Source organism: Schistocerca cancellata, chromosome 2 (genome assembly GCF_023864275.1).
Source record: "Schistocerca cancellata isolate TAMUIC-IGC-003103 chromosome 2, iqSchCanc2.1, whole genome shotgun sequence".
Lineage (NCBI taxonomy): Eukaryota > Metazoa > Arthropoda > Insecta > Orthoptera > Acrididae > Schistocerca > Schistocerca cancellata.
Genome location: NC_064627.1, coordinates 133,228,165 through 133,300,253, shown reverse-complemented (window position 1 = coordinate 133,300,253; position 72,089 = coordinate 133,228,165). Strand labels below are relative to the sequence as shown.

Below are 72,089 nucleotides of genomic sequence, written 5' to 3'. Positions count from 1 at the left end.
TGTCGAGGCTGTATTCCATAACAGAAGAGTTTTTTGGTTTTTACCACACTGTGTGAGGGCTATGGTTATACGACAGTTTTCATCGGGTCTGATGGTTTGACGTATATATGGCAAATGATAACTGCAGGGGTCGGATGAAACCTATATTGTGCAGAACTAAATCATCTGTCACGGAGGAGAAGCCGGTTGAGTTGTATTACGTGCCTAGAGGATGATAGGCAGGTCATTCATCGAACTAAAGGCTGCTTCACCCTGTTCTATCCAGCACCAATCCTTAGAACTATCCGAGTATTGTACCTGCTTAGAAAAACTTAAAAGCCCTTGTCCCTTAAAATAGCATAGCTATGGGACCTTGAATAGGTGAGAAAGGATTTTCAGAAGTGGTATTTGCAAGTTCATCTCATTTGTTCAGGCACAGGCATGATAGGAATCTAAGCGTGTCAACAACAGCCTGATGACACCAATTGCATGGAAATAGTTGATGAAAGTACTACGTGACGTAGAGGTCTCACATTTAACTACCGCGAAAGCAAGGCTTGAGACTGTGTATTCTGTGAATCAGTTCCAAAGAATAAATGCTGGATAAGAAAAGCTTACCTCGACCACCAACTTATGGCTTTCTTGTCTAACATCAATAACAATTACAGGCTGCTGAGCACATTCTAAACTCAAACATTATGACGTTCTTGCTGGGAAAGAAATTTCTCTCGATTCACCACTCGTTCCTTTCCTGTGACAACCTTTTCATCTCACAGTAGCTCATATTTGCGTGACATAGACTGCTGACAAATCTGATGATTTTTAAACGCTCTGTATACATTTAGTATGGTAGCAAATAGACGTCCTTTTCAGTAATAACCTAAGGAGCTATAAGTAAGTACTGTGTTAAAAAGACAAGGTACAGATGTAACGATGATAAGCACTAATAATATAATTATTACATTGTGTTTCATATGTGGATCTGTAACCATATAGGAAACAAAATAAAATAAAATAAAATTAGATCTTAGTTGACATTACAATGCAAACTTCCTACTTCCTTTTGTAATCAGGACTTAAATAACAACGGCAAGGTAATATTAATCAGAACACAGGAATGAGTTGCGATCTAAATAAAAATAGATTTATTCGTTCTTAACATCACAACATTAGAAAAACGGCTAAAGAAACTTCACACAAACATTTTTATATGACAAACGCTTTCAGTAACATGGGGTTTATTGTGGACAAAGTGATCAGCTGGGGATCGACAGACGACACTAACCAGTACACTAATCGCTCTATCTGACTTGAGACACATGAATCCGTGATTTGGCACAAACTATGCCACAATCAAGCATCTATACTTTACCATTCCAAAAAGAAAAATTGGGTTCGAAAGAACAGGATGCTGAGAAACATATACTGGAGCCAGAATGAGATTTTCACTCTGCAGCGGAGTGTGCGCTGATATGAAACTTCCTGGCAGATTAAAACTGTGTGCCCGAACGAGACTCGATCTCGGGACCTTTGCCTTTCGCGGGCAAGCGCTCTACCATCTGAGCTACCGAAGCACGACTCACGCCCGGTACTCACAGCCTTACTTCTGCCAGTATCTCGTCTCCTACCTACCAGAGTGAAAATCTCATTCTGGAAACATCCCCCAGGCTGTGGCTAAGCCATGTCTCCGCTATATCCTTTCTTTCAGGAGTGCTAGTTCTGCAAGGTTCGCAGGAGAGCTTCTGTAAAGTTTGGAAGGTAAGAGACGAGATACTGGCAGAAGTAAGGCTGTGAGTACCGGGCGTGAGTCGTGCTTCGGTAGCTCAGATGGTGGACCTCTGCCCACGCCACTCTGACGGGCACCCTGATAGCGGAAGTGGCACCACACTCTCTGCATCCCCCGGTTTCTGTAGGACACATTTCACCGGCACTCACCCACATCAGAGAGTTCTTGATTGACTTCAGCTACTTACGGTCAGAACTTCCGACGACACGGAAGCCCAGCACAAAAGACTATTATCGCATCTATCAACAGCAGCAACCTGTAAATACGGTCACCCAGAGACATCCTGAAGTTGCCTGGAACACGGTGTGGCGAGCGGTACACACGCCTTTTCTACCTACGACGGTGCGTTCATTGTGGTACGTAGTTGTGAATGGGAAGTTCGCTACTCGTCAGAGGCTACATTCCATACATCTGACGGACGACCCCTTGTGTCCGACATGCTCAGTCGCTGACTCGGACGCACACCGTCTGACGTGTGCCGCGACCAGCGAGTGCTGGCTACTGACGCAGCGCATGCTGGCGTTACTCTTGCGGCGATTGCCGGAGTCTATCTCCCCTGATGAAGTATTGCGCCCCGACGGCGTATACTTTCTATCAACCAGAACGAACGCCGTTAACTGGCTAAAAGGCATGGCCGTTTACTACATATTTTGCGATGCTCCCAAAGGCCCACTCGACTTTTGGTCCCTATTGATGACGACACATGCAGCTTTCAGCCGCCACCCGAAGTACAGAACCCGTTTCGCAAATTATTTAGGTTCATTATTTGCGGATCCTCCTGCTCACTGGGGCGTTCCGGGTATGAGACGCTGAAAATGAAGAAGAATCCTGGAGCATATTGATCCTCTACGGACGGAATAGGGGGGAACCCCTCCCAACAGACGAGAAGACGACTCGGACGCACGGCTACGGCAGTTGTAGGATCTTTCTTTGTAATGAAACAAAAATAAATCTATAAAAAAATAATGTTATAAAAATTAAAAAAAAGAGTAAATAAATAAATAAATAAAACAACATCCATAAACCCACTACATCCTCTTCCTGATCCTTCGATCCTCGAACTCGAACACGTTGCTTGGGCGTGGCGGCGGGATGGCCAGGCTTCGGGTGTCGACCCCTGCCCTACCCGTCGTCCTGCTCCTGCAGCGGTTCATTAGATAAAAAAAAAAAAAAAAAAAAAAAAAAAAAAAAAAAAAAAAAAAAAAGATGGTAGAGCGCTTGCCCGCGAAAGGCAAAGGTCCCGAGTTCGAGTCTCGTTCGGGCACACAGTTTTAATCTGCCAGGAAGTTTCATATACTGGAGCCCTCCGCCGTGCCAAAGAATACTTTGCCCTTCTGCTGGTCAATGGCAGCACAAGACGATGCGTTCGGCGATTGAAGTCATGGACGGCATCAATCTACTACTAATGGTGCGCGCCCGAAAAATCCAAGTACGCGGTCTCGCGTTCAGCTAATTCGGAAGGCAGGTACTTCCCCATGAGCCTCTGAAACCCCAGTGGATTCCATTTTGCAGGTGCACCCGTTTGTTTGCTGATCTGCCAAACCGATTTGACTTCGTGCCACGACTATGCGTGACGGAATACGTCAAATATTTAGACGGCCTACTCAAGACAAATAAGTACACCCATGCACCACTCGTTGTGTGCGTGATGCTAGAAGCAGTACCTCTGACGGTTCAAGAGACAATTACTTACTTTCAATCGTCTGATGTTTTAAGGTGTACTAATTATTTAGTTACTTAAAAAAATGGCTCTGAGCACTATGGGACTTAACATCTGAGGTCATAAGTCCCCTAGAACTTAGAACTACTTAAACCTAACCTAAGGACATCACACACATCCACGCCCGAGGCAGGATTCGAACCTGCGACTGTAGCGGTCGCGCGGTTCCAGTCTGAAGCGCCTAGAACCGCTCGGCCACACCGGCCGGCTTAGTTATTTTAGATTGACACTTTAATGTTACATATATTTTAACTAACTCCTTTGGCACAGGCTCTAAGTGGCACACCAGCAAAGGACACAAGTCTCACCGTTTAGGTAAAGACCTGCAGTTCTTTATTAGTGAAGCGCCAGTGCAAGAGTGTTCTCCTCTCTTTCTCTCTGCTTTTCTCGCTAGCTCGGTAGCAAAGCACATTTACATCTTAGACTCGTCTTACTTTAGCACAAGCCAATCGAGCTGGAGCACCCCGTTCGAAGATGGAAGACTGCCCTTTGCTCTGCATACACAGATTTGACCAATCAGAGGCTTTAAAGTTAATTAGGAGAAAAGAAAAAAAAAGATTCAGCTTTGCGACCTCTTTCCCACGCATTTACACTGTGTCTTTTGCTAAAAACATGACCTAGATGGAACTACAGCCCTGCATAAAACGATCGTTATCTCCCCTGTTGCATCCATTCCAGAATTTCCAAAGAACAGCAATAAACTCTCTAAAAGCCTCGTGCCTTCACTAATATGTTTTGAAACAGAGTCTGGACATCTGGGCGCCAGTGACCTGTCCCACGGAAATTCACAGAAAGCTCAAAGTTGTCTCATCGGCTTCCTGCCTAACAAGGGCCCATCCTCTGCTTTATTACCGGTTTTCAATGCTCTGCCCATTGGAACGGCGACTTCTCGGCGCTAGTCAGCCTACCTGGATGAGGCCGCCGTCCAACTGCCACCGTCCGACGTTTCTGCACAATGAGACCGCCGAACTCGACGGTCCGCAAATGTTTTCACACAGATTCTGCAGAAAAAAACGCTCCCCTCAGCACTCAGCCGCCGTACACTTTTACTGCTGTCGTTTAAATCGGCACCCTACTCCTTTGAACACAGGTAAAGCATACAGCAATTCCTTCACTAGAGCACACAAGCAAGAGTGTTAACTACTGCCAACCATTTCATCATGATGTATGAAGTCAGATCGTATCCAGTTATAGCAACCAAGTAATAAAAGTCATCTTACCTAAGAACATTAAGTGGCATGACACCGCCGGCCAGTGTGGCCGAGCGGTTCTAGGCGCCTCAGTCTGGAACCGCGCGACCGCTACGGTCGCAGGTTCGAATCCTGCCTAGGGCATGGATGTGTGTGATGTCCTTAGGTTAGTTAGGTTTAAGTAGTTCTAAGTTCTAGGGGACTGATGACCTCAGATGTTAAGTCCCATAGTGGTCAGAGCCATTTGAACCATTTGGCATGACACCGAATCTGAAGTGGAAGTGCCCTGCTATCTCTCAGCATATTATGACAATGTTATCCGTATGACTACTACCTATATCACTTTCAGAGCTGGTAGTGACTGAAGTGTGTCTGTGCTTCTAGTAATGTCATATAGTAACCATAAAATGCAAATGGTTTCTAACTGAATTATTAACGTAAAATAATAGGTGTATTTGGAATTTGTCATTATGTGTTTGTTAACTTCTGTGTGGTGCTGACAATCGATCTAATCAGTATGTGGTATATCTTTCAGTGCCTTAAAAGCTTCGTTGAATGATCTTTGACCTACTCTGTTCAGTGGATGAGAATGACACACGCAAATGCCTTTTAGGTTAATTAAATATATATGTAACGTATATACAGCTATTATTAGTGATGGGATAATTTACATCTGATAATTCTTATTCCAATTAAGTAAACGCCTAGCTGAGAGGATTTTGTAATTACTTGGTTACAGTTACGTGATGCATTTAATGATGTATCACAAAACTGCTGCATACTTTAATGTTACACACTTTTTTGGGTGTTTTTGTTCTCGTTCGGTACAGTGACTCAATAGTGGTCTGATCCTAGACCTAAATTGATCACTTCTACAGCTGTGTGTTGCATAACTTCTTAAAATTCTCTTGGAACTGTTTCTTGAACAATCATTGTACAGTGTTAGGTACAAACTCTTGCCCACCCCACCCACAGTGTCTTGCTAAAAGCAGTGGAACCACTCTGTTTACGTACACAGACTCCTCGAGACCAACCTCTTTCACTGTTACACGACTCGTTTCTCACGCTCTGGCGCACCACTGACGCTGCTACTCCTCACACGAGCTACAAATAACCGACAGTGCTGACTGCCACATATCGCACCCTACAGAAATTCTCTCTGTAAATCATTTTCTAATTGGAATTGATCGTCTGATGATTTTACCAGACGGTAAATTACAGCGTCATCGGCAAACGATCTAAGGGGGCGGCTCAGATTATTACCCACATCATTTATACAAATCAGGAACAGCAAAGGGCCTATGACAGTACCTTGACGAACGCCAGCTATGGCTTCTGTTCTACTCGATGATTTACCGTCTCTCGCTACGAACTGTGACCTCACGAATCCAGTCACACAACTCAGACGATACTCCATATGCACGCAATTTGATAAATAGTCGCTTGTGAGGAACGGTATGAAAAGCCTTCTGGAAATCTAGGAATATGGAATCGTTCTGAGATCCCTTGCCGATAGCACTCATTACTTCATGCGAATAATGGTGGTGCTACAGAAAAACATTAAAAAGTAGGTGAACAGGTAAGGTAAGGAATGAGTAGGTTCTGCGTAGAATCTGAGAGGAAAGGAATATATAGAAAATACTGACAAGAAGAAGGGACAGGATGATAGGATATCTGTTTAAGACATCAGGGAATGATATCCGTGGTACTACAGTGAGCTATAGAGGGCAAAAACTGTAGCAGAAGACAGAGATTGGAGCACATACAGCAAAAAATTGCGGACGTAGGTTGCAAGTGCTATTCTGAGATGAAGAGATTGGCGCAAGAGAGGAATTTGAGGCGGGTCGCATCAAACCAGTCAGAAGACTGATAACTCAAAAGAAGAGGAGGCCCTGTTTACTAACTCTTCTCTCTCAACCACACAGCAGCTTCAGTTGACACAGTCTTATACGGTTTATGTACAAGACCTGATCCCAGCCAAGTCTGAGAACAGTGGCTCCGTGGTCGCTTCCTACTCGTCGACCCGTTCTCTCTTACTGATGCGTGCAGCAGTGTAAGGCTAGTCGTGACCTGTTCCTAGTACGCAAGATGAGTATAGGATCTTGCTGCTGTAAAATAGCACTGACAAGACGCAATGATCGATTGTCGACATCAGACCGAAGCAGCGTCTTGTGAAACTGTGGAGGCTGAAGACGAAAGTTAATTGCTGCAAAGGATACAAGAGAAAATGTGTCCAATATAGGAGAAGTGATATCAGAACAAGTTTCACTCTATAGCCCTCGCTGTTACGGCGTAAAGTCAAGCGGCGGCACAAAGCAGCCGGAAACGATAGAGAAGAGATCGCTGTGAGAAGACGTCAGCCACTCGCCCTCTGACAGTCCCCTCTTTAGGATGACAACGTGACAGCAGCGGTCCTTAGGTGAAGAGGGCATAAGCGCCGCGACCGACTAGCGACGGCCAGCTCAATAGCAGCTTCAAAACTAGCGACTTGGGTAGAAGTGTCGATGGTGGTTACTTCTCTTGTATTCTTTATGCAGCACACACTTAGAATTGTTTAATACAGAAGGAGATTGATTATTTTGTATGTCGCCCTTTGCTTGCGGCACATCTGTGCAAATGCAAATGATGTCTCTTTTCTTTTTGTAACAAAACTCATTAATACGACTTGTCTGATTTGATTGTCTAGGGAACCGAGTACGAAGGATTCCTAGACATCCCATATTTGGCGACAAGGCTGGACGTAATACGTGCTTCAGACGAGAAACTTACAAATTTTCTCCAGTGCAAACAAAGTGGTTCTATTTTCGTTTATTCAACCTCCAAAATGAGAGAGCATAGGTGCTGCGTCAAACGAAAACTGGGCACAGACGAACATCACTGTTGTATCCGTGGGACGAACAAACGCTCTACTGTGTAATTCTCTATTCATTTGGACATGGCAACTTGTGTTAATGGGCTAACAACGAACTGTGTGGCTTTTTATTCATTTCTGTAACTTATTTTAATAATTAATTACCATTTACAGATTGCACTTCATTCTCATCTCTCGTTTTCTAGTGCTGTCGTTACAGAATTGATAATGTCTCGAAAGTACAGGGTGTGGTAGATAAGTAATGAGACTGGCCGCCGCGCGGCGCCCCAGTCGCTCGCAGGGCGGTCTCCACCTGTACGTCACGTGGTAGGGGATGTGAGCTAACAATAGAACCGGTTCGCAGTCGCGTCGGAGCTCTGGTGCAGTGAGGGTCGAGCTTCGCGTATTACGTTATTTGTGTGCCCGTGACACTTGTGAAAACGCTGAAAATGGATCGCTCGATAGAACAGCGGTATGTAATCAAATTTTGCTTTCGCTTGGGCAAAACTGCTTCGGAAACTTTTTCTATGATTACGGAGGCCTACAAAGAAGACTCCCTATCAAGAGCTCAAGTGTTCCGGTGGTTTAATGAATTTAAAAACGGGAGGGAATCCGTTGAAGACATGGAACGATCTGGACGCCCTTCAACGAGTCGTGTGGATGAAACGGTGGCAAAGTGAAAGAACTCCTGGACTCCGACCGTCGTTTAAATCTCAAAATGATCGCCGATGAGGTCTCCGTGAATAAATTTACGGTTCACCAAATTGTTACGCAAGATTTGATGATGAGGAAAGTTTGCACAAAATTGGTTCCCCGAGTGCTCAACGCCGAACAAAAGCAACAACGAGTGAACGTTTGCTGTGAGATGTTGAATGATTTGGAAAATAATCCACACTTTTTAGACAACGTAGTAACAGGCGACGAATCGTGGACATTCCAGTACGACCCAGAGACGAAAGCCCAGAGCTCGGAGTGCCACACACCGGCATCCCCGCGGCCGAAGAAAGCCAGAATGTCAAAGTCCCGCATCAAGACAATGCTGATTGTGTTTTTCGACAAGCGGGGGTTAATTCACAAAGAGTTTGTCCCTCAGGGGAAGACTGTCAATGCCGAATTCTACAAAGAAGTCCTTCAGCGATTGCACAGAGCCGTCAAACGGAAGCGATAGGACCTTGCTCAACGCTGGCGTCTCCACCACGACAACGCTCCGGCGCACACAGCGTTCCTCGTGACCTCCTACTTGACCCGAATTGGAGTTGAAGTTTTGCCACAGCCACCATACAGCCCTGACTTGAGTCCTCCTGATTTCTTCCTATTTCCGAAGGTCAAAAGATGCCTGAAGGGTCATCGTTTCGACGATATTCCGAACATCCAACGTGCTGTCACGAAGGCACTAACTGGGATAACTCAAACGGACTACAGTGGGGCCTATGAAGCTTGGAAAACGCGCTGGCAACGTTGTGTCGACGCCCAAGGCGAGTACTTTGAAGAATATTAACGTTTTGTACAAATTGGATCAATAAATTTGTTTTTTTAGACTGAGTCTCATTACTTATCTACCACACCCTGTATGTATACAGGGTGAGTCACCAACTATTGCCACCAAGAAAAACTCCAATAGTATGATAGGAGCTGAAACGTTTGTGGGACAAAAGTTGCATCGGACAAAGACGGCCATAATATGACGTTGGTTTTTTGTTGCTAGGTGGGGTCGAGTCAGAGACATGAAGGTCAACTTTGTTTTTTTAAATGGGATGCTATAGTTTTGTACTTATTTTCTGATAGCGGCTATCGAGACGAATCCAACGATGTATAACAGTAAGGTCTTTGAAGGCCAACGTAGGTCACAAAGGTGGCTTGAACGTCCTTTTACAGAAGGTGCTCGAAGTGGTGACTATTGGTATCAATGCAGTGCTCCAATCTTCTTATCACGGATTGAGAGGTATTCCTTATCACATCGGCACTTATCGATGCATGTGCTCTGACAATGCTCTCTCGCATATCTTCAGGTGTAGTTCGAAGGTCTTTGTAAACAATGTCTTTTACGAATCCCCACAAGGAAAAATCCAGAGGCATCAAGTCTGGCGAACGAGCCGGCCACGGCATATCTCCTCCGCATCCAATCCAATGAATTGGGAGTTGTCTCTGCAACTCATTTCTAGTCATCAGAGAAAAATTGTGCCGGACATCCATCGTTTTGATACCACATTCTGTTCCATGTTCCTAAAGGTATTTCTTCCAATAACAGACCTAATGTTTATGACAGGAATGTGGTATGCTTCCTACCATTAAGATTTCCTTCGATTAAATAAGAGCCTATAATTCTGTCCTCCAGAATCCCACATCATACATTCACCGACCATGGTTTTTGGTGTGCAACTTGCCGCAGCCAACATGGATTTTCAGTTGCCCAATAATGCATGTTATGCATATTAACATTTCCATAGTTCGTGAATGTAGCCTCGTCAGTAAATAAAATAAGATTAATAAATGTGTCATCCCTCTGAATCTGACGTTGAGCCCATTGGCAGATTTCAATGCGATCCATGCAATCCGTTAATTCTGGGTGGAGACTGATATGGTAAGGGTGATATTTATGGCGATGCAGAACGTGAACCACACTACTCTGGCTAATGCCAGATACCCTTGCCATTTGACGCGAACTAACACAAGGATCTCGAACCAAAGTGGCAAGAATACCACTGTCCGTTTCCTTGTTAGTAACTTTCCTTTGCCGGATATGTTTCCAATGCGTTAAAGATCCAGTTGTTCTCAATTTATTATACACATCTTTAAATATACGACGTGTATGGTGAGTACGTTCAGGATATCTTTCAGTGTATGTCTCTAGTTCTTACTGAATTTCGTTGGCATTCTCCGTAAATGAGATGCATATCGACTTCTTATTTGAAGGAATATCTCAGTCACATTCGCTTGATTCGACGATACTAGTCTTACCGTCCATATTAGTGTTGTATTGCGAAAACGTCGAATGGTGTTTACATGTCAATGGCACGTTAGATGGATACGCCATATTCTGCGAATATTTACTATTTGCACGATATACGAGAGAGAATTGTCAGGGCATGTGCATCGATAAGCGCCGATGTAATAAGGAACACCACTCAATCCATGATAAGAAGATTGTAGCACTGCAGTGATACCAATGGGCATCACTTCGGACACCTTCTGTAAATGGAATTCATGCCACCTTTTTGACATTCGTTGTCCTTAAAAGACCTTACTGTTACACATCATTGGATTCGTCTCGATAGCCGCTATCAGAAAATAAGTACCAAACTATAGCATGCCACTTAAATAAAAAAGTTGACCTTCATATCTCTGAAGCGACCGCACCTAGCAACATAAAACCAACGTCGTATTATGGTACCCGCTGCCCCGTGCAATATTTGTCCCACAAACGTTTCTGCTACTATCATACTTTCGGAGTTGTTCTAGGTGGCAATAGTTACTGAATCACCCTGGATATCATTGTAATTGTTAGTTTTGGAAATTTGTGGTAAGTTCCTTTGGGACCAACAGCTGAGTTCATCGGTCCATAGGCTTACACACTACTTAATCTAACTTAAAGTAACTTACGCTAAGGACAAGACACACACACTCATGTCCGAGGGAGGACTCGAGCCACCGACTGGGGAAGCCGCGCGAATCGTGGCAAGCGCCTGAAACCGCGCGGTTAACCCACGCTGCAGTAATTGTTGTACATTGTCTGAATAGATATTAAATATTAAAATAAATTTCCAGAAGTCTTCGAAAAGTTTTATCTGTATAAATGAATGTATAAACAGATATCCGATCGACGGTTAAATTGGCAGATAATTTGCCTCTCTCATTTGGAGGTTGGACGATTTGTGACATTTCATACTGGTCCTGAGATTGGTTATAACGTTGACCTCACTATTGTGTAAAATAAATGAATAGTAACTTTCAGTTTAATGGCGGTTTTACTTGCGGCTTCGTGTACTTGCTCTGCTTCCTGAGCAAGTACGACTCCACTTGCACCCCGAAACAGACTCAGGTGACGGCTGGACTGTGGCGGGGGCTCACGAGGTGAGTCTGTGGTCACACGGAGACGGCGAGTTCGGAAATGACGTCACAGAACTCGCTGGTGGGTTTAAAGTGAGTATAATTTCCGACCTATAATTGGAATGCCTCACTGCGACAAGTGACTATTTGTGTTTCTCATATTAGTAACGCCCCATTACCGACTGCCTTCAGTGAATTTCAGACTCTTAGTTTTGAAATCACTTGAGGCAGTTCCAGTTAGTGGAATCTGGAGGACTCCTTTTTTTCATAGGAGCGTAAATTGTGACAGGGAGAGAAATCTGATTTTGTTAACAGAAATCAATTGCCGTAAAACGTCGGGCTTAAAGAGCGAAGGCGTTTTGATAGTGTTCCATTTGTATGGAAATGAAGTACCTAAAGCTACAATAATTTAAAAGTGGTAATTGAAAGGATGCCGTAAGGACAAGGACAAAAAAGAAGCCAACACTTGCGGTTCGGAATGAAGATATTTCAGAATAAATAAAAGTAGAGAACTCTATTGAAAGTCTCTACTCACAGGAAACAAAATTTTCCAGGAAGTGCAGTAAGCTACATAGTGAAATAAACAGAATAATGGAGAACTGAGTTACAAATATGCATGAAATAAGTGGCAGATAAGAACTAAAAGACATCAGACACAACGACCGTTAGTCGTAATATCAATGTGAGACTAAAGTAGTACATTATTGTTGTACAGATACGAAAGAGCCACATAAGGGCTAAGAAACTCAGTGCAAAGACTAAGAATTTTTTTATAAAACTAGTTCAGAAATAGAAATAAAGGAGTGACAAAGACTACAGAAAGGTCAGTGATCATTTTCGTCATCGTAATCAGAAAAAGTAGATAAACGAACAACCAGTGACGTACACCAAGGTTAAAAGACTGTCTCAGTGAGAACTGCCAAATGTAGATTACCCAACAGAAGGCATGTGTGATATTGCCAAATCCGTTTCCATTGCGTAACGGTGACCCACAAATCTTGTGACTAATGGCAGTAGCATTAGCATCAAAATCATTTAAAAGTAACGTTCCGAACTAAGGTGCGAATATTCCACTAAGTTCGTTAACATATCCCATTCCATATGCAACATACAAAGCCGGCCGGTGTGGCCGAGCGGTTCTAGGCGCTACATTCTGGAACCGCGCGACGCTCTACGGTCGCAGGTTCGAATCCTGCCTCGGGCATGGATGTGTGTGTTGTCCTTAGGTTAGTTAGGTTTAAGTAGTTCTAAGTTCTAGGGGACTTATGACCTCAGATGTTGAGTCCCATAGTGCTCAGAGCCATTTGAACCAACATACAAAGAGCGGTTCACGACAATAAATGGATAATTACATCAGGACTCTGGTATCCAATAATTCACACTGGTTGACGTACTTTGAAGTGATACATCTACATCTACAGTTGCACCATACGCCTCAAAACACCTAACGGTGTGTGGTGGAGGTTACTTCTGATATCACTATCTGATACCCCCATCCCTCTTAGCACTAATGTCTCGAATTTTCTTGTTGTGGTCATTTTGAGGTATATATGAGGGAGTAAATAGTATGTTGCCCAAATCTAGGAAGTACTCTCTCGAATCTCTCAGTGATACACAACCCCTCTCTTGTAGCGTATGGCACTTGAGTTTGTTGGCCCTCTCTGTTTCGCCCTCCTGCCGACTACACAGAGACGTGACGAAAAGCGCCGCTATTCGTTGTATCTTCTCTATCAGTCGTGCCTGATATAGTTCCCAGATTCATGAACAGTGCTCAAGAGGCTTTCGATAAGTGCCTTGTAAGCCACTTCCTTCAGGGATGAGATACATTTTGCTAACGTTCTTCCTACATCTTAATCTATAATTAGCTTTTTCTACCATTTGGTCCACCTAAGGTCGCGCTTTTTCAGTAAATCCTGTTCTTGGCAATTTGTCTTCAATAGTGTAGTTGCACAGAAGTGGATTTCTATTCCTATGTATGAGCATTGCGTTACCTTTATTAACGATCTAAGTCGACCACCAGGACCCACATCATTTATAAAACCTCTACAGGTCATTCAGTAAATTTATACTGTCTTTTGGCATTGCTACTTTCTTATAGACAACCACATCATCTGCGAACGATCTTAAAGGGATTCCGACGCTTCCTTCTAGAGCATTTATATACATTTTAAACATTAACGTCCCCATCACACTTCCTCGTGGTAATCCGGAAATTACCTTTACATCTGTCGATTTTATTCCGTTACGAGCGACGTGTTGAGGCGTGTCTGCAAGGAAGTGTTGAATCCGGTCACCAACGTCGTCCGATACACTGTTAGCTCGTGTTTATTTCACAAAACGTCAGTGCGGGACGGTGTCAAATGTCTTCCTGAAGTTTAGGAAAGTGCCATCAACCTGAGCGCCATTATACACTGATTTATGGATCTCGTGGAGGAACCGAGCGTGCTGATTTTCGCAAGATCTCTGTACGGGGAACCCATATTGGTTTTTATAGAGGAAATTTTCATTCTGCAAAAGCGTCCAAATTCTTGAGCATAAAACATGTTTCATAAATCTATAATAGACCGGCGTCAACGGTACAGGCCTATAATTGTGTGCATCTGTCCTACGGCGCTTCTTCAAAACGAGAATGACCTTTTTCTGCTGCTCTTTTCCAGTTGGCAGTATCCTTTCTTTGTTCCAGCGATCTCCGATAAACTGCGACAAGAAATGGAGCAAGAACAAGTTCTTTCTCATAATCATTGTAGAATCTTATAATTATCTCATCTGGTCGTGGTTCCTTTATACTACTAAGCGAATGTAGCACCTTTACCATTCCGTGATCGGTTATTTCAATACCTGCAATTCCGACATTCATACGACGATCGAAAGGAGGGACCGTGTTACGATGTTCAGTGGTGAAACAGTTACGGAAGATCGCAATCAGTAATTTGCCCTTCTCTCTGTTATCTTCCGTTTCGGTACTTGTATGATCACTGAGTGAACAAATAACGGATTTAGATCCCCTTAACGATTTTACTTAGGACCAAAACCTCTTAGGGTTTTTAATCAGTTGGCCTGACGATAACCGCGTGGGGTAGCCGTACGGTCTGCGACGTCTTGTTACGGTTCGTGTCGTCGTCGTGCCCCCCCCCCCCCCCCAGGGGTTCGAGTCCTCCTTCGGGCATGGGTGTGTGTATTGTCCTCAACGTAAGTTAGTTTAATTGGTGTGTAAGTCTAGGGATCGATGACCTCAACAGTTTGATCCCATAAAACCTTACGAAAAATTTACAAAATCACTATCGTAGATGAATGTCTCCCATAGCATAATTCCGTCAAACTCATTATACGCTTTTCTCATTACTCTCCCCTCATTTTCGCTTCGTTCAGCATTTGTTCGTCACCTGGGCTTTGACTTCTCTCGAATCTGCGACGAAGGTCTCTTTGTTGTGGGCCTTTCCGATCCCTTCAGACTCGAAACATATTTGTCTAACACATATTGAACGATGCTTTTTTTTAATTTTTACCTTTTTGCCCCTAATATTTGTCCTCAGCAATGAAAATTTGATGCTGACAACTGAGACACTCTGCACATTGTATGCTACTCTTCCTAAACAAAAATATTTTCCTATCTTCGTGAGCATTCCCTGTAAAACCCATCGTCGCAGTCATAGTCTGATGGTCACTGATGCCTTACGCTTAATTACTTCGATAGATTCACGTCTGTTCGTTTCTGGAAGGTCTAAGACAATACCTTTATAAGCTGCTTCGCCAGTTATCTACTCGAAGTAATTTTCGGACAAGATACTCCGAATAATGACGCACTATATTGATTGCTTTACTCTCCGAATCTACATCTGGTAAGTTGACGTCATCCCCTATTGCAATGGCAAGATTAGGAAAATTATTTGGGATATTCTGCCTCACTGAAGCACTGTATCAATACAGTTCCTGACCGAGGAGGTCTATAAAACCATCCGATCACCATTTTACCGCTTAACTTCACTCAAATTAATTCGCATTTGGAATCGGTGATAACCTCGCAAAATACTGTGTTTCCTTGTAGACACTGCGGCGACAAAAGCCATGGGATACATCCAAATATCGGGTCGGACCTCAATTCGCATGGACTCAACAAGTCATTCGAAAGCCCTCTGCATAAATATTGAGTCACGCTGCCAATTTCGTGCGTGAACTGACCTCTCCAATGTGTCCCATAAATGTTCCACGGGATTCATTTCCAGAGTGTTCTTCAAAGCAGTCTCGAACAATTGTGGCCAATTGAAATGGTGCATTGTAATCCATAAAAAGCCCATAATTGATTGGGAACATGAAGCCCGTGAATGGCTGCAGATGGTCTCCCAGTAGACGAACATAAACAGTTCCAGTCAGTGATCCGTGTAAACACAGTCCACGCCATTGTGGAGCCACCACCAGCTTGCACAGTGCCTTGCTGACGACTTGAGCCCATAGCTTCGTGGGGTCTGCGCCACACTTGAACCCTCCATCAACCTTTACCAACAGAAATCGGGACTCAGCTGACCACGCCACAGTTTTCAAGTGGTCCAGGGTCCAACCGATGTGGTCATCAGCACAGGAGAGGCGCTGCAGGCGATGCCGTGTTGTTAAGAAAGGCACTCACTTCGGTCGTCTGCTGCCATAGCACTCTAACGCCAAATTTCGTCGCACTGTCGTAACGGATAACTTTATCTTACCCCCCACACTGATTTCTGCGGTTACTTCATGCAGTCTGTTAGTACTGATAACTATACGCAGACGTCTCTGCTCCTGGTCTTTAAGTGAAGGCCGTGGCGAGAGGTAATGCGTGGAATTTCGCATTCTCGACACACTCTTGGCGTTATGGATCTCGGAATATGGAGTTCCCTAACGATTTCTGAAATGCAGTGTACCATGCGTCTATCTCAAACTACCATTCCACGTTCGAGATCTGTTAATTCCGGTCGTGCGGCGGTAATCACACCAGAAACCCTTTCACATAAATCGCCGAAGTACAAATGTCAGCTCCAGCAATGCGCTGCCATTTTATATCTTGTGCACGCTATACTACCTCTGTCTTTATATGTGCATATCGTTGTCCCTTGGCGTTTGTCTCCTCAGTGCGATCAGTTCGTAATGTTAAAAATAATAATATAAATCCAATATTATCAGACTCTCAGATACACACCACTGCTTTGAGCAAGTTCAGGATATCCGACAAGGGTAATGATTTGCGGCACAATAATACTCCATTTATTATACAGAATGGGAGTACATATTTTCGTATATGTCCGAGAGAAGATACGTAAATTATCTCCCCGTATAGGGAGCTTATTTATGACTAACATTACAAATCGCTCGATAATCTGAGACTTAAATTTCTAATTTTTCACGAAATAACGATACAGTGTTGTCGAAAGTATTTGTTACGTTCGTTTCGGTTTTACTACTTGTAATGCGTTTGTGCAACTTCCCTTTCGACGATAGTTTGGATGTATTCTTACTGAAATTGCTAGAAAGCAAACAGTTAGTAACACCGCAGTTTACATATTTATCGGACATTTGTTTGCTTCTTGTGGTCATTACACAAATCCATATACACTCTAACAGAAAAAAGAGACACCAAGAAGTAATTATGGCCGGCCGCTTTGACCGAGCGGTTGTAGGCGCTTCAGTCATGAACCGCGCTGTTACTACGGTCGCAGGTTCGAATCCTGCCTCGGGCATGGATGTGTGTGATGTCCTTAGGTTAGTTTGGTTTAAGTAGTTCTAAGTTCTAGGGGACTGATGACCTCCGATGTTGAGCCCCATAGCGCTTAGAGCCATTTGAACCATTTTTTGAAGTAATTATGCGAATGGTACGGAAATCAGTAGATTTAATGTACATGAACAGATGAATAATTCCGATTTCAGAAAAAAATGGGTGATTTATTCAAAAGAAAGAGTTTCACAAATTATGCTAGTCACTAACGCGATGGTTCATCTCTGGCCCTTATGCATCTTGTTATTCGTCTTGACGTTAATTTATGGAATAGTTCGATGTCCTCCTGTGGGATAGCGTGCCAAATTCTATCCTACTGGCGCGTTAGATCGTCAGAATCCCTTGCTGGTTCATGCCCGTAATGCTCCAAACGGTTTAAGTTGGAGAAAGACCCGGCTACCTTGCCGACCAAGGTAGGGTTTGGTAAGCACGATAAGAAGCAGTAGAAACCCTCACCGTGTGAGAGCGGGCACTATCTTGCTGAAACGTAAGCCCACGATGGCTTGCCATGAAGGAGATGGCTTGCCATGAATGACGACAAAACGGGGCGTAGAATATCGTCGGCGTACCGCTTAGCTCTAAGGATGCCACTGATGACAACCAAAGGGGTCCTCATATGAAATGAAATGGCACCCCAGACCACCACTCCTGGTTGTCGGGCTGTATGACGAACGACAGCCAGGTTGGTATCCCACCACTCTGTGCAGCGGCTCCCAACACGTCTTCCTTGGTCATCTGCGCTCAGTTCTAAGAGGGACTCATCACTGAAGAAAAGTCTACTATAGGCAGTGAGATTCCAGGCCGAAGGTGCGTCTGTCGCTTGTAACTTACGACTCGGTTTTTCCGGGACCAGGGTCTCTTACCTCGAAATGTACATTTACCTCTCTTCATCTCCCTGTAATTTTGTAACATCATTACGCAATCCCGCTAGGAAGTGCACAGTTAAGTTAGTATAATATTTTTTGAAACAGAACGATAGTTGCGTTTATGAAAGAGACCCAACTCTTCAGTTACCACTGTGGATGAAATACATCGCAGAATTACAGACAATGAAAGAACTGAGCACTTAGGGAAAAAGAAGAGCCGCAAGAAAGTTCATTTGCCTCTAACTGTATCTGCCTCGACTGACTTTAAAAGTAAGGCTCTAAAATTCGCCGAAAGCAAACGAATCTCGTGACGTCACTAATGTGAGAAAACAGACAGTTACACGTCACAGCGAGACAACCATACGTATCCTTGAGGACAGAGAATGTTTAACTTGTCCATAAGCTGTGTGAGACTGTATAACGCAACATACAAAAGCGTACAAAGCGTACAAAATTTTAACTATGAAGAGGACCAAAGCGTTGACCTAAACATTAGAGTTCTGTCAAACACAATGCTTATTGAAACAGAATACAGGCTAAATCCAATACTGATTTCAGTTCTCTTCTTGCAAGTAATATTTGTTGTATCATTTTGGCTTACATTAAAATAATATAAGTTCTAAATGCTTTTCAAAAATGGATGAACAAATACAAAATCATCCATTTACATTGGTGAATTAAGATTAGTTAAGGTAACAGTCTGGCAATGTGTTCTATCTGTGCATAATATTTTATTATTTGGTGATACTAAATCTTACACGAAAAGTAACTAAATAAACTCTGCTTCACAGCACAATATGAAATATTTACATATATTCTTCAGCATTACTTCGACACACATGTACTTTCGTATAAGAATTATCAAATGGAGCTGGTGTAGCCAAAGTGAACTGCTTATACCAATAAGAATATGAAGAGTTGGTCGATCTGCTCATCGGGGGTCGGTTAAGTGAATGCAGTGTAAGAGCAACACAATGATGCTATGCTGATCTATTGTCGAAACACAGCAACCTCGGTAGCTTTTCATCTACGTCTTTTACAACTATTCGTGCGTAAACCTATCCATGCAGCTGTATGTCACTTTTAAAGTACAACTAACATAATTGGATCTGTAGGGAAAAAAGTCGTATCAGAACTGTGCAGTACTGGGTCCATGCTTGAGATCTAAGAGTAAAGCGGCCGTTACTGTTATCCATAGCAACTACAATGATGCGAATAAAATAACTTTGTTATCAAGCATGACACACAGTACATACTGTCGACGTTTTCACTGTTTTGTACATGTTATAAGTGTAATGCATAGATAAATGAGGCTCGGAGATCCAACTAAATGTAATTATTCCACTGGAGAGCATGGACCCATTATACTATTATACTCACCAAGTATCCCCGAACTACCTCTACAGTTTTGCCGACGAAGTCGTGTTCACGCTGTGTAGTGCCCGTGACTGTGCCTTTTTGGTTATACGTAATACTAGCTTAGTGGACGTCGTAGCATATAGTTATCTAAATTTTAAAAAAAGTTAATGAACGAAATTCGATCACATATCTGTAACAAAGTCAAATGGCGCTATCTGACACGCAGGTATACAATGAATAATGAATTACATTCTCGGTAAGAAAATGGTGATACCCGTTAACCCGTTGCCGTACTTTGAGGAGTTCGACTCGTGGAAACAAATGCGGACCAAACGTAAGCAACCCACACTCGTGAGAGAAAATGTTGCGCTAAACTTTCCTTTTGTGTGTCGGATATGGCCCTGTTCAATACGTAAATTACTCGGAAGTCTGTACACGCTCAGAAAAAGGAAAGATATTGCGGTTACGGAATAAATATAGCAGAATAAACGTTAAAAATATATCCAATTGCCGGAAAACGGAGAGCATGGAAACCATCATTAGGTGAAACACCTCTTCAACTTCAGCCGCAATATTACATCTATTTCCCAAAATATATCGATCCAGCGCCTAAAAAGACCACCAAATAAATCTAAAGTTTGCCTGAAACACAAAGAACGAAGCGAAACGACCTGGAAATGCACGGAGTGTAAAGTTACGTTAAATCTATCACTATCAACGTATGCAAGATTACAAATTTTTAGAGTTGTAGGTATTTTCCTATTAGAAATTCGTCCAACTGTTGCGTCTCCTCTTGTTCTTACATTTTCTGTTGACTATATCTACGTTTAGGCGTCGTTATATATATATATATATATATATATATATATATATATATATATATATATATATATATATAAAACTTCGTGGGCGATAGTTAGTGTTAACATCTACAGTAGCAGGATGTTCGGAAGTCACCGTTACACTCTTTTAGGAAGTGTAGAGGGAAGTGAATATAAAATGCTCTAAATCGTAACCCAGATCCGGAAACGCACCATTTCCGTTCTATGACGGTTTCAGTTCAGACCTGTAACGTATCATTGTCTGCTGAGGGAAAGAGAAAACTCTTAGAGTTGCCTGTCCTGGTATGCAACAGAGTAGTGAGATGGTTACGTGATGTCATTTAACGTATGCAAAGTTTAATTTACGGGACTCCTGTGGAGACATAGGAACGTCCGCTAGACGAGGTCTACCCACAGCACATGGAGAAGAAGAGTCATCAGGTGTGATGGAAAGTTTTGCCATAAGATGCTTCGTCGGTACAATGCGTCGGTCGTCGCCACGAAGAGCCGCTGTTGTAATGCATCAGTACCGTTCTGTACGTACAGTACGTTGAGTTCTTTTTTGTTTTGGAATAATGCAAACTCATAATGCTTAAGTGTTAATACTAACAAACGTGCATAACTGATAAATGGATGTTTCGTTATGTTTCCTTTCGACTTGTTACCTAATAACAGAACTGCGTCACGCCTCATACAGTACCTCGAGCAGAAGTGAAGAGCATAAGTGGATGAGTTAAACATCTGAACTGAAACCGTCATAGAACAAAAACGGAACGTTTCCGGACATAGGCTTCTGTCAAAATTATTATGTGCTCGCTCCCCTCTACAAGTTCTAGGCATTTCTAACACGAATTTACGAGCACCCTGTATAATAAGCATCCACATGTCTGCAGGTACCGCGACTACCTCGCGCGTCACGTTGGCCAGCTTCGAACACGTCATCTCCAACAATTAGGGAACAGTTTCGTCGAACAAAATGACGCGGCAAGTGATTAATAGACATCTCACCCAGATATTTTAGGATTCGCAAGAGAACGAGTCCGAGCGTCTTCCAGTAATATATTGCCGTTGCACATATCGATGTGAAATGACGACCTACTTCATAGGCTGAAAACCACTATGAAGCGAATGGCAGAGTGTATTTGCCATTGCACCAGTTATTACGGCTTTTTCCTGTACCGTCCACGTACGCAGCAAGAGAAGAATGTTTCCGTAAAAGCCTCCGTGCGCACTGTAATTTCTCTAATCTTGTACTCGCGATCCCTACTAGATTGATACGTTTGGGTTTGTAATACGCATGTAGATTCAACACTTAAAGCTGGTTACTGAAACTTTGTAAGTTTCCTTCACTGTACTGTTCGCGTCTGACAGTGCAATTTCCGGCCTGTTCATACAATGTCCTTTCTGTCAAACAAACCTGCGTCCAATCCTGACGGGCCCCTTTGTATATGTTCAGTATTTCCTATACGTTGTGTTTGGTGTTTGTCCCGAACACTTGAGCAACATACTAGGTTGGGTCACACAATTTTTTTAAGGATCTTTGTGGGCTGATTGCATTTCCCTGGCATTATTCGAGTGAACCCATGTCTACCACTTGATTTACGTATGGCTGAGCCTACGATATCCCTCCATTTCAGATTCCTTCAGATTGCTACACATACATGGGGACAGCACGAAATTTCCCTCACCGATTATTGGTACTGGCAGGGTGTGTAGAACACAACTATGACTATAACATATGTAAGGAGGAAGACACAACTCTCAATCGATTTCGAGAAATACGAGTTAGAAAATCTTAGGCGTCTGAATATACTTTGTATTGCTACATGTATTCGAGGCGTACGCAGCCGAGCGAGTAAGCGCATAGGTACATAAGCGCGACGTCTCTAGATCGAATCTCTTTGCCGGCCAATGTTATAACATATGAATTCTTACTGCAAATTTTCAATACTTAATGATTCATTTATTATTTTCATAACCTTTATCCTGAAAAAGGAGAAAAAAATTCATAAGTAGATTGTAAGTGGAGGATAAACGATAACTACCACTCAAATCGGTGTAGTCATTTTATTTATGTTATTGTATCTACATTTGTGACAAGTATAATGTGTAATCTATGTTTCAATGCATGAATCCAGGTGATACTGATCTTAGAAACGTGAAAACAATAATTTTTGAGACATTTAGCACTTGTAATGAACGCTGAGTTACTGCATGTGAAAAAAACTTGGCTTGCATTTGTAAATGATTCTCGGTCATCACACAATTTCGGGGCAATACCACGCATATTGAAACGTATCATCGAATATTGCAGCAGTCAGCTGATGATGTACGGGAGCACCGGAATTACCGACCAACTTTATCCTGAAAAAGTTTCATCGTTCAGATCCGCAATCGTTTGCCTTCCCAAAGAATGAAGGAGCAAAAGAAATAGCTATTCCCTCGCCTATGGCTTTGAGAAGCCAGTTAGAAGGTTCCTGTATAATGCTATTGTGAGTTCGCAGGACGCTGAAGATGTTATCCTACAGTTTTTGTATTTGGGTAAGTACTTTTTATATGATGTTTTTACGTTTGTTTTAAATGAGCCAGTAGCCTCTTGCAAGCCTATTTTTCAGGATTGATAGTATAAAACAATACATGAATCATTAAATACTCATACTCGACACACTCGTAATAAAGCTGTTGTTGGAGTCAATGGGAATGAAAAGAAGCGAAATTTGATTCATTGTCTTCGCGCTTATGAAACTAATGCTTAATCACTACTTATTTCTCACGCTCGTCTGCAGACTCCTCGAATACTTACGACCATACCGAGCGAAGCACGACTAAAATTTTCAAACTGAATTTTCTCGAAAACAGTTGAGAGTTTCGTCTTCCTATTTACATATGGTGAAGTTATAGTCGTGCCCTGCACACTCTGTCAGTACGAATGAAATCGATGAGGGGAAGTTGGTATGGTCTACTCGTTTGGTATATGCATTGGCTGACAGATTGCAGTTGTAATTCAGCGATATTGTAAACAACGCATAGTACAAATGTACAGGAAATGGGTAAAATAAATTTTAATAATGGTAGTAATGCGAAAGTTCTGTTTGACGGTCAAGAACAGATGGAGCATCAGTAACCAAGACAGCCAACTTATTGAATGTTTCAAGAGCAGCTGTTTCAACTGTCATGACAGTCTACACAAAACATGAAAAGGTATCTATAGACACCGTCCGCCCAGAACTCCATAAAGCGAATACTCACTGACGAGATGCTATACCGAAACAATTAGTGACCACAATCAACTCAAAGAAGCATAGAACATGATGTCAGGAACATAAATCATGGACGGCTGATCAGTGGAAACACGTCATATGGCTCGACGAGTCAACGTTTTCGTTATTTCCAACATCAGGCCGGGTTTACGTCTGGAGAACGCCAAAGGAAGCCACAAATCCTGATTGCTTGATTCCAACGGTTAAGCATGGAGGTGGAAGTCTGATGGTGTGGGCAGCCATATCATGGTATTCTGCTGGCCCCACCATTACTCTTCCCCCGAAGGCCGTATTACAGCCAACGATTATGTGAACATTTTAGGTGATCAGGTGCACCTTATGATTCGAATGTTGCTCCCCAACAAAAATGCCACATTTCAAAGACGACTATGCACCCATTCACACAACCAGGACAGTACAATTTTGGTATGAGGAGCATGCAACTGAACTGAAGCGTCTTCCCTGGCCAGCACAGTCTCCGCACCTGAACGTTATGGAACCCTTGTGGGCGGTATTGGAGCGCAGTCTCCGGAGCAGATTGACGCCTCCCTCGTGACTAGAGGAGTTATAAGAAATTCTGATCAAAGAGTGATGTAACATTCCAATTTTCCAAGAAGAATCGCAGCTGCTTTACGGGCAAATGTGCGTCCAACCCATTATTAATAAACCATTCCCAAGTAAGTACAGCTGTTTTATTATTTTGCCTATCCCCTGAACATATTGAAGGCGCTTGCTTGTCTGGCACTGTGCTTGGAATTCCGCAACGACACAGCAGCTACCCGCGATTGTGACCTATTGCCGTTGGCTTCAAATCCCGTGTTGAAGAAAGAAAAAAGAGGACCCGGCTTGCCCAGGCCTTGACGAGTTATCTCGGAATTCGAAGCTGGCACGTGTAGTGTGGGGCGAGCCAAGGGGCTGTTACGGCGGCGGCGGCAGGCTTGCGTCGTAGGGTATAAAAGCGCGGCGGCCGCCTGGACAGCCGGAACTCACGACATGGCCGCCAGGGGAACCGCCACCATCCTGATCGCAGCGTGCGCCCTGGTCGGCCTCGCCCGGGCCACCATCAACCCAGAGCCGCACGTCGTTGGTGAGTAACAGCAATCCGTTATCTCGCGCTGAATGCCTTCCATATTCTCTGACGGGCTACCCGAACGCGCCTTGTGGACAAGTTACACAGTATTCTCCAGCGCCTTACGTGTTCGATTTACAGGGTGTTTCAAAAATGACCGGTATATTTGAAACGGCAATACAAACTAAACGAGCAGCGATAGAAATACACCGTTTGTTGCAATATGCTTGGGACAACAGTACATTTTCAGGCAGACAAACTTTCGAAATTACAGTAGTTACAATTGTCAACAACAGATGGCGCTGCGGTCTGGGAAACTCTATAGTACGATATTTTCCACATATCCACCATGCGTAGCAATAATATGGCGTAGTCTCTGAATGAAATTACCCGAAACCTTTGACAACGTGTCTGGCGGAATGGCTTCACATGCAGATGAGATGTACTGCTTCAGCTGTTCAATTGTTTCTGGATTCTGGCGGTACACCTGGTCTTTCACGTGTCCCCACAGAAAGAAGTCACAGGGGTTCATGTCTGGCGAATAGGGAGGCCAATCCACGCCGCCTCCTGTATGTTTCGGATAGCCCAAAGCAATCACACGATCATCGAAATATTCATTCAGGAAATTAAAGACGTCGGCCGTGCGATGTGGCCGGGCACCATCTTGCATAAACCACGAGGTGTTCGCAGTGTTGTCTAAGGCAGTTTGTACCGCCACAAATTCACGAAGAATGTCCAGATAGCGAGATGCAGTAATCGTTTCGGATCTGAAAAATGGGCCAGTGATTCCTTTGGAAGAAATGGCGGCCCACACCAGTACGTTTTGAGGATGCAGGGACGATGGGACTGCAACATGGGGTTTTCGGTTCCCCATATGCGCCAGTTCTGTTTATTGACGAAGCCGTCCAGGTAAAAATAAGCTTCGTCAGTAAACCAAATGCTGCCCACATGCATATCGCCGTCATCAATCCTGTGCACTATATCGTTAGCGAATGTCTCTCGTGCAGCAATGCTAGCGGCGCTGAGGGGTTGCCGCGTTTGAATTTTGTATGGATAGAGGTGTAAACTCTGGCGCATGAGACGATACGTGGACGTTGGCGTCATTTGGACCGCAGCTGCAACACGGCGAACGGAAACCCGAGGCCGCTGTTGGATCACCTGCTGCACTAGCTGCGCGCTGCCCTCTGTGGTTGCCGTACGCGGTCGCCCTACCTTTCCAGCACGTTCATTCGTCACGTTCCCAGTCCCTTGAAATTTTTCAAACAGATCCTTTATTGTCTCGCTTTTCGATCCTTTGGTTACATTAAACCTCCGTTGAAAACTTCGTCTTGTTGCAACAACACTGTGTTCTAGGCGGTGGAATTCCAACACAAGAAAATCCTCTGTTCTAAAGAATAAACCATGTTGTCCACAGCACACTTGCACGTTGTGAACAGCACACGCTTACAGCAGAAAGACGACGTACAGAATGGCGCACCCACAGACTGCGTTGTCTTCTATATCTTTCACATCACTTGCAGCGCCATCTGTTGTTGAAAATTGTAACTACTGTAATTTCGATAGTTTGTCCGCCTGAAAATGTACTGTTGTCCCAAGCATATTGCAACAAACGGTGTATTTCTATCGCTGCTCGTTTAGTTTTTATTGCCGTTTCAAATATACCGGTCATTTCTGAAACACCCTGTACATGGACACCTTTCAATCTACGCTGTACTCTGTAAATCACTATGTAGTGGTGTAAAAGGGTGGTTTTTTCCATCCTTCTTAACGGAACGAATTGGAGTACCTGCCGGAAAGGTCACAGTACGTAGTTCGGTTGGTGTTGGGTTGTCTGGGGGAGGAGACCAAACAGCGAGGTCATCGGTCTCATCGGATTAGGGAAGGATTGGGAAAGAAGTCGGCCGTGCCCTTTCAAAGGAAACATCCCGGCATTTGCCCGGGGCAATCTAGGGACATCACGGAAAATCTAAACCAGGATGGCCTCACGTGGGATTCAACCGTCGTCCTCCCGAATGTGAGTCCGGTGTGCTAACCACTGCGCAACCTCGATCGGTCACAGTACGTAGTAAATACCGCAATTCACCCAGTGAAATCGATGTTACGTCTAGAGGAGGAGCAGTTTAGTGTTTAACGTCCCGTCGACAACGAGGTCACTAGAGATGGAGCACAAGCTCGGATTAGGGAAGGACGAGGAAGGAAATCGCCCATGCCCTTTCAAAGGAATGAACCCATCATATGCCTGAAGCGATTTAGGGATGTCACAAAAACCCGAATTATAAGGGACGGACGCGGGTTTGAACCGTCGTCCTCCCGAACGCGAGTTCAGTATGCTAACCACTGACCCAACCTCGTTTGTTTATGTGTCCCGTCGCGCAATCATTACCTGCCCTCTGGTTCTTAATTTATTTAAACGATTTAGAACGCAATCTTAGTATCCCTTTTACATAGGCTTATAATATTGTTTTAGAATCCATCCATCTACATCTACAATTGAATGACTACTCTGCAATTCACTCCTGAGTGCCTGGAAGAGGGTTCATCGAAGCACCCTCAGACAGTTTCCCTACGGTTCCATTCTCGAACAGCGAGTGGGGAAAATTAACCTCTGTACGAACTCTCATTTCTCTCATTCCTCCCTATGTAGGGTGGCGCCAAATTCAGAGGTCAAAGCAGTTGACTGAAATTTTGTAAAAAGATTTCGCCGCAACTAAAAACGACTTTGTTTTGTTGATTACCATCGAAACTCGCTTATCATACCCCTGGCACTCTCTCCCTTCTTTTGCGATGGTAAAACACGGGTTGCAGTTCTTTGAACTTTTTCGGTGTCTCCGTCTCGAAAGGATCGCATACAGCACAGCCATACTATAGCAGAGGACAAAAAAGCGTAGTGTAGGCAGTCTCTTTAGTATATCCGATGATTCTCCTAAGTGTTCTGCCAGTACAAAGTAGTCTTTAGTTTGCCTTCCCCACAATATGATCTACGTCATCGTTGTGACCTAAGATGTTCGCAGTAGTAATTCCTGTTGTGGCGTAGCAAGACAGCCACACCACTCGGAGGTAGCCGAAAGGCACGCTAGCTAATGCAGACGGGCGTGAAGTCTGAAACAGGATAACTATTGAATGGTAGCAAGAAAAGTACGTAGTTGCTTTATACTTAACTTTTATTCTCTGATGAATACAGCGTTCTTCTTGAGACATTTATACTATAACTCTCAAAGTAGGTAAGGCTAATGGCGCCTTGCTAGGTCGTAGTCATGTGCTTAGCTGAAGGCTATTCTAACTGTCTCTCGGCAAATGAGAGGAAGGCCTCGTACGTCTAGTCGCTAGCAATGTCGTCCGTACAACTGGGGCGAGTGCTAGTCCGTCTTTCTAGACCTGCCATGTGGTGGCGCTAGGTCTGCAAGTACTGATGGCGGCGACACGCGGGTCCGACATGTACTAATGGACCGCGGCCGATTTAAGCTACCACCTAGCAAGTGTGGTGTCTGGCGGTGACACCACAATTCCGAGGTTTTAACTCGAATTGAACGACTTTAAATTTGTGTGATTTATCGTGTAATCCAAATTTAACAGACTTATATTTTACTCATGTGGATGTCTTAAGATTTCCGTACTGAGAGACAATTACCGCTTTTCGCACCATTCCAATATCACGTCTAAGTCATTCTCCAATTGGTCTCGATCTTCTGATGGCTTTAATAAACGCTAAATGAGAGTACATCTCCACACAATCTAAGACGGCTGCTCAGATTATCTCCTAAATCGTTTTTGTAGTTCGGGAACGGACGAAAACACTTCCATGGTGAACGCCGGGGAATTCAGGGCATATTAGTATACTTTCCTTGTCCAACCTAGGACATATTTTTGAAACTACTCAAAACTTTTGAAAGATTTCTGCAATATTAATTATCCAGATGTAGTTATCATTGGACAAGGCTTTTTTGAAAATGAAATTCGCAACAAGAAAGTCTGAATTATTTGTAACATCAAGAATATGTTCAGTAGAGGGTGTTGGAAGTCTAGTGTGGAGTCCAAATGTTCCACACAGTTGTTATTCATAATGTAACAAACTTCAAGCTTTTTTATTCAAAGACTGCAAAAGGTACTGAGTCAAAATTTAAGCACTTTTACAGCACAGTTCATCGAAATTTAAAGCTTCTCTTGAAATCGCTCCTTCAGTCTGAAGTACCTTACAATAACCAGAGCAAGTAGTACTTCACTTTTATTTGACGTATCCATTGTTACTGCTACACACTTAATGTCGTACAATGAACGCAACACATTATCAAATATAAATGGCGAAATAAAGTTAACTATAATGGTCTCGCTTGTGCTTATAGCACATGAAAATTTTGGGTGGTATAAATTTTTAGCCAGTCTAGATGCGCAGTCTGAAATTTTGAAGCTGAGTTCGTGTCGGGTAGTGTGGCATGAAGACATTGCCTTTTTAACAGCACACTCCAGATCACTGTTATTCCCATCTTTTTCTTTTAAACAGCCTCTTATATTTGATGAAGCAGTCGCATTAATAGCACTAATAGGTTAAGCTGTTTTCACCTGGTCTTTAATATCAGCCTTTTCTTTACGTACAACAGAACATTCTCCATCAAATAGTGTGTGATAAAAAAGTTCCTTGTTACTGCCATTACATACGTTCATTATTTTCTTTCCTGTTGCAGCTTAACGTTAAACACGCACTTTATTTTGCCCATTGCCAAATGATGAGACAAGAAACGAATATAGATAAAATGATAAAAAACGTCTAGAGGAGTTGCTTCACACACGAAAACAACAAAAGCACACTGCCCATGTTGTGCTGCCAAACGACCGATTGTGGGGGAAACAATAGCCTTGCCACCCAATCAACGTCAGCGGCTACTGTAAGGTCGGCTGAGAGACGTGCAGACATAAGAGAATGTTTGGAAACATGATGTCGATCATGTCACTCGAATGTTAAGAAATGCTCTCGCCAGTCATAAAATTCTCAAGACCCAAACGTTCTTGCAACTTCGGGTATTATCTCGGTCAGCACTAGAAAACAAAGACTGTTCTAATAATCTCGGACGTATGATAACTCTAGCTCTTACATTATTTGCAGATTACATTGTCGTTTACATAATCTGAAAAGTAATGGAACTTAAATAACAAAAGATTTGATCTCGTCCACATGAATGCTAAAAAATTCCTTTAAACTTCAATTACACACCAGTAGCACAAATTTAAGTGTGGATGACTAAGATAAACACGTAGGAATTGCAATTATGGGAAATCATCGCAATGAAAAGTTTTTGGAGAAGGCGAATCAAACACTTTGCTTTATTGGTAGAGCAGATAGAAAGTGCAACAAATCTCCTACAGACTGCCTACACTACGCTTCTCCGTCCCTTTTCTGGAGTATTGCTCCTCTGTGTGTGATCCTTGCCACATAGGTTCAACGGAGGACATAACAAAGGTCAAAAAAGCACTTGATTTTGTATCATCGCGCAATAGGAGAGAGAGTCTTAAGAACATGGTATGCAACCTGGGATGGCAATCAGCAAAGCAATGTCGTTTTCCGTTGCTGCGAGGTCTTTCAAGAAATTCGTCTTAATGCGAAAATATTCTGTTGATTGACACCCACATAGAGAGGAACGAACGTCGTGAAAAAAGAAGAGAAATCAGAGCTCGCACAGAAAGACTTGTGTTCATTCTTGCTACATGCTACTTGAGAGTGGAACCATGGGCAAATAGTCTTCAAGTTGGTCCATCAACCTTCCGCCGTACACTTGATCGCGAATAATCATATATAGAGAAGGAAAGTTAATTTCAGGAGTAGCCCAATAGAGTGTGAAAGGGTCTTCACAATACATAATATTATCTACTCTGTAATGTTGGAAGGTGCGTGTCATTGTTCCCAGATTGTGTACGGACTGGCGTCTGATCCTGAGCATAAATAAATATAACGTACTAGAAGACCAGTATCAGTTGCAAAGCGATTTAGAAAAGATTGCTGTATGGTGTGGCAGGTGGCAGTTGACGCTAAATAACGAAAAGTGTGAGGTGATCCACATGAGTTCCAAAAGAAATCCGTTGGAATTCGATTACTCGAGAAATAGTACAATTCTCAAGGCTGTCAATTCAAATAAGTACCTGGGTGTTAAAATTACGAACAACTTCAGTTGGAAAGACCACATAGATAATATTGTCGAGAAGGCGAGCCAAAGGCTGCATTTCATTGGCAGGACACTTAGAAGATGCAACAAGTCCACTAGAGAGACAGCTTACACTACACTCGTTCGTCCTCTGTTAGAATATTGCTGCACGGTGTGGGATTCTTACCAGGTGGGATTGACGGAGGACATCGAAAGGGTGCAACAAAGGGCAGCTCGTTTTGTATTATCACGTAATAGGGGAGAGAGTGTGGCAGATGTGATACGCGAGTTGGGATGGAAGTCATTAAAGCAAAGACGTTTTTCGTCGCGGCGAGATCTATTGACGAAATTTCAGTCACCAACTTTCTCTTCTGAATGCGAAAATATTTTGTTGAGCCCAACATAGGTAGGAATGATCATGAAAATAAAATAAGAGAAATCAGAGCTCGAACAGATAGATGTAGGTGTTCGTTTTTCCCGCGCGCCGTTCGGGAGTGGAATGGTAGAGAGATAGAATGATTGTGGTTCGATGAACCCTCTGCCAAGCACTTAAATGTGAATTGCAGAGTAATCATGTAGATGTAGATGTAGATGTGGATTCCCCTGGTAACTGGACGCGGCGAACCATCTAGAACCTGAGTGAGCATACATAAAGGGCCGTCTAAGCTATGGAATATTTTTGTTCTACATAGTTATGCTCCTGCCCTTTACAGAATAATAAACAATATTTGTAGCAAAATAGAAATGGTCAATGATTAATTCAAGTTTTATCTGAAACTTGGTGATGTATGACGTGAAAGAGATGAATTTCGAAGTAAAAATAAAACACACCTCATATTTATCAAATAATACTAGAAAAGGCAATTTCCTCAAAAAATTTAAAGTTACATATACGCAAAACAAAAATTTATCGAAAATTGCTTCAAAATTTAGTCGACTTTATACAAAACATGTTTCTGTTATTTATAAACAACTTTCACCCTTGTCACTAACTAGCTTAGCGCCCGCTGATTCGCTTCTTTAATCGAATTTTTATGTTGTTTAGATGTTGCAAAACTTTTTAAAGTTTTCACGCTCAGTATGGTCATAGAAGTATGATCTTTGCTGAATGTACTTCTGACCAAAAGACAATTTCGGCAACTGAAATCCAAAGTTTTGTGCAATTAAGAACGTGGCTTGTGTTAAACGGCAGTAATATTGCATCAGCCCAGTAGAGTACAGAACAGTACGCTCCGTGCGAACGCACACAGAAATCTATCATTTTTGGCTGGTAAGAAGATAGCACTACAATAGGTTGAGTATTCACACTAATTTGGCATGAATAGTAGGCAAATGCATCCCTTCGTGCGATTCTCCTACAACACTGCCCAACAAATTTTTGATTTTTGTCTGCCTTCTCGATAAAATTATGGATTTTTCACTTGTAATGGTTGTGGTGAATCAGTATTTGAAAATAATAAATTAGTACCGCATGTACTTTCCAGAAGTAGATATTTTATTATTTATGAAAAATCCATAATCTTGAAACACTGGAAAGACTAATATTTCATTCCAGGATAAGTTTAGTAGGACATTTTTGGTCGTTATCTTTTGCATTCGTGTTCTGCAGTGTCTCTCACTAAAGACGAACAATATTCTGCCAGCACGCTGCAGTTCCTCCGCCACACAAACCGCTTTTCCGTTACTACTTCATTTCCCGGTGAAAACGTTCCCCGTGCTCATCACTGGTATCCGCCACGTTCTGAAGGAAAACTCAAGTTGGCAATCAAAGAAAAGTAAGTTTGGTGATATATGACACTTAATACGTTGGAAACGTAGCGTTATTTAGGATCTCTTTATAGTCATCAGATTTGCAATTTCCAAGAAAGTGGGTACACACTGACTTGAAGACACTCCATGCATCTTTTACATTGTCACTTAACGAGTTGGTGAAATCTGTATCTCGAATAAGGTGTCGTATTTGGGTGCCTGTATCTAGCATAAGGTGCCGTATTTGGGGACCAATAAATACTCTCGCTTTAATCTTTGCACCGCTGATATTGTGATCAGCTGTGCAAAACCTTCCCCTTTTCTGTCCAGCGCTTTTACAGACATCTTCATTAACCACATTTTAATATGCATGTGTGGGAGATACACATCTTCAGGGTTTAATAACGCCTCCTCATTTTTCCTGGAGGGAAGCCGTTTCGCTTATGTCAGTATTTACGTACATAATGTTATTGCTTGGTGTGAACGTCACACTCGCACAGAAAGCAGTAGTTATCGTGTATCCTGGTTGCGTACCAGTTAGTAGTCCAATTACTTTCAGATCTGCACAGAATTTCCAGTTATGCGTATGATAGTGTGAGTGAGCAAATTGCCCATAGCTTCATACGACTCTTCCTTAATAACCAAGTACCTGACTGGAACTGACCGACATTAGTTACCATTCTGAAGGAGGACTGCCTATAAACCTAATTCCGAGGAATCAGTAACGAGTTTTCATTCCACAGTGTTGTGAACACGAAGCAGTAATCCAAACAAACCACTGATGTCACTACAGCATATAGACTAGGAAGACAGAAAGCTTCCTGTCTCACTGTGGCGCTCCTACATAAAGTAGCTTCATCATCCTGCACGGGCCAGCTCCACCTTTGCAGTCGCGTAGCCAAAAACTTAGATTGTGCCTGTGACAAATTCAAGTCCTTATGACAGAGGTCTTAGAATTCGCCCCGCATAATGCGATGAGGTGATGCAGATTGTGGTGGCAAATACTCCGGATTCGGACTAACGTGCTGTACTGGTTGTTATTGCTGTTTCGTTCCCACTGCTATTGTATAGCACCTCTATACGTTGTACATCAATGGGCCAATCACATGGTCGTTTAGGAAGTGGAGATGCATCATCGGGAAGTGGCCGTATGGCTGAGGGCAGATGTGAATATTGAGTAGCACGTTTTAATTTTGCAGAATACCCTTTCAGTTTGGTCAGGAAAATATTTTTCTTACCGATGTGCTAATAAGAAACATTACGGTAAATCAAGAATACAAACTTAATACTACTGCAATTGGTTGGATGTATTTTAAACTGTGCTGACAATAGAAAGATCGTTATGTGATTTAACTATTTCGATCTATGCCAAGTAGAATTGGATTTCAGTAATAAATGTGCTTGGAACGTCTTTCTCTTGCAGCGGACAAGGATTTCCTTCTGAGGCAGAAGAAACTGCTGGAAGTTTTTTGGCATGTCGGACAACCCACTGTAGATCCCGAGCAGAAGGTTATTTCGGAAACGTTTAATCTTGAGGAGAATGTCAACAACTTCAAGGTAAATCACACTTTAATCAAAGGCTTGTGGCTGTGGGTTTAGAACTCTCTGTTGGAATTGTTTTAATCGTCATTAAGACAAATTACCAGCCATTGTTTCTCCCTCGTTTGCAGGATCCAGAGCTCGTCAAGAAGTTCGTGAATTACTACACTCATGGCTACTTCAAGCAGCGTGGAGAACAGTTTTCCATCTACAACAAGCTGGACCAGATCCAGGCCAAGGCTCTTGTCGACCTTTTGTACCAGGCGAATGACTTCGAGACCTTCTACAAGGTGAGTAAGCTACAGTGTCATCACATAATGGTGTTAAAAGGAAGACATCCAAAACCAGTTACGACAATTTAAGTTCACTGGACCAGTAAAAAGGCTGATTAGTGTAACAGAAACACTTCCGCTGAAAAATAGGTAAAGGACAGGTAGAAAAATACGTAAAGGACTGGTAAGACAGCAGCTTCAGAATCTTTTTTGTATCTAATCAACTGCTTACTAAAAGTGGAACCGAAAAAATGAAATTCATGGTATTATACACCATAGATTCGTGGTAACGATTATAATATTATTATACGAGAATTATGCATTATGTTAGACTTTAAGATGCATTTCCCATCATCATGATTTGGTAAAAAGAGCTGTTAAACATTAGAAATGCTCTCCATCTGAACTTATATAAACAAATTCTGACATGTGTGAATCAGACACTAGTTCAGTGAAATGAATGAATCAGTGAGTCTTGATACACGCAAATATAAGAACCATAAATACCAGGAAATAACTCAGTAGTTTCGTAATAGAAAGCGAGTGAGAGACTTTCACAGTGTAAGTATTTCATGATTCTAATGAATCGAGAGACAACACTAAATGGACACGTAGACAATCTATACAAATCGCAAACGTCACAACCCTGTGCATCATCGTACATTACTGTTTTTATAACGTACGGGTTCTGTCGTTTGCGATTTTTACTATACAAGTCGACAAAGCATCTGGCAGCACGTTGCAATATCTTACAGTGCATTGGTTCATTTTATGTTCTTTCGGGGTATTTAAAAGAATGCACAAAGGGGAACATGATAAGTAGATTTAGGGATTGAAATTCGAAAAACACTGAGACTCGTATACTTTATTTTTAATGAGGAAGCCAAATTCTAATTTTCTTGGGTTTCATTTTACAAATGCTTTCATAATGAAATTTTCTCATAATAAAATTCATCCCCTTTTCTATACTTGGTGGTTGAATGTCCAGAAACATTGGAACATGTACTTCTTTATTACGAACTGAGAAATCAAATAAAAGTTTAATACGTGTAGTTTCAAAATACCGTTAGTAATACTTTAATAATGATTTATTTTCGAAATAAACCGTCATCCACCATTTTACGCCCCTAGTGAGGGAATTTTCAAAAATACTGAAGTATGGATTTTTACATTTCTGACCGAGGAGCTAAAGAATATTTTGGACATTGCCTTAACAGCGAGATATTTTGAAAAACCTTTCATCCATTATTTTATCCGTTTATCGTTGGAATTTCGAAGAATCTTCACTTTCTTCTGTTATTATTACTTTATCATCATACTGACATCCAACTTCCACAAACTACCGGAGGATAGACGTCGCTATTGGTAAAGCAATATCGCTACGAAACATTCTGCACAATTTATGGAGCAGTGTTTTGACGGCTTCTGAATACAGATGTACGTACGTACGTCATTCAAGTCTAGGATAACGGCTTGTCGGTTCCAGACGTCCGTGTGGGCCAGGGACCACCTGAACGAGGGCCTGTTCGTGTACGCTCTGAACGTGGCCAAGCTGCACCGCGAGGACCTGTTCGACGTGGTGCTGCCCCCCTTCTACGAGCTGTACCCGCACCTGTACGTCAGCCCTGACGTCATCAAAGAGGCGTGGGAAGCCGCCCTGCAAGGTACCATCAACAACTTGGAGCCGTTAATTACTTTGTATGCCAACACCTCGTACGGTAAGAGCGTTTCTGGTCATATTAGTCACGTTTCTATTCAGAGATATGCCGCTTACAAATTCCGGCATTCCCATCATCATTAGCATTTATTATTTTTAATACCCAATGTCGTAATTGTGAGTAAAGAAAAATAATTATTAATTCTACGACATAGCCACTCTCCCAGACAGTTTATATTTCATGGTTCTAGCTGATACAAATACACGAAAAGTTAACCACGTGCTGCTGTGACGAAACAGTCTGCTATTTCCTCTTCGTTGTAATTATATTTGATGTAAATACCCTTTGTTGTCAGTAGGAAGCCTTCTAAGAGGTCCACAACTATTTTCCTCTTCATTGTTGTGTCTGTAAGGAACTTAACACGTAGGCAACTGCCCTGAAGCTACACTAATCGCAGACGGTACACACAATGAGCAACTATGCACTGAATGCACCCACTTGCAGTAATTGCAGATGTACTTCCCCCCTGTTTAGCAACACTGTCTAGAACTCCAGGCTCATACTACACAATAATAATCTCCATTACCTGTACAACAAACACTGTGCATAGGTTAATAGGCTGTTTACTGATAAATATATGTACAAGGCACCAGTTAGTTGCTGTACAATTACTTAAGGTATTTCAAATACTTCTATGCAGGTGCATAATTGCAGCCATATTTGAAAGACCTGACGTAACAAGGCAGTATTTACTACTATAGGTTTCCAGCAGTTGAGTATATAGTAGCGGAACCTGCACCAGTCTCTTTTAATCTAAGATTTACTTCTGTTAGTTTGTCGAACGACAAATATGAAGAAAATAATTTAACTGCAACAAAAGCGTATTATCAGTTAAGTTCCGTATTAATCTACTGACACAAATAGTTATAGACCGATTTGTTCACCAAATGGATTACCACGAATTGCTTTTTAGCTCTATCGTTATTTTACTATTATATTTAACATTTCATACCAACGTGGACAAGGAGGACTGTTTCAGAAATCTTATCAACATTATTGTTACCAAAGATTATGGCCCCTCTTGTTTGTTCTACCCAGAAACAGTTTAATTCTTGATGTGTAGCATACTGAAAGTCCTACAGCTCTGACATACATCTCAGCTCTCTTACTATATGCGGACACGATTACCTTCTTCAGTATTGTGTAGTTGTCAGTGAAGTGACTGTGGGCTCTGTAAGAGATATTTGTAAGTCAGTTTTATGATTCAGACTATTTGAACACTACCCATGGTACAGGTCCCTCTTTTGTAACTACCGTCAAGGTCTGTTTTGGCATTTATGGTCAACCGCCGGAAAACGCGACTCGACAAGATATGTTGAGTAATACCTGTTTCTACCTTTCAAAGCTGACCGTATCTTCATCTCACTGCAGTCGAAGTTTCACCATACTGGCACCATTAGACAATTCTGGGTCGAAGTGGGTTTTGTGTTGCGCTGTGAATTTATTAAGCAGGCAACAGCCACAAGTATCACATTATTTACACTGATGCTTTGGCTCGGTTGTGCATCAGCCAACGTCTTAATAAACATTCTTGCAATTAATACTCAAATTTACTAAAAATAAATAAAAAAGCACTAATCGCATATTATACAATGACGTTGACGTCACTATTGTCCGAAGATTCTTCCATTTATAATCAAGGCAGCACTAGCTACCGTTTCTTGTTTCTTTGACATTCAACTTCGACATGAAAAATCTTTAGGCAAGTCTTTCTGCAAACGTTTTTTTAGGGTATCGCAAATTTTTTTTCAATGAAATGAACGTTTACGTTGTATTACACGTCAAAGAGACCATTGGAGATGGAACACAAGATGATATTTGAAAAAGGCGGTAGTAAGTATTCCACTTCAACTAAAATTTGTTAACTAGTGCGCCACCTTATTCTGTGCTTGTTACTAGTAACTAGCTCACTATTGCACGTGCGTAAATGCAACATTTCACAGATTTTATATAAGTCCTTACGCTGCAGCACAAATGTTCTAAGTTGAAGTCTGTTCCACACTCAGACAGTGGTGTTTGTGAGCAATGCCTCCATCCCGAAGTTTGTGATGGCCGTTAGCAACTTCGGTTAAGAATGTAGCTTCTGGCCATACGTGGAAATAGATAGAAGATTTCTTCGAATGCAGTAGGTACGTGTATATTAGTTCGGTTCGGTACTTGCACAAGATTCGCGTTCGGGAACTCGGAGCAGAATGGGATAGAGAAGTATAATAAGTTTACGCTGTTTTCTAGAAGTGAGGAAGCTGCCATCAACCATAGACATATGTAGCTAAGTCTCTAAATCGAAGGGAAGGCGCAACAGCTATTTTGACTTGGTTTAAAGAGCGACTTGGTAAGTAAATGGTTGTACTTCACGTTTCCAGTTGTGTTTTTATAACTTTTTCTAAATTTCGACACAAGATAAGCCGTTCATTCTTAGTCGTACGGCCTTAACTGATATGTAGTGTTAAAGTGCACGTCATTTGTTGCACGTTAGTTACACAATACGTTTAAATCTGTCTGATCTGATAATCCTTAAAAGTTGTTAACCTGAAACTTGCCCCTGGGGGTGAACGGGAAATGGCCGAATGGGATAGTGTCTTGTTCTGTCCCTCTTGTTTTTCAACATGTTACTACTAGACATCCTAATGGCATTAAATCGAGGGAAATGGCAGTTTCAGCCGTCGTTTTGTCTTCTGAAATAAAGGTTTCAAAAGCATCAAAGAAGTTTAACACACCCAAATCATTCTTCGAAAGGTACATTCGTAAAGCTAAGAATAATCCCAGCTATCGAGTTGGCAAATCAGATGGTAAATTCAAAAATGTGTTCAATACAGAACAAAAAGGTGAAATGGTAGCATATCTGTAATCAATTGAGATGAGAGCTTTTAGTCCAATGATGATACATCTCATTGTCAGATCATCATCCTATGAGCTAGCGCAAGAAATGGCTTAACACACGGATTTGACAAAGGAACTTGTGTCGCTGGACAGGACTGGGTTATAGGTTTTACTACTAGACATCCTATGTTGCCTATTCGAAAGCCAAGAATTGGTGCACAAGCCATAGGATTTAGTAAAGTAACATAAACGGTAACTTGGTAATAAATATTAAAAATAACTGTACATCTTTCAAAATGACATTTACATATAATCATATTGTTAACGATTACGTTAAAGTTCATTAAATCCCTTTGTGTCTGACTTCTCAAACGACTTCACAAAGAATTTCAACTTTTATGCAATTTCAAAAAAAGTGCCTTATCTCGTTCTGCTCCATAGGTGGGGCAGAACGGGAAAAATGCAAACGTTTCTTTGAAAAAAATATAAAAAATACGTAACATACAATTTTAACTGATTGTCGAGTAACCTTAAGAAATATTTTCTTGTGCTTCTTTATTTTACAAACATGGTTAAACGTTAGGTAACGCGTTCCGCCTCGAATTCCGTTACATAAATAGTAACGAAACATTTTTGGCTTTGGTATCGATTGTACAAAAGTTTTTGCTCACTGCCTTATTTCTGTTAATAGGAAAGAAGATTCGTCATTGTATGCCTATTAATACCTCAGAGATTTTCTGTTAAAAGAGTTAGAAAAACAAGTTAAGGCTACTGAAACCGTCACATTTCACAGTGAAATATATGTTGCCTCAAGTGTGAGATTATTGTTTTTGCAAAGACACGAAATCCAAAAAGTAGGTGGTAAGATTACTGATACACCATGCGCTTATTTACAGAGAGAAAGCTTCTATAACTGTCGAGACATAACTTCGAAATGTTTTCTTTCTCTTTGTTCGTTACTTGAGTCGAACAAAGCCAATACCATGAAGCATCCACATGGCAATAAGCGATTTCCTGCATATGACAGTCATATTCATGTATTTATTCGTTCCATACCCGGACAACTGCATTAATTTGTATGACAACAGCAGCTGTGAAGTCCAGAACTGCCAGAAACACGAAGGCACAGTAACTGTAGAACTACCTCTCAGTTACAGTCTCGTATATACGTAAATTATTGGTATTTCCTAAGCTAGGTCTGCTACCAAAATCCCGCTCCGTGGCTCTCTAGAGAGTAATATTCAGGATGATAATGCATTTGCTCCTGCACAGATGTACTAATTATCCATTTATCACTATTCGTAATGAATTATTTATTTTCATCATCTAAACTAAACAATTGCCTATTAGACGCCAGATATCTAGTCAAGAGTTTCTTACCGCAGTACAACGGGCAACATTTCCTTACCATTTGGATAGCCGAAAGAGTACAACACAGATATGATAAATCAGTCAATCATCTAAAAAGGACAGTTTGATCGCGTCTCATAAATATTTCGGTATTTAATCTAACATTCTACCTGAAAAACTTCAACATTTTGTTTTCGGTTCTTCTTAATATCGCACTGGTCATTAATTCGGAAGACATTGGCTTGAAATATGACAACATCTTCCTGTATCTGAATCATGTCCTTCCAGTACTCAGTGTATTCAACAATCTCTAGTAAAGAGACTGCCTACACTAAGCTTGTCCGTCCTTTTTTATAAATGCTGCACGGTCTGTGATCTTTACCAGGTAGGATTAATGGAGTACATCGAGGTAGTTCAAAGAAGAACAGCTCGTTTTGTATTATAGCGAAATAGGGGAGAGAGTTTCGCGGACATGATACAGAATTTGGAATAGAGAACATTAAAACAAAGGTGTTTTTTGTTGCAGGGAACCTTCTCACCAAATTTCAGTCACCAACTATCTCCTCCGAATGCGAAAATGTTTTGTTGAGACCGACCTACATAGGGAGAAACGTTTATCATAATAAAATAAGGGAAATCAGAGCTCACACGGAAAGATAGAGGTGTTCGATTTTTCCGCGCGCTGTTCGAGAGTTGAATAACAGAGAATTACTGTGAATGTAGTTCGATGAACCCTCTGCAAGGTACTTCAGTGTGATTTGTAGAGTATCCATGTAGAAGTACATGTGTCCCTATTCCACAAACATAGCAGCTACAGACGCCAGCAAAACGTCAACCACTCTTCTCAATCAATAACGGACGAGTACTGTTCTACGAAAATACACCAGAAATTCTTCCCACTTTTGGTTGTGACATTCATATTTATATATATTTTTTGTACCTACCTTCAGCAATATTGTCTGATGTAAGGCAAGGGACGCTCTCAGCCATGTAGCAATAAAAAAGGAAAACAACAGATTTTACTGTAAAGCATCCGAATGTCTGATACAGAACGACCACAATGTAATTTATGTACGTTGGGCGTCTTCGTGACAAATAAACATTCATCACGGAAACGAAATGTGCTACTTCAACCTGAGAAGGTAATGATGATGTACGCTGGGTTCTATAGCAAAGTAGATGTTTAATTCATCACAAATGTGTTCCGTTGGATTCAGGTTGGGAATCTGGACACAACAGTCCGTTCCAGCAATGTTATTGTCCACAAATCATTGCCTCACAGATACTGTTTTATGACAGGATGTATCGTCATTGATAGATTCAACGTCTCCCAGCGGTAACTCCACGCAGTATTTGACCCTATAACACGTGATGTCCTTCCGCATTTAGCGTTTTCTCAGGCGCGATAAGGGGACCAGAACCTGGACATGAAAAACAGCCCCGTAACGTAACACCACCTTCTACGCACTTCACTGTTAACTGCACAGATGATGGCAGGTAACGTTCCACAGTCATTCGCCAAACCCAGACACTTCCATTGCATTGCTACAAGGAGTATCGTGATTCATCGCTAGAAATCACTTTTTTTCCAGTCATCCACTGCTCTTTATACCACCTCCAGAGTCACCTTGCGTTTACTACAGGAATGGTTGGCTATAAGGAACTGCTTGACCGTTCTGCACGATCCTTCTTAGCTTCCTACGCACAGTCATTGTGCTACCTTCTCCTGGTTGCACTTTGGAACTCACGAGTTATTTTTTTCCCTGTTTTCATGCGGATTTTTACAGCTAACCTCCAAAATACTCGACGGTACCTGTTCCCAAGTACATCACGTTTAGTTCGTCTTGGTTTAGCTCTGGTCGTTGATACGCGTTTCAACTAAGCAGCCAGATCACCAATAGGCGTCTTGGGTAGCATTAGAAGAGTTGAAATGTCCCTTATGCAGACTGGTGATTACAAAGTAGATGAGGATAAGAAAGTCTGCTACCTAGACAGCAAAACAACATGACGGAGAACTATTCTGTAAATAAAAAGCACACTAACACTGGCAAAAAGGGAATTTCTGAACTATTCTATAAATAAAAAGCAGACTGGCATTGGCAAAACAGGAATTCCTGGCCAAGAGAAGTGTACTAGAATCAAACTAGGGTCATCAATTGCGGAAGAAATTTCTGAGGACATACGTTTGGAGCACAGCTTTCTATGACAGTGAGACAGGGATTGTGGGAAACTGGAACAGAAGAGAATAGAAAAAACTGAGATGTGTTGCTGCAGAAGAATTTTGAAAATTAGGCGAACTGATAAGGTAAGGATTGAGGAGGTTCTCCGCAGAATCGGCGATGAAAGGAATACTGGTAAAAACTGACAAGACGAAGGAACAGGGTGATAGGAGATCTGTTAAGACATGAGGGAATATCTTCCGTGGTACAAAAGGGGGCTGTAGAGGTTAAGGCTTCAGAGGAAGACGGAGACTGGGATACATCAGCGAATCATTAAGGAAGTAGATTGCAAGTGCTACTCTGAGATGAAATGTTTGGCGCAATAGAGGAACTCTTGACGGGCCGCATCAAACCAGTCAGAAGACTGACGACAGTAAGAAAGAATGAAAAAAATAAAAGCGCACTCCTGATAGATCCATTACCACGTTCCTTCTCAGTAAACAATATTCCCGGCCGCCTTTTATACTAGCGAGATCACCTCTGGTGACATCTAGTGGTCAATTCCACATTATAGAGGGGTGTCTGCTTACGTCTTTTCAGATAGTCTCGATAGGACGGTATCTTTCCTTTTAGCCGATAATCTCTCGAGACCCTGTTATTGCCGGGTCGCGGAAACACAATCTCCAGAATGCGATGTTCACTCTGCAACCAAGTGCGCTCTGACATGTAACTTCCTGGCAGTTAAAACTGTGCGGCTGACCGAGACTCGAACTAGGGATCTTTGCCTTTGCTCTACCAATTGAACTACACAAGCACGACTTATGATCCGTCCTCACAGCTTCAGTTCCAAGGGTACCTCGTCTTCTACCTTCCAAACTTCACAGAAGCTCTTCTGCGAACCTTGCAGAACTAGCACTCCTGGAAGAAAGGACACTGCGGAGCCTGGGGTAGTTTCCAGAATGAGATTTTCACTCAGCAGCGGAGTGTGCGCTGATATGAAACTTCCTGGCAGATTTAAAACTGTGTGCCGGATCGAGACTCGAACTCTGGACCTTTTTCTTTCGCGGGCAAGTGCTCCACCAAAGTTTGAAGGCAAGAGACGAGGAACTGGTGGAATTGAAGCTGTGAGGACGGATCATGAGTCGAGCTTGGGTAGCTCAGTTGTAGAGCAGTTGCCTGCGAAAGGCAAAGGTCCCGAATTCGAGTCTCGGTCTGGTACACAGTTTTAATCTGCCAGGAAGTTTCAAATACAATCTGGTTCTCGAGAGCGAAGAGAGTGTTCGCATTGGAGGAGAGGAGACAGTGAATTGATTCTGTACAGTACAGTCATAAAAACGAGAATGGTGGTATGAAGCGCTAGTATTACCTTAAATGATGACTTAGGTGATATTTTGTATTTGGACGACGTCAAGTGGATCAAGAGTTTGAAGTACCCGAAATGTCACGGACTGACTGAGTTTCACTGAATATAATTTGAGTTTGCACCCAGTTGCATGCCTGAAAAGGCAGGAACGTGAGTGTTGAGCAAGTTTAGGACATTTACTACAAAATTTTGCAACATCGAACTTACAGTAATTAAACTGACACAACTGATAAACTTATGTGTCTGGTAAGGAACGTCCCACATGATAAGACAGGATTACGATTACTACACTGCATATACGTGACCAGGATCTGACAGAAACAATTAGCTTATACCCTGTGGTTATAATTCAAGTGCGATTCCTCACAGAGGTCCAGTGTGTGCTGTAATTACCGTAGCAGCACAACTTCCTAAATATCTTAATGCGTTAATGGGGACCCGATTTTCGCTGTAAAAAAATTAGTTCCAATTTTGGCCACTAGGTGCAAATCTGGCGCTGTACGGCATCTATCGTCAACCTCTGCAGTGCTCACATTGAACACACGTGTATGCATCAGTTGATGATAAAGTGAATGCCATGCCTTTCTCCCTTCTTTGACCTATTCCGTCCATGTCCTGTTCCTAATCCATTACAAATGGAAACATTTATATACGTCTGTCTTGCATTGAGAGGGCAATTTTTGCGACTAGTGGCCAAAATTGGAATTAACTTTTTTTTCAGCGAAAATCGGTTCCACACTAAAATATTACAATATTTACCAAGTTTCGTTGCCATATGATAATTACAGTCCATACTGGACCTCTATGAGTAGCTGCACTTTAATTATAACCACCCAGTACAAGTTAACAGTTCCCATCACTTTAATTACAGGGTTATTACAAATGATTGAAGCGATTTCACAGCTCTACAATAACTTTATTGTTTGAGATATTTTCACAATGCTTAGCACATACATACAAAAACTCAAAAAGTTTTTTTAGGCATTCACAAATGTTCGATATGTGCCCCTTTAGTGATTCGGCAGACATCAAGCCGATAATCAAGTTCCTCCCACACTCGGCGCAGCATGTCCCCATCAAGGAGTTCGAAAGCATCGTTGATGCGAGCTCGCAGTTCAGGCACGTTTCTTGGTAGAAGAGGTTTAAACACTGAATCTTTCACATAACCCCACAGAAAGAAATCGCACGGGGTTAAGTCGGGAGAGCGTGGAGGCCATGACAGGAATTGCTGATCGTGATCTCCACCACGACTGATCCATCGGTTTTCCAATCTCCTGTTTAAGAAATGCCGAACTGGCATTCTGCTTTAGCCTTTTCCGTAAGATTTTCCAAACCGTCGGCTGTGGTACGTTTAGCTCCCTGCTTGCTTTATTCGTCGACTTCCGCGGGCTACGCGTGAAACTTGCCAGCATGCGCTCAACCGTTTCTTCGCTCACTACAGGCCGACCCGTTGATTTCCCCTTACAGAGGCATCCAGAAGCTTTAAACTGCGCATACCATCGCCGAATGGAGTTAGCAGTTGGTGGATCTTTGTTGAACTTTGTTCTGAAGTGTCGTTGCACTGTTATCGCTGACTGATGTGAATGCATTTCAAGCACGACATACGCTTTCTCGGCTCCTGTCACCATTTTGTCTCACTGTGCTCTCGAGTGCTCTGGCGGCAGAAATCTGAAGCGCGGCTTCAGCCGAACATAAATTTATGAGTTTTTCTACGTATCTGTAGTGTGTCGTGACGATATGTCAATGAATGGAGCTACAGTGAATTTATGAAATCGCTTCAATCATTTGTAATAGCCCTGTATAACAACGCGGTAGCTACATACGGATACCACACATCGATTATTGAGGAACTTCTCACATTCCAACTGGATGAAAAGATAGTTATGATGTCTTGAACAGTTCCCGAAATATCTGAGGCGAACAGCTTATCAGACTATTTCATTAGTTCCACACAATTAAATACCAACAGTACTATGACAATGTACCTGCGAAGTGTAGCCAACCAACTCTACTGCGTTAATTCCAACAGGCAAGGCCTTCAACAAGGAGAACCCGTACGTGATCCGCGTCAACTACAGCGGGCAGCCGTTCGCTCGCAACGCCGATGAGCTGGTCTCGTACTATACTGAGGACGTGGGCCTCAACGCCTACCTGGACTTCATGCACTACCGCTACCCCTTCTGGGCCAAGATGCCGGAGTATAACCAGGCCAACTACACACGCCGTGGAGACCAGTTCTACTACGGCATCAAGGCCATCGTCGGCAGGTACAACCTGGAGAGGCTGTCGAACCACCTCCCAGACGTGGAGCCCATCGACTACACGAAGCCCATCAACGGAGTCGTCCCCCAGGGTCCCCTCGTGCAGTACCTGAGCACGCTGGAGAAGAGGCTTCGTGAAGCCATCGATGCAGGATTTGTATTTGACGTAAGTCCAAAGACAGAACCCTTATTTGATATGTTGGACTGTACGTTCCAGTGGCGTGTAAAACATTTTCTCTCTTCAGAGCAACTTCACAAGATACTCACTGAATGACCCTCTCAGCATTGAGATCCTTGGAAGAATTGTGGAAGGCAATGCGGACTCCATCAACAAGGACTACTACGGCTCGTTCTACAGAAGCCTCCTGTCTCTCGCTGCCGGTCCAAGCGTAAGTACTGGTTTAATGCCTGTCTGTTTGCTGTGGAATGCCATTCTCCGAGTCAGTGCCTGTTTTCTTAGACTATGTTTTTTTCTCTTCTAGAGCGTCACCCCAGCCTCTTCCTTCAGCAACCCCGCCTTCTACAAGGTTGCTGCGCGAGTTGCCTCTATCCTTGATCAGTTTAAGGAGAGGCTGGGACCATACTCAAGGAACCAGGTAATAACAAAAGATCACATTAATTTATTTTCTCAGTTTATTGTCAATATGAGACAGGAGAAAGCTGTTTGTATTTATTTCACTGGGTTTTGACCCAACGCCAGACTATTTCAGCAACCATATCCTAAAAAACCTATTTTTAAGTTGTATTGCTTTGCATGAAGAAGAAGTACAATACCTCATTTCTAAAGGAATACTTTGCACTTAATGTACTTGGGTCTGATGCCGTCAAAAGGCTCCTAATTTTTCTTATTAGTTACATATCTGTAGGCGATAAAAGATAGAGAAACGTAAAAACAGTAAGTCGGCAGTGAGCCACAAAACTGTTAATCTCGTTTACACAAACACATTTCCAACATTTGATTTTTATTCAAATTCTTTTGCACTAGAATTACAATAAGCTGGTGACTTCGTAATACATTAGTTCATGCCTTTGAATATTGTTCCCGATGCAAATGAATACTGAGGTGGAAAAGGATCAACACACTTCATATAGTTTCTGCAAATATGACCAACTCAACTGAACATTTAAAACGATGGTATTTGGTGATCTCTAAATTTCTGGTGAAACTAGAATATCTTTAGTGAAAAAAGATATATAGCCGATTATACTGGTACTACACTTGTATGTAATGTTACAACTCTATGAACACGTCGCACAGGAAGGTGTAGTAAAGAATTTCTTTGCTGATGCTTAGCGGAAAATTGAGGCAGTAGTTTTGACTGAAATTTTGAGACACGAGAAGTGTGTTCCCTAAGAAATGTAAACCAGGCAATAGAGTGGCATATCGATGTCTTACGACAGTTTTCATTATATGCCATTATTTTAATGTGGCAGGAAATCTTTTTTCTCCTTCACATCGGGTGTCCGTAAGACCATAACATATGGGGAACATATTTTTTTAGAACTTGGATTCAATTTCAGTTATAGCATTATGATTTCAAAATAAATTTCTTATATTCCAGTATACATCTCATTTTATTCATAACGGTTCTACTATTTATAATGCAAATGTAAAAAGAGAAAAAGGAATGTTCATACAGGGTGATTAAAAAGATTATGTCCCATAAGAGAATTAGGGTGAACCAGAACTTCTCGACAAATTTGAAAGGTGGTAGTACCGGTATAGATCACAAGAAGAAGAATGTGTTAGTAAATACTGGCTCTGAAGTGCACAGACTACCTTACGAGTTATAAGCAACATTTCTCATCTACTGAGCAAGTGTTCATGTTTCTTAAGGTATGAACTTAGAGCTGATGTTTACTGGACGTTTTTTCGTGTTTTTTGTCCATACTACCACCTCTGTAATGTTGCCAGTGAAGCTCTGGTTCACCCCATTTATCTTCTTGGACGTGACTTTTAATCACATGGTGTTCCTCTTAGCCTATACATCTTTTTATGCTAAAAGTCAGTGTTTCAGTTTAAGTTAATTTGGTGCGTGGAACAGCACGTCTGAAGAACATCGAAAATATGTGCAGTAAATGTCTCCAGAGAAGCAGATCTTGTAATTCGGTTCACGTGGTGCCTCCCTTTCCAGCTGCTGCTGCCTGGAGTGAAAGTCGAGAGCCTGACCGTCGACAAGCTGGTGACGTACTTCGACGACTACGATTTCGAGCTGAATAACGCTATTCCGGTCGAAAGCGTGGAGGAAGGCGCCAAGCTGAACGTGGTCGCCCGCACGCAGCGGCTGACACACAAGCCGTTCAACTACCACATCAAGGTCACCAGTGACAAGGACATCGACGTGTTCGTGCGCTTCTTCTTCGGCCCCCGCTACGACGTCTACGGCAAGGAGCTGACCGCCAACGAGAAGAGGCACAACATGCTGTACACCGATTCATTCGTCTTCAAACGTAAGTCTACCAAATTTCTTTGTGTTTGTCTGATGTTCGACAGAAGCTGCAATTATGGAAACCAAATCACTTAGCTAAATTACGAAGGTAAATAGTCACGTAATACACGCTGTACGTCCTTGTATATGAGCAAGGCATAACAAATTACGACGAATTTTAGTACATGTAATGATTGATTTATACCATTCGTAATTCTTCTTATACTGGTGTCGCTAACATTTAGCAAAAAAAATTATATTTTGCTACGAAAATAGAAACTTTAACATAAATAACTGCAAGCACATTCATCACGAAAGAAAATTTTTACAACAGAAAGCATATCTACACAAATCTTCTAATAAATTTGATACAGTCAGATAACTGAAACCGGCCTTCATATGACAATAATACTGTGTTTAATGGCTACTATGTTGTAATTAATTAGTGGACAGTTGTGTTTTTCAGTAGATGCTGCTCAGGCAGGGAAGCAATTATTAATGGGATCTTCTATAGGAGAAAACGTGTATCATTAGCTCGTTGTATTTCATTTTAATCTGTTGACAGCTTTAGTTTGTTGAGCTATACATAAGGCAATCTTAGTGCCCAATGCCATTTCCGTTATTCCGTAAAGTAACAGCGCGTTTATTGTTAAGTATTTATGCCTAAAACTAGTATGTAAACAGTTGAACGGCAGTCATATGAACATTACCCTGAGATTACGCCCAAAAAATTCATTCAGGAGTTCTGTAGCTTAAAATGGATTCAGTAGAATCTTAGGTCTTCTGTAGTGCATCAAGTACTTCTAGGGCTTCACAGAAATAACGCTTGGTTACATATGTGTTAGACAATAAGTCTAACATTTATTGTAATTGTCTTATTAAGTAGCTCATGATAGCCTACCCTTGCACTTTCGTGTCCGAAGCAATCTACTTTTGGTCTCAAAAAAGACACGAGTAAACTTCATTTTAGTGAGGTGTACCAAAGATTATTTACTTTTTGTGAAGGTCCATATTGTGCTCCCGTTTGTTTCGTGGATATTTATCTCTGCTGTACTGTTTGTCTCGCTTTCTTCATATTGTTTCATACCAGTAACTAAATTTAAAAGTTTTGCGTGTTGTTGATATCTCAGCGAATGGGCTAATAACATCCTTGCTCGAGTACTTTGTTTTCCTTCAAAGCTTTGACAGGTCGTATCGCCATGGGATAGCAGTGCATAGTTTGATGTAATTACTGATTATAAAGATGGTGCAGACACCTATGTGTAACTCAGTTGAAATAAATTTGTTGGTTTCTTTATGGCGCCATACATCAAGCACAAATTACGTACAGTGCTACTGAATATTCAGTCTGTTGTATAAAACTGTTCTACCAAGTAATTGTTATATAACGCTTTGTTGCGCAATAGATTAATTTTGTTACATTATCACAGCATGATTGGTAAAAGAATCTGCTAGATGCAGTGTCTATTCTTGAACACATTGGTCCCCCTGTGAATGTGTGCCATTATGTGCCTTCGAGGCTTGAGATGAAAGTTCCGAAACTATGACATTAATGTGTTCTCTTTTACCTGTACCACTGCGGCGAACCCTGATTCAGTGCGTCACTTCCATTAAGGTGACTTCACTGCAGACTTCCGTTATGGTAACCGTCAGAGGATGTATATATTCAGTAAGAAGCCGATAATTGCATATGTTTCGAGCTACAAATTATTAATTACTAAGCCCTTTGATACGCTGCAGCAACAGCTAATATCCAGAAGGCTATTGCTCATTGTACCATCTTTGTCAATCACTCTGGCGAAGATTGACATCGATTACGTTGAATAAGAAGCAGCCAGCTGTATTCGTTTCCGACTAATAAATTATTATGAATTACTTCGACATCGGCTGTTAATGTACAGAGCTGTTACTCAATAAATTTTCTCAATAGTGCGCCTCGAAAAGAATGTAACCCTCCCTCCAGGGTTTCCCATTTCAGTTCTTGATGCACGTGCGGAACACTTGCGTGTTGTTCGAATCTGCCAGTAACAAATCTAGAAGCCTCCCTCTGAATTGCTTCGATATCCTTCTTTAATTCCACCTGGTACGGATCGCAAACACTCCAGCAGTACTGAAGAATCGGTTGCATTAGCGTCTTACAAGCGGTCTCCATTACAGATGAACTACGTTTTCCTAGAATTCTCCCAAGTCCACCATTCACCATCCCTACCACAATGCTCACATGGTCGTTACATTTCATATAGCTTTTCCACGTTACGCCCAAATATTTAAACGACTTGACTGTGTCACGCAGGACAGTACTAATGCTATATCCGAACATTACTGGTTAGTTTTTCCTACTCATCCGCATTAACTTATATTCTTCTACATTTGAGGTAGTTGCCAATCATCGCATAAACTAGAAATTGTGTCTAAGCCACCTTGTATCCTCGTACAGCCGTGCGTCACAGCAGCAACAGCAAACAAACGCAATCTGTTGCCCACACTGTCCGCCAGATCCTTTATATATACAGAGAATAACAATTGGGTTCTATAACTTAAGAAGTCTTCGAGAATCACTCACATATCTGTGAACCTATTCCATATGCTAGTACCTTCTTTAACGTCTGTCAATGAAGATCCCTCTCAAACGCTCTCCGGAAATATAGAAATACAGTACTGTATCTGTGGTTGCCTTTCATCCACGTTTCTCAGTCTATCATACGAGAAAGTGGCAAGATGCGATTCGCACCAGCGATGCTTTCTAATACTACGCTGATTCATAGACAAAGGATTCTCGATCTCAAGGAAAGTTATTACGTTCGAACTGAGAATGTGTTCAAGGATCCTGCAGGAAACAGATATTAGTGATAGTGGTCTGTAATTTGGCCTGTCCGTTATTTTTTCCTTCTTGCGCCTTTTTCCTATGGCTTGGAACTACGCGCTTGGCGACAGATTCGCGATAAATGCTAGCTGGGTAGGGGGCCAGTACCACCTGCCTGTCACCCTTTACCACGTGGACACCACGGAAGGATATAAAATAGCAAAAAATGGGTTTCTCACGTGAAAGTCTGTCGCCTATTGTCACCAGGAAATTAAACAAGGTTCAAATGGTTCAAATGGCTCTGAGCACTATGCGACTTAACTTCTGAGGTCATCAGTCGCCTAGAACTTAGAACTAATTAAACCTAACTAACCTAAGGGCATCACACACATCCATGCCCGAGGCAGGATTCGAACCTGCGACCGTAGCGGTCGCTCGGTTCCAGACTGTAGCGCCTAGAACAGCACGGCCACTCCAGCCGGCAATTAAACAAGGGGCACTGAATCCGGGGATAAATTGTGATGTTAATGTACATATTAAAACTAATCATACGTGTGTTAATGAAATTGTGCGCTGACATCTGAGGTGTCTGAGGAGATGGTGACTCTACTTGTGTCCAGGCAACAGAAGTGAGACTTCTCAGAATAATGAAATGGTGCAGTTCATTAGACAAAATTAAGAGTGATAGCATTACGTATGAATGGAACAGTAACAAAATACGAAATAAAATCCACGAAAATAGAGCAAATGGAATGGACTAATTAACGGTATGAGTACTTTAAGACTGCTTCTCAAAATCATGAGAGACGAACTTAAGGGAAGAAAAGGTCAGGGAACTGCAATGGGCAAATGTCTCACGCTTGAAGTATAGAAGAGGAGGATACCATATACAAGTAGATACAATTGACACAGAGTGTTTCTTATTAACGTTTGAAAATCGTGATACGTAATTTAATACAAGACACCTAGGGCTGCAATTGTCGGGAATTACCCCAAAAGGGGATGACACATGTCGCACACGTAACTCGCAGCACGTGCAGCGGTTGGTCCCGCCGATCCTGCTATCGCTGGTAGGGGAGAGTGGTACACATCGCTGCGCCATGGTGCCCTTTTTCCGTAAATGTAAACAGACTCACCGCAGTCTTGTTCTAAACCTACCGCGAGCACTACCGTATCACATCGGATAATGCAAGAACGAGAACAGAGTACCCTAGCGTAACGATGTGTAGCAGTCTCTCCATTGGCGAGGGTAGGATGCACAAGCCCAGCCGCTGCACATACGGCGAGATACGTCATCTGGTGACGTCTCATGTACCATATCGGGGGCAACGAGATATACGCGCCCCGCAACAAACATGTGACACTAGTAGGCTTGTCCGCCACACTTCTGGAACGTTCGGTTTCTTGCAGGACCTACCGGGAATCATTAGATAATCGAAAATTTACCGTCTAAAATTCTTAATTTTTTTAGTGAGCTCTCGAGAACTTTCATGCATTTAAATGCACAGTCAAGAATTATCAAAGTCGTCTGAAACAGTTACTCGTTTCCCGCCGGAGGCGGCTGCTGGCACTCGTAAGACCTACAGTGTCACGTGCTGTGACGTATGCGTGGGCCTCCTTCCATATAGCTCATCTGTTTTTGGGGTGTTTCCCGACATTTGCGGCCTCCTGTGCCTGTGTTAAATTACTTGTCTCAGCACCATCTACATCTCTTCTGGTGCTTTTATATGGTAATGAGTATTACCCTGTACAGTGTTAACATCTCAAAATAATTTTCCGCCTTAAATCTTAAATTACAGGTCTCTTTCACATACGAGGCGTATTAGGAAAGTAAGGTCCGAGTACGAGCGAAATGGAGCCCACTGTGAAACTCCGATTGTGAAAAGTTACATCGGAGGTGTTTGTTGGGTAGTGTCTGTAGTGTGCGTTGACGATCGCTTCAAGTCGCTATTTTCAGTTCAGAGCGCAAAGTGATCACGTAGAAATGCCTAGAATAACAGTGTTTCCCACCAAGCATGTGGACCAGGTTAGAGATTTCGCCTGAAGCTATGCAACCTACATAACATCAATGTCGTGCGTTTCTTTCTTCAATACAATTTTCAGCCGCATTCTGCAGGGGAAATGAAGACGCTTGTGCAGCGTTTTCGATGGGAAGTGTTTGATCACCCGCAATACAGCCCTTAATTGGCACCCTCCGTTGCTCATCTCTGCTCACATGAACTGCTCGCTACGAAGACGACATTTTGGCACAAACAACGAAAGACAGACCTGCATAGAGAGTTGGCGCGAAGCACAGGCGGCTGTTTTCTGTGACGAGGGCACTGGAAAGTTTGTACAGCGCCACGACAAATATCTAAGTCGGAGCGGCGATTATTTAGAGAGGTAGCGGCTAACTGTTTCGAATAGAAAATTTTTGATTTTCACAGTAGTTTCCATTTCACGACCGATCGGACCTTACTTTCCGAACAGCCCTCCTACATAAGAGAAATTGTGATATAAATTCAATGTACGCTAGTAACCCATTCAGATTCCTTTCCTGGTCGTAATTTATTTCGTTATTAAATGGCTGTATGTTTGTCTGTGGCTCATTATGTCTGTTCATCCTTTCGTGTTTAATCACAACTGCCGAAGATACATTCTCCAAAGTACTTGAAAATAAATTTAGGTTTCCATTAATTGTACTCTGTTTCAGTGAAAAAGGGCGAGAACGAGCTGGTGCGGAACTCGAGGCAGTTCAACTACTACGGCCAACTGCCTCTGACCTACAGCAAGCTGTACCAGCGCACTGCGGAGGCCATCACGTCAGGCTCGGAGGTCTATGTGGACGACTTCGTGAAGAAGTTCGGCGACCCCGAGGGTCTGATACTGCCCCGCGGAACACGCAGCGGCCTGCCGCTCAGCAGCTACGTCATCATCACCCCGTTCACGCACAAGACCATCAGCAGGATCAACCCCTACACGGACGACATCGGCGCCAAGATCTCCTTCTTCCCCTTCGACAGGCCCATCAACGAGCTCGAGTTCGACGTGCCCAACTCGTACTTTGGAGAAGCTGTGGTGGTGCACAGGAACGGTGATGAGATCAACAGAGTATGAAGGAGCCCTTCTCCTAATACCTGCAGCATTTGATGAGAGACGGAGTGAGACTTTCAATAAAGCTTGACTTTGCACAAAAGGAACATGAACTGTTATTTATTTTTATTTTTCTCGTGGCAGAACAAAACCTATCTGCTGAGTACGATGCGATAGGTTATATTCCAGTTCTATATCCAAAACTACAGGCACTTCATTGCGGACGGTCTCGACCGGACGAAGTCTTGCAGCACTGCAGAATATTTACGCCCGGGTCATTCTTGGACAAATCGACCCACTGTCTGCTTACGAGCTCCACAGTCACGGTCTGGAGTGCTACGGGACCGCCATGTACGCATCATGGCGTCGATTCTGTCTCAGTGCTATCGAGAATACTACGTTACTCCTTCTTTTCTCGGTAATTCTTTCTCAGTCGATTCATAACAATGAATTAACTGATTCAGTCTTGTTAATTTAGTCTAATGTTGATTTACGAGTTCCTTGAGAAATAATTCCTTGCTACTGACTATCAAATCTTTAACGCACAACAAGCAACTACTGATCACAAAATGTACTGTTTATTGTTGGAGTTGTCCTGGTGTCAAAATTGTTAAACTACGCTTTGATTCAAGAAAAGTCCCGTATGCCATAGTCCAATGAATTGCTTCACACTGGAAAGTTCAGGACTACTGGAAGCGCGACGCCGATCATTAAACGGAACATAATCCCGATGTAAGGAAAATTTGTTTTGGATATCCGGAGACAAACACTTCCGTGCTTCTGCACGTAAGGAGGGCTAGCGACCAACTGTTTCTGTGTCATATACAGTGTCAACTCGAAATCCGCAGGCAAAGTTTCGGAAGCTGTTCCGGAATATTTGCTGAGTATTTTGTTGTAAAGTACTTTGATCTCCTATGGCTACTTACATAGTAATGATCTAATTATGATTTACTTGGTTTGTTGTCCCACTTAACTTTATTTGTCTGAAAATATATGCACAACAGTGAAAAATCTTGTAATATACAATTACCAAGAAGTAAAACTCTGAACACAAAATAATACAACACGTTCACAGCAGTCATACACAATCATTTCATCGTGTTCAATCTGTTATGTCAGGGCACTGTACAGTACGTAAATAATACAGAACTGTAGCCTTCAGGTTCTGTTGAAAAATTTGACTACAATGATCGCGACAAAGTCTACAGCAACGCGCGATTTACACGGTCAAGAATCCCAATTGTTAAAATAATAACAATCGCGGGTGCATCCATGCAATCGACAGGATTCATATGATAATCGACGGGAGTCTCGGTAACTAGGCACTCCAAGTGTCCTCAGAAGAAGAAATCCATTGGTGTCACGTTTCTTGATCAGCCTGCCCCGGAACAACAAGCTCGTCTATTGTCCAAATTGTACATCAGTATGGTTCACAACGACACGCGTAAAATGTGACAGCACCCATTGATGTCGAAACAACACAAGCTGACAAGTTACCAGCAGCAGATCTTGTAAGACCTGTGGGATGTCATGTAGTAGAAACGTTTTATACGTTGCTCCATTCAGTTGATTGGGTTGCCCCATCCACAGTGAACTTGTGTTGATACGATCGACACACAAGTGTGCGACAATTGCGTCATTCCAGACAGTTATTCCCACTGCTGAACATGTCCGTTTTCATAAGCATGGACACATCTGTAAAAAATAAATAAATAAGTAAAAAAATAAAAAAACTGAAAGCAGCAGATTTGTGGGTTTCTGCACTTAGTTGTGAGATCCAATTTGCATATGTTATTTCCTATACATTTTTATTCTCTATGACATATTGTAAAAATCAGCTCTTACTTTCACTCTGCAGCTGTTTCTGGTCAAGACTTTTGGCCTGACAGAGAGAGATAAACGTCAGTTTTTGACTTCATCTATTCACGCTTACACTATGTGTTCAGAAGTAACCGGACACCTGGCTGAAAATGATTTACAATTTCGTAGCGCTCTCCATCGGTGATGCTTGAATTCAATATGTTGTTGGCCCACCCTTAGCCTTGATGACAGCTACGACTCCCGCAGGCATACGTTCAATCGGCTGCCAGAAGGTTTCTTGAGGAATGGCAACCCATTCTTCACGGAGTGCTGCACTGAAGAGAAGTATCGATGTCGGTCGGTGAGGCCTGGCACGAAGTCGGTGTTCTTAAACATAGCAAAGGTGTTCTATAGGATTCATGTCAGAACTCTGTGCAGGCCAGTCCATTACAGGGATGTTACTGTCGTGTAACCACTCCGACACAGGCCATACATTATGAACAGGTGCTTGATGGTGTTGAAAAATCCAATCGCCATCCCCGAATTGCTCTTCAACAGTGGTAAGCAAGAAGATGCTTAAAACATCACTGTAGGACTCTGCTGTGATAGTGACTACCAAAACAACAAAGAGTGCAAGCCCCCTCCATGAAAAACACGACCACACCATAACACCACCATCCCCGAATTCTACTATTGGCACTACACACGCTGGCAGATGACGTTCACCAGGCATTCGCCATACCCACACCATGCCATAGGATCGCCACATTGTGTACCGCGATTCGCCACTCCACACAACGTATTTCCACTGTTCAATAGTTCAATGCTTACGCTCGACCATGAAATACGAGTTTTCTCACCTCCCGCCTAACTGTCATAGTACTTGCAGTGGATCCTGATACAGTTTGGAATACCTGTGTGATGGTCTGGATACTGTCTGCCTATTACACATTACGACCCTCTTCAACGGTCGGCGATCTCTTTTAGTCAGCAGACGAGGTCGGCTGTGGCTGGGTGGCATTGTTGGAATACTCGCTATTGTAGTGTTGCGCTGTTGGGTGTGAACAGCGCGTACCGTTGCGCAGATGGAGGTGAGCCGCCATCAGTGGTGGTTGTGGGGAGTGAGATGGCGGAGTTTTGAGAGCGGATGATCTGGAAGTGCGTCCATCAGAGAGAGTAAATTTGTAAGACCGGATGTCATGAACTGATACATATATTATGACTTTTGAACACTATTAAGGTAAATACAGTGTTTGTTCTCTATCAAAATCTTTCATTTGCTAGCTATGCCTATCAGTAGTTAGTGCCTTCAGAAGTTAGAATCTTCTATTCGGCTGGCAGTATTGGCGCACGCTGTATTGCAGTAGTTCGAGTAACGAAGATATTTGTGAGGTAAGTGATTCATGAAAGGTATAGGTTATTGTTAGTCAGGGCCATTCTTTTGTAGGGATTTTTGAAAGTCAGATTGCGTTGCGCTAAAAATATTGTGTGTCAGTTGAAGCACAGTCATTTATAATTTTTCTAAGGGGACGTTTCATATGTCGACCCTTAGCCAAGGATACCTCACTGGAATCTTCTAATTTTTTTCTTGTGGTTTGTGTAATTAGTGTAGCTAATGCTTATTGCTAGCACGTAGTTATAGAGAGAATTTCCTTTGTAGTTGTAGTTTTTCATTGTTCCACAGTAAAACAGTTGCGGCATGCATGTAGATTTGCACCAAGTATTTCGCAGCTGCTCTTGCAATTAACTAGATATTATTTTCAGTGCTATGTTATGTGTTTTCTTAGTTTGCTCTTCAAATTGTGCTTTTCTGTGTTAATATTGTGACAATAATGGCGTGTGGAAAACGTAATACTAGGCTCCAAAAGAAACTGAGAAATGACAGTGAAGACAAAAGCAGTGTGTTAGCGCCACCGTGTAATGAATTAACTAATGTTCAACATAGTAATTTGGTAATTGTGCATAGGGAAATGGAGCAGGCGGCAAATAATGGTGTAGACGGTTAGTGAACAGGGAAGCATTATCGATCGATCGGTCGGCGACAGCTCGCCTCAGGAATCCGAAATGACAGGACACAATCTTGCAAATACTGTAGATTCAGGTTTTGCGTCCTCACCGTTTTCTGAAACAAGTCAAGACACATTTTCTGCTTTTCGAAATGCGAATATTGCCGGTTGAAATGCAGTGCCGAATAGCACTGAGGAACATGTTTTAGACACCAGTGCCATTGTTATTACAATTAATGCAACAAATGGGACAAAAGCTTCAAAAGATAGACACAATGGAACAAAATGTTCAAAAGTTAGACGCAATGGAATAAAATCTTCATAATTTAGACACTATGGAACAAAATTAGGGACAAACACAGCAACAGCTTCAAAAGTTAGACTCAATGGAACAAACGCTTGAACAAACACTGTATTTACCTTAATAGTGTTCAAAAAGTCATAATACATATATCAGTTCATGACATTCAGTCTTACAAATTTACTCTTTCTGATGGACTCACTTCCAGATCATCCGCTCTGAAAACTCCGCCATCTCACTCCCCACATCCACCACTTATGGCGGCTCACCACCAACTCCGCAACGCTACGCGCTGTTCACACCCAACAGTGCAACACTACAATAGTGACTATTCCAAGAATGCCACCCAACCACAGACTGCACACAGTACAGCCAGTGATTTTCATACAGAGCGCTACATGGCGTTACCAACATAAAAACCTAAACAGCCTACTTACACATGGAGTCACACAAAGAGCAACGAGAACGTGCCAAACTCACCATTTACAGCTTAAATGACAAAAACTTCGAATATCTTCCACACTGTGAAGTCTCTTATAAAGTTTGCGCTTTAATTTATAGTGAAAACTAACACGGTTGAAAATGCACGTTGATAGAAGCAAGTCAGGAGCAACATATTTGAAACGCAGCTCTTGCCAGTAAGTCTTCTTGTATTTGGGTTCCAATTTCATGCATGGCCTATCTTAACAAGAAGTAAGATACCATGTTACGTGTTAAAATTTACTGTACAGTTCTTTCTGTTAAAGGTGAGAATCTACATCTCGCTTTTGGACGCAATACCGCACTTGCCCGCGTAGTGAGTTACGAATTCTCAGTAATACCTCTGGATCATCAAGTAAATCTTGACAAGACTGTAGTACTTACATTTCCTTCAATGATTGAAAGGGACTACTGTACACTTCACTTCTCGGATGGTTGCAGACAGAAAAATCAAGAGGATTAAGGACAAGTTACTTGAAGGTCGATCTATCCATGTTGGACCATACTGGTACGTTAGATACCAACGTGCGTCATCTGCATGTATCACATACCTTAACATAGCAAATGCTTGAAATTTGAATCTGAACTTAATCGAAAACTTGGCATTTCAGACACATTTGTACTAATTAGCGCAATATACCACCGTGCAATCAGTGACGGATCGTAAGTACAAATTCGCATTTGCCTTGCAAACAGCCTATTTTTCAGATCGGTTTTCCTTCGTTTGTCGTAGATGTTCACCCGTTTCAGTTTTAGTTACTAATTACGGTACACTTTTTAAACGGAGGAGTGATGAATGTTCACAAAAATCGATGAACAGATATAAGCCGAGAGCACAGCTTTCGAAACTTGGTGTCTCGACACCCTGGGGTGTCGAGCAGTACCACCAAGGATGCTGCGAGATCAGTGACCTCAGAATGTAAGACAAATGAAAAACTCCTGATAAAGTAATACAAAACATCCTTCTGTTTGTTCTGTGTAACTATAGATCACGTATCAAGCGAGTGATGGATGTGTTGAATTCCACTATACTGCGCATGCAGCTTCAAATTTTCCCACTAGACGTTTCTCGTCACTGCTGTCCATTGTCACACTCTGTCGGTCCACGCCGTAACCAACTTTTCGGGAGCCGATGGTGGGAGATTTATACTTTCTCTCTTCTCTGTTTCGTTCGTGAAATGTGTCATTCTAATTCATTCACAGTTATATAATTTGTAGGAGTCATCGGAAATGGATAATTTTTTTGTCAGAAAGAAACCCTTGACAGTTTATGAAACATCAGATGCAGAGCAAAAGGCAAACAATGTGTCTGAAACCTTTGTAGGCACAGAAGAACAATCCAATAATGCCAATCAAAACTCGCGCCATCATGCAGTAGCAAGAACACAAAAGTGAATGGGTATCATGAAGAATGCTTAGAAATGAGGTTCAGTGACGTGGAGATAAAGAATACCTACGCAGGACTGTGTGATATGAGAAGAAAATCATTCGAACGCAAGTATGGTACCAAATTTCTGAGCCATATTTCAACAAAATAAAAACATTTACAAAGAAAAAGTTTTCACTGTATCAAAGAAATTAAGACAGAAAAATCAGCAGAGTTCTTTGTTTACTAAGAAATTTAAGACCTCTGATAAACCTCAAGAAGCTAGTTGTTTTGTGGATGAAGTCACTGCTCAAAGTACTTTACATCATGTCGCTGTACCAGCTTATGTACTACAGTCTGGCCATAAGGCTGAATGTGATGAGGAAAAAAAAATGCCTTCTTTGATAGTACAACTGTAAGAGTAGTCAGGATACTTCTGAAAACGTTGAACATTCTGTTAAAACTCGAGTTGGTGAAACTAAGTCAATGTTTGCCCTTCAACTGGATGAATCTGCTGATGTAGGTTCCTTTTCTTCGTTTCACTGATGAAAGAAATATAGTTGAACAGTATATCTGTTGCAAGGAAATTCCCTTAACTCCAAAGGGAAGGCAAAGACTTTTTGAAGTAATAAGTGGATACACAGACACAGTGTATATGTCCTGGAAGAATAGCGTCAATGACAGGATCCATAAGAGCCTAAGGTGGTAAACAGCTGATTCTGAACAAAAAGATCTTGAATAGCAGTCCCCTTTCCTTACAACAATTATTACTTGTGCTGTACTGGCCAATTCCGAATATTATTACATTGTGAGCATACTGCAGGCTTCATACTATTTGATATTTAGCTCGAGGAACATCACTTCTGTCTAGGCGAACCACAACAGTTATCATTTAGCCTTGTAGCGTTGTAGTAGTTGTTGCCTTTAGTTGTAAGATTTGTTTGTTGTACGTCGCGACTCCAGTCTATCCTGTGCAATATTATTCATCTGTACATCACTACTGCAAACCACAACAATTAGATCCTGTTAATCGTATTCAAGCGTTTGTCTTCCTACACAACGTTTACTCGCCGACACTTCCTTCCATAACGAGACGTACTATTCGTTGATGCCTCCTATCAATCATTCCATTCTTTTAATTAAGTACGAGGAGCGAACTATATATAACGCAACACATTTTTTTCTGAAAGGAGATTGGTATTATTCAGGATTCCGATAGACCATATTATTCCACAGTCTTTTGCCCTTTTTTTGTGGGGGTCATCAGTCTTCTGACTGGCTCGATGCAGCCAGCCATGAATTCCTCTGCAGTGCCAACCTCTTCACCTTGGAGTAGCAATTTTAACCTACGTCTTCAATCGTTTTCTGAATGTATTCCAATCTCTATCTCCCTCTACAGTTTTTGCCCTCTACAGTTCCCTCTAGTACCATGGAAATCATTCCCTCATGTCTCAACAGATGTCCTATCATCCTGTCCCTTCTCCCTGTTAGTGTTTTCCACATATCCTTTCCTTTTCGATTCTGCGCATTCCTAACCTTATCAGTCAACATTCGTCTGTAGCACCACAGTGCATCGATTCTCTTCTGTTCCGGTTTTCCCACAGTCTATTTTTCAATGCCGTGCAATGCTATACTCCACACATACATTCTCATAAATTTCTTCCTCAAATTAAGGTCTATGTTTGACACTAGTATACTTCTCTTGGCTAGGAATTCCTTTTTGCCATTGTTAGTCTGCTTTTGTGTCCTCATTGCTCTGTCTGTCAATGGTTATTTTACTGCCTATGTAGCAGAATTCCTCAACTTCATCTACTTTGTGACCATCAATACTAATGTTAAGTTTCTCGCTGTTCTCATTTGTGCTACTTCTCATTAATTTCGTCTTTCATCGATTTATCCTCAATCCATGTCCTGCACTCAATGACTGTTCATTCCATTCAGCAGATCATGTAAATCCTCTTCACATTCACTCAGGATAGCAATGTCATCAGCGAATCGTATCATTGATATCCTCTCACCTTGAATTTTAATTCCACTCGTGAACCTTAGTTTTATTTCCATAATTGCTTCTTCGATGTACAGATTGACCAGTAGGGGCGAAAAACTACATGCTGTCTTACACCATTTTTAATCCGAGCACTTCGCTCTTGGTCGTCCACTCTTACTATTACCTCTTGGCTCTTGTACATATTGTACGAGTATATTACCCATCTCTCCCTATAGCTTACCCCTATTTTTCTCAGAATTTCGATAAGCTTGCACCATTTTACATTGTCGAACGCTTTTTTCAGGTCGTCAAATCATATGAGCGTGTCTTGATTTTTCTTTAGTCTTTCTTCCATTATCAACCGCAGCGTCAGAATTTTCCTCTTTCGTGCCTTTACCTTTTCTAACGCCAAACTGATCGTCGCCTAGCACATCCTCAATTTTCTTTTCCATTCTTCTGTATGAGATTTTTCTCACCAACTTGGATGCATGAGCTGTTAAGCTGATTGTGCAGTAATTCTCGCACTTGTCAGCTCTTGTAGTCTTCGGAATTGTGTGGATGATATTTTTCCGAAAGTCAGATGGTACGTCGCCAGACACATACATTCTACACACCTACGTGAATAGTCGTTTTTTTGCCACTTCCCCAGATGATTTTAGAAATTCTGCTGGAATGTTATCTATCCCTTCTGCCTTACTTGATCTTAAGTCCTCCAAGGCTCTTTTAAATTCTGATTCTAATACTGGATCCCCTATGGATTCTAAATCGACTATGTTTCATTATCTATCACATCAGACAAATCGTCCCCCTCTCAGAGGCTTTCAATGTGTTCTTTCCACCTATCAGCTCTCTCCTCCGCATTTAAGAGTGGAATTCCCGTTGCACTCTTAATGTTATCACCCTAGCTTTTGATGTCACCGAAGTTTGTTTTGCCGTTCCTGTGTGCTGAGTCTGTCCTTCCGACAATCATTTTTTTTTCGATTTCTTCACATTATTCATGCAGGCATTTCGTCTTAGCCTCCCTGCACTTCCTGTTTATTTCATTCGTCAATGATTTGTTTTCCTGTAATCCTGAGTTTCTCGGAACATCTTTGCACTTCCTCCTTTCATCGACCAACTGATGTATTTCTTCTGTTACCCATGGTTTCTTCGCAGTTATCTTCTTTGTACCTACGTTTTTCTTTCCAACTTCTGTGATGGGTCTTTTTAGAGATGTCCATTGCTCTTCAATTGTTCTGCCTACTGAGGTATTCCTTGTTGCTGTATCTATAGACTTAGAGAACTTCAATCGTATCTCGTCATTCCTGAGTACTTCCGTATCCCACATCTTTGCGTATTGATTCGTCCTGGCTAATGTCTTAAACTTCAGGCTACTCTTCAGCACTACTATATAGTGATCTGAGTCTATATCTGCTCCTCGGTACGCCTTGGAGTCCAGCATCTCATTTCGGAATCTCTGTCTGACCATGATGTAATTTTACTGAAATCTTCCCGTATCACCCGCCTTTTTCCAAGTATACCTCCTCCTATTGTGATTCTTGAACAGAGTATTTGCTATTACTAGCTGAAATTTATTACAGAACTCATTTAATCTTCCTCCTCTCTAACTCCACTCCCCCATGACTATTAGATTTTCATCTCCCGCCGGCCGAAGTGGCCGTGCGGTTAAAGGCGCTGCAGTCTGGAACCGAAAGACCGCTACGGTCGCAGGTTCGAATCCTGCCTCGGACATGGATGTTTGTGATGTCCTTAGGTTAGTTAGGTTTAACTAGTTCTAAGTTCTAGGGGACTAATGACCTCAGCAGTTGAGTCCCATAGTGCTCAGAGCCATTTTTTTTTTCATCTCCCTTTACGTATTGTAGTACCCTTTCAATATCCTCATATACTTTCTCTACCTCTTCGTCTTCAGCGTACGACGTCGGCATGTACACCTGAACTAAGTTGTCGGTGTTGCTTTGCTGTCGATTATAATAAGAACCCCTCTGTTCACAGTAACACACTTTTTGCCCTATCTTCCCGTTCATAACGAATCCTACTGCCGTTATACCATATTCTGCTGCTGTCGATGTTACCCTATACTCATCTGACCAGAAATCCTTGTCTTCATCCATTTCACTTCGCTGACCCCTACTATATTTAGATTGAGTCTTTGCATTTTCCTTTTCAGATTTTCTAGTTTTCCTACCACGTTCACCCTTCCAACATTCGACGCCCCGACTCGTAGAACGTTATCCTTTCGTTGACTATTCAATCTTTTTCTCATGTCACCTCTCTTTTTGCAGTCCGCTCCCGGAGATCCGAATGGGGGACTATTCCGGAATATTTTGCCAATGGAGAAATGATCATGTGACTTTTAAAAATACAGGCCACATCTCCTGTGGATACACTTTACTTGTCTTTAATGCAGTGGTTTCCACTGCCTTCTGCATCCTCATGCCCTTGATCATTGCTCATTCTTCCGCCTTTAGTGGCAATTTCCCACCCCTAGGACAAGAGAGTGTCCTGAACGTCCGTCCGCTCATCCGTCCTCTTTGACAAGGTCCACGCTGTATGGCGGATGAGGAGGAACAGCCCAACGAAGTTTTATGTGTTCGTCTCAGGTGTGCAGACTTGTGTGAGGCCTTGCGATGTCACGACGAAGAAGAACTTCGTTTACATATTGTGGTGACCAACACGGTAAAGTGGTTTCTTCAATTTCCTGAGGGTAGGACAATCCACTTCAGACCTGATCGTTGCTCCAAGGGGGAGGACATCAAATAGAATAACAAGTTCACGGTCCCAGAGGATCGTCGCCACGACCTGAGCGGCTGAGGGTGCGGCTTTGCACTTCCTTTTAGTACGTCAGTTGGTATGATACCCCTCCATGGATTGCTGGTTTCTTTCCGGTTCGAGATGATGAACCCATGTTTCATCGATTAAAATGATGTCCGAAAAAAACTGTCACCACCAGCCTCGTAACGTGCCATTAATTCCACGCAGGTGGTCTCTTCGTTGCTCTTTATGGTCTTGCGTTAGGTGGCGAGGAATGCAGAGTCACAAACCTTTGATGACTCCAAATGGTGGACAAGTGTGTCAGCACTACCAACACAGAGGTCCAGTTGAGCAGCGAGGTGTTTGACTGTGGTCCGACGATCAGCCTGGATCCGAGTGCCCGCACGTTCCAGCACTGCAGGAGTCGCAGCAGTGCGCGGCCGGCCGGCACGGGGAACGTCGGATAGGTTTGCGAGACCTCGTTGCGAGGCTGACAGACGCCTCGCCCAACGAGTCGCCGTGCTTTTGTTCTCTTCCAGGTGTCCGTAGACATCTGCAAGGCCCTATGAATATCTGTAATTCTCTGGCTTTCCGCCAAAAGAAAATCCAACGACAGCTCTCTACCATGGAATGCACCTCCGTTAGCCGGCCAGAGTGACCGAGCGGTTCTAGGCGCTGCAGTCTGGAACCGCGCGACCGCTACGGTCGCAGGTTCGAATCCTGCCTCGGGCATGGATGTGTGTGATGTCCTTAGGTTAGTTAGGTTTAAGTAGCTCTACGTTCTAGGGGACTGATGACCACAGCAGTTAAGTCCCATAGTGCTCAGAGCCATTTGAACCATTTTTTACACATCCGTTACAGTCGCCATTTTTAAAGCTACCTACAGCGGCGCCACCTATTGGAACTTCATGAAACTATAGGGACTGAAGCGAAAATATTCGACGACGTCCCACAACCAATTCCGCATTTTTTTCGACCGACACTGGCCGAGAAAAAAGTGTTGCGATACTTATTGTACGCTCCTCAATTAATGGAAATAAAACCAATGACCATGAGAAGTGTGTCAGAGCATTAAGGAGTCATAAAAGATATCTATTTAGTATCCTCTCTTATTGCTGCTGCACGTGGAGTTGGCTATGTGGTGCCAGCTCACCGAATCGAAGCGGAAAATATCGGAAGACGCAAGACCACTGAGGCGATGTTTGCGGCGTGAGGCCGGGCGGAAGGAAGGGATGCTGGAGCGCGTGTCTCGTGCAGACCACGGGCGCGTCCCTGGCCACTGACCGGAGATAAGCCCAGCTGGTCGCCTCGTTCTCACGCTGGGGGCGGGGCGCGCCACGTGGAGGCGGCGGCGGCGGATGCGGCGGCGGCGGCGGCGGGGCCGCGCGGCCCCGCAGGAGGCCGCGCACAAGGACGGTCGAGGACGCGATACTCCGTCGCTCTCTTCGAATAGTCTCCGTCACTGCGTCTGCACTGTGGCACAACATATGACGCAGATTGGCGCTGTCACATCTAAAAACTCTAAATCACTCTGAAAGTCCTTGTAGAAGTATGCAACATTTCGAATATAATTGTTGGAAAGAACTCAGACAAAACTGCCTGGTTGCTTAAAACAAACGCTGGTTTTCCATGAATATTTTTATTAAGTGTCATGACCCGTTTCGGGTTTAACCCTTCTTCTGATGATCTATTACAAACAGACAAAGCAACTGATGCTATGTTACAAGTATCTACAGAAACGCAAATGTCTTTTAAAAGTCAGTTCTAAGCCAATACTATTCAAGGACAAACAACTTTTTCATAAAAAAACGCATACAATTTTGGATACAAATACCCTTTGATGTCGATATCAAAGTCTGTCATTATTAAAATATAGGAAAACAGATAGCACCATTAATTGTACAGTTTGATCATAACAATTAAAGTTCCATACCTTTTCTGTCCATTGTTATTTCATCCCCAGACAATCCCCCCCCCCCCCCTCCTTACTCTCACCACCAATATGGGCAGGCGTGGGTTATAAGTGGATACAATCTACCGCTGTTTAGCTGCATGACAGGAAAATCTTAAAAAACAAAATATAGCTGCCGGACATGGCGGATGACAAAAATAAACTTTTTGTACATAAAGATAGATCGTCACTTGCGTAAATTAAGCCTCGCGGAATTATCCGAGTGGTCTAGGCGCTGCAGTCATGGACTGTGCGTCTGGTCCCGGTGGAGGTTCGAGTCCTCCTTCGGTCATGGGTGTGTGTGTTTGTCCTTAAGATAATTTAGGTTAAGTATTGTGTAAGTTTAGGGACTGATTACCTTAGCTGTTAAGTTCCATAAAATTTCACACACATTTCAATTTTTTTTTATTTTTGCGTAAATTAAAATCAAACAGTTCCGGTGAGATGGTGCAAAGGCCTACTTATCTGAAGATAAGCGGCTAGGTGAACCGCGGAAATATTGTGTCCAGATGACGATACGTTCCTGTTAGAGACCCGACATGAGTACCACCAATTATTACCCCGGGAAAGTTTGCGGAGCCACAGATTCGTGGCCAATGTTAAGTATTGTAGTTAAATACTTAAGAGACAGTACCAGGAAGAGCAAATCAGTATCTGAAACATCGTGCGGAGTTGCGTGCTCGTCACAAGGCTGACTGAGATAATTTTTTGTCCAACATCGCCACAGACGATGAAACATGGGTTCATCACTTCGAACGAGAAACAAAATGGCACCCCATGGAGTGGCGACACACCACCTCTCCACCGAAGAAAATCTTCAAAGCCTCACCATCAGCCGGTAAGGTTATGGCGACGCTCTTCTGAGACTCTGAAGAAGTTACTCTGTTTGATGTCCCCCCCACGTGGTGCAACGATCAGCTCTGAGGTGTATTATACTGTTGTCAGGAAACTGAAGAAACGAATTCAGAGCGTTCGTGGCCAAAAAAATGCTAATGAGTTTGTCCGTCTCAATGACAACGCGACGCCTCACACAAGTCTACGCGCCCGAGAGGCTCATATAGCTTCTTTTGACTATTTTTCCTCGTATACCCTACAGCCCGGATCTCGCACCTTCTGACTTCCATCTGTTTGGCCAAATGAAGAATGCATTCCGCGGGAAGCAGTACGAGGATGATGGAGAGGTTTCTGATGCAACAGGTCGTCGAACAGTACAGTAGTACCATTCGGACGTACGGGCCCTGCCGGTAAGATGCCTAATGCAGACGCATTGAACGGAGGTTATGATCAAAAATAGGGTTTTGGAGCGAAAAGAGCGGAGAATGGTGTGACACATTGGAATTCTGAGTAACACCAACCTGATTTCAGAAAAAAAGCATGTTGCATTACTTATTCAGGGCTCTCGTACGTCCACATCTACATTTGTTGTGACTACAGCCATGAAAAGCTGAAAATTAGTTCGGAGTTTTAATTTGCTGTCATTAAACGAGTGCTCAGGCTCGGACTGTGCGAAGACGGTGTAGGAAATTCCTCGTGACCCTGTAACTATTTCGATTGCTATTGCAAGCAATCCTAACACGCCCTCATTTCAAACTGTCCTCCAGTAGACATAGTTCTTACCCACGTAGTTGATTCACAAACCCAGTTTGACTACAAGATAACAAGAGAACGTTACCTAAGCAGTTCACACCTACTTTAATAGCGCAACAGTAAATAACAGCCATAGCAGCAGAAGACTGAACTTAAGTGAATTTCAGCGCATTGCTGTTGCAAATCGACTTGTAATCAATCCCTGTGTACTGGGGAAGTGAACATCGATTTGTATTTACAGTTCTGAAATGTGAAACATTGAAGACGCACATTTCTTTAGACATAAGTATTGCGTCTCTGTATGCTACCTCAGTCAAGACTTAGCAAGTTTGCTGTAAAATACTTACAAAAAAATGGAGTACGAAATATTTCGAATTATTTTGCTGCCTTTGATGTGATATATCATATGAAAGACTCGCAGTGCGTCAGTTTGAATTTTGAGATTGCGTTGGGAGTTCGCACTGTGGCTGCAAGTATCAGTCATGCGGAAGCGTGTAAATAGCAAATAAATGACTAGGTAAATCGAAATATAAGAGAATGTTTAGATATCTTTTAGTACAACTAACTGCTTAAATCTTGTGAATAGAATAATACATCCCCTCGTCGTGCACAAACGATACCTATAGTTAAAACGCAAAAAATAAACTCATCGCACGAACAAAGTTTTCATACACGACACAAAGCGTCTAATAAGTGACACTGATGGCAAGAATGAAATGACTGTAATGATCTTCGAATTGAGTGACTAAAGTCGGATTCTGTACCAAGGCTGGTAGCTACTGACCTTACAAAGAAAGAAACGATTGGCAACAGCACGTAGAATGTAAGATCAAAACTGGTTCAAATGGCTCTGAGCACTATGGGACTTAACATCTATGGTCATCAGTCCCCTAGAACTTAGAACTAGTTAAACCTAACTAACCTAAGGACATCACACACATCCATGCCCGAGGCAGGATTCGAACCTGCGACCGTAGCGGTCGCGCGGATCCAGACTGTAGCGCCTAGAACCGCTCGGCCACCCCGGCCGGCTAATGTAAGTTCACTCGCAGTATACACAAAAGATATAACAAAGGGAATGCATACAAAATTAACCATCAGAGTACTTTTCGGATAATTAACATCATATTTCAGATATGTAATGCCTACCGATAAGCCCACTAACACGAAGCACCTCACCAAACAGCAACTCAGCGACCGCTGCAACTCAATACCAACCACGTGTTACTCTCGTCAGCCCGCATCTCGTGGTCGTGAGGTAGCGTTCTCGCTTCCCACGACCGGGTTCCCGGGTTCGATTCCCGGCGGGGTCAGGGATTTTCTCTGCCTCGTGATGGCTGGGTGTTGTGTGATGTCCTTAGGTTAGTTAGGTTTAAGTAGTTCTAAGTTCTAGGGGCCTGATGACCATAGATGTTACGTCCCATAGCGCTCAGAGCCATTTGAACCATTTGTTATTCTCGTCACAGCACGCCGCGTTCGAAAGCTACGTTTCACTATGCTTTTCTTAATGGGCTACGGGCCCGGAGACACGGATGAGCTGACCACGTTTCCCGTAAAATTCACAGAGAAAGTCTCCAAGATAACCAGTGTAGTCAACACTTGGGTAGACTCAAATTCAAATGGCTCTAAGCATTATGGGACTTGACAACTGAAGTCATCAGTCCCCTAAACTTAGAACTACCTAAACCTAACTAACCTAAGGACATGACACACGTCCATGCCCGAGGCAGGATTCGAAACTGCGACCGTAGCAGCCGCGTTGTTCCTGACTGAAGCACCTAGAACCGCTCGGCCACCGCGGCTGGCCAACACTTGGTAGAGAATCATATTTGCAATAAAGCTGTATTTACGATAAAGCTGTCATAATTATTTCTCAGAATAATGAAAATATATAAAAATTAAAACTGAATATTGAAAGTGCCGATTTAACAACCAAATTTCAAGCTATTCAGTGGAATCAATCCAGAATGAGCCTGAGTCGATTTAATAGGTTCTGGTGTACGGTTTTCACAACTCTTAGCCACAAGTGTGTAAAAAATACTACCACTGTATGTGAATGTGAGAAAATAAATGTCTATATCACCGAACATTATAACTTTATTCAGAAAAATATGTCGTCACCAATCAGCCTTAATGTAGTGTCCCTGTTCAACCAAAACGTAGTGTTCTTAGTCAACAGATGTTGGTAACACTCAAATCAATTCCCCTTAACGGAATAAGTATCATAACCTCAAGTCCGATCGCCAATTTTTAAATCTACAACAAACGAAAACATAATCAGAGTAACGGTTAATTGATTAGTCTAAATTTAAAGAAACAAAATGTTATAAATCAAAAGATTCTGTTTCTCTTAGCACCATCAACAGGTGTTTGTTGTACGAAACTCAGAACACGACACTTGGCTGATAGTCTGTTAGGTTGTTTTCTGATGCTCCAGGCACAGACGATGATCTGGAGACGACTGAACCTTCTTATATGCAGTTCATTTCTATTAGGGAATCAATGTTCTATAACGTCCCTTTCCAGACCTGTCCCAACTTACCCGAACTTGCCTCATGTAATTCGATGTATGCAGGAAGGGCATAAATTTGGTAGGTTGAATAAAAAAATAATAAACAAATAAACATTTATCCTACCAAATGAAAAAGTTCATATATTTTGAACTGAAAATCTAGCGAGCACTACAGCTTGACATTTTTTTATATTTATAACTTTTTTCATTAAATAAATTCATTTTAGGTACAACAAGAACGAACGTGTTCGAGTCAAATGTTTTACGCGAACACGTTCGCATTAAACAAATTCAGCAAATCGACAAGTTCCGGAGTACCCTAAAACCATCTTTGTTATGCTCATTCATTAACCGTATCGAACGACAATCCAGTAGACCAAACCTCGAGAAACTACACTTAAAATGCCAACTTTATAAATTTCTTAATAATGGTAACTGCTGCTGCAGTTAATGATGTTGTTTATTAACACAATGAAAGATTACGATTGCAGCCTTCGGGTTCTTCTCGTGCCCGACGAGTTGCGGTACGCTTGTTTTTATATGCTAGTATAGTATTTGTATGAGTGTAGCGTCCACCGAGACTTACTTTCATTTCTAGAACTGCATGTGATACATCTTATGTTGTTATTTGGATGACGATTGGCACTAAGAAACAGATATACAGATCTCAAAATATAAAGTCTTAGAATGTGCTCCTTTAATTCATTTATAATACGAGGGACGTTCAGTAAGTAATGCTCCACATTTTCTCAAAAGCCATTAATATATATATAGACAAGCGTCGTTGTTGCCGTAGTATAGCGTCAAAATGGCGTCTACATAGGACTCACCACACAAGCAGCGCGCTGTTATTGAATTCTTGTGCGCAGAAAAAGAAACCTGGTGAACATCCATAGACGTTTGTGTGCAGTGTATGGCGATTCTGCAGCTGATAGGAGTACAGTTGGGCGATGGCTAAAGAAAGTTACAGCCTCAGCAAATGCAGAAACAGAACTCC

General features: G+C 42.3%; 1 protein-coding gene across 1 annotated transcript; it reads left to right on the top strand.

Annotated features, from left to right (window-relative positions):
- Nucleotides 1-24,567: 24,567 nt before the first annotated feature.
- On the top strand, nt 24,568-54,458 carry LOC126161402 (allergen Cr-PI-like). The gene is made up of 9 exons (XM_049917180.1): nt 24,568-24,703; nt 33,989-34,122; nt 34,236-34,394; nt 35,863-36,040; nt 45,816-46,213; nt 46,293-46,436; nt 46,530-46,643; nt 48,183-48,498; nt 53,972-54,458. The coding sequence occupies exons 1-9, from the start codon at nt 24,610-24,612 to the stop codon at nt 54,373-54,375; spliced, it is 1,941 nt and encodes a 646-aa protein (XP_049773137.1). The 5' UTR covers nt 24,568-24,609; the 3' UTR covers nt 54,376-54,458.
- The last annotated feature ends 17,631 nt before the right edge of the window (nt 54,459-72,089 follow it).

Bases quoted from the DNA above. Each gene is read 5' to 3' on its own strand.
- LOC126161402 (XM_049917180.1), top strand. From the start codon at position 24,610: ATGGCCGCCAGGGGAACCGCCACCATCCTGATCGCAGCGTGCGCCCTG. The intron at 36,041-45,815 runs GTACCATCAACA...TAATTCCAACAG, and splicing joins GTGGGAAGCCGCCCTGCAAG to GCAAGGCCTTCAACAAGGAG. The intron at 46,437-46,529 runs GTAAGTACTGGT...TTTCTCTTCTAG, and splicing joins CTCTCGCTGCCGGTCCAAGC to AGCGTCACCCCAGCCTCTTC.